Genomic DNA, 72,089 nt, shown 5'->3' on the forward strand with positions numbered 1-72,089 from the left:
CTTGACACCTTGGCCCTCAAATTTCAAATTGTCGTAATTTTTTGCTCAAATTTTTGAAATTTATGCAATCAAGTTTCACAATCTCATTTAGTTAGTTAAATATTAAAAAATTATTGATATAGAAGTGATATGGAATATTAAAATTGATTATATTTTTATATCTTTTTGACATTAAAAATTTGTCAATATTTATTTAATCAATTAAATTAGGTCGTGGAACTTGATTATAACAATTTTAAAAATTTGAATAAAATTTTATTTTATTATTATAAATTAAAGTTTGATCTCCTGCTAGTTTAAGGATCAAGACCATGAGTTACTGAAATATAAATTATTTGTTTAGGCATTAATTAATATTAAAATTAACAATAAATAATAAATTGGAAAAAATAAAATCCAAAAATAATCTGTTTGGTTCGTTCGGTCGCTCCGCGTCGTCCAGAAAAAGCGCTTCAAATCCCCTCTTCGCATTCCAGCAATCCATTTTCTCGTCGTCTTCGTTTCGTTTCATTTCCTCGCCTCCGCGTCGACACGCCCTTTTCGCTGCCCCTCCCCCTCCTTTCCTTCTCCTCCTAAAACCATTAGGATTAGGGTTAGGGTTAGGGTTAGGGTTTCCCGACCGTTAACGAGCTCTTCCTCCAATCGTCGTCGTCGTCGTCGTCGTCGTCGTCGTCGTCGTAGCCTACCTCTCATGCGTGAGGCCGCGGCGGGAGGTGGATGAGGGAGGTCTTCGGCGGAGGAGGCGGAGGAGGAGTAGGAAGAGGCGGCCGCGGCGAAGGCGATCTTTTCGACCCCCTAACGATCATGGACCCTGACTTCGCCCGCGCGGTGGGGGAGCACAACTTCGAGTTCGCCTTCAACTCCGTCAACTTCTCCGACCGCGAGCTCCGGATCGAGATCATCCCGGAGCCCGCGGAGACAGATCCCCACCGTGGCGACGGCGGCGAGGGGTGCAACTCGCTAGCCGATTGGGCCCGGAATTGTAAGCGTCGCAGGGAGGGGATGAAGAAGGGGAAAGGTTCGTTTTCGGTTTTGCCCTAATTTACTTTCGTTAGGTTTTAGGGCGATTTGGTACGCTTCAATATTTTATGATTTGCAGTACTATGTAGATAAATTTGAATTGGGAAATTTTAATAAGACACTAAATTTGAGGGTATCGCACGAAGATAATGAGATTGGTGAAATATGAGGGCAAAAAACCGTCTAAATCTTCTCTGCTGTTTATCTTTTTTCTTCTCTTGATTTCTATGTGTTTAATGTATTGAGCAATTGAATAGTATAAATTGGTGGAATGTCCAACTCCTGTGAGTGCACCAAAAAGTTTTCTGGGTCGACTAGTGGAGCTTACGAAGAAATTGCAAGTTGCAAAATAGGAATTTTGTGAGTTCGTAGATTACAGAAGAGGAAGTTTCTCAAATGAAACATAATATGCAGACTCAGTGATAGGCTGGTAGTCATTTTTAGAGCAGTATGTAATATGATATATGCGGTCAAGAATTAGACATGTTGGAATGAATTAAGCTGTAAGGAATAAGTTGAGAGCGTAGTTTTATATTAAAGGGCTTTCCAAGAGATTTGACATTGTAATGAATGCTATAGGAAAGGAAGATTTCTGTTGGCATCCTAGATTTATGAAATAAAGTTTATTGCTTATCATCGTGTTTACAAATTCAGAAATTTCTTCATGTGGCAACTTAGACTTGAAAAATCAAGTTTCCCTTATGGGATGTGTTTATAAGTGGTATCAGTTAGACCTGTCGGAATGTATTAAGCATGTAAGGAATAACTTGAAATAATAGTTTTATATTCAAGGGCGTTCCTAGGGATTTGCCATGTTAATGGATGCTACTGGAAAGGAAGATTTCTGTTGGCATCTTAGATTTATGAATTAAAGTTTCTTGCTTATCATTGTGTTTACAAATTGTAAAATTTCTTTCTTGTGGCAACTTAGACTTGAAAGATCAAGTTTCCATTATGTGATGTGTTACAAGTGGTATCAGTTTTTTGTCATTGCTATTATTCAAGTTGCTTCGTAACTATATCTATATGGCTACTATAGCAGTTATGTTATTTTAATTTCCAGCAGTTCCTGTTAAAAAGTGAATTAAACTTCATGCCTAAGTCGGATTTTAAGATTCTAGTTGAGCCTTAAAAGAATATAGTTCTTTTCTGATTTTGCCTGATTTTCTTGTTCGAGTTCTTTGATGACCATATATTTGTTTTTGTCACTCTTTTGTAATTTTCATTAAGTTCAATTGTAAATTTTATAATAAGATGTACTGAATGCAAGTGTTTCTACTTCGCTTATTTAGGCGAAGAAACTGTAAAAGATGCAGAAGTGCACGTATCAAGTAGCCAGCTTGAAATAGAGGAATGTGAGGTGTATGAAGAAAACCATGATGAGGATGCAGTAGCTATGACTGAAGAATCGCCATCTGATATTGATCGGGATGGTATGTATAATCACTCTCACAAGTCTGCAGTGTCATCTCATTTCTATAGACATAAAGGTTCGGAATTGGATTTTCTATATTTAATACTTCTTAAATCTAGTAGGTAGTTATATCGGAGGCAACAGGCCAATGAGGCTATGAATGAGCAATATATGGTGAGAACTATATAGGGTAGGAATTGAGCCTCATTCTCCCATCATAAGTTTGAGTCTTGCCCATATTTTAAATGCTGTTTGTTTATGAGTATGAAATTATTATGAATATTTCATTCCAACTTGAGCTCTAGCCTCAACTTGTAAGTATTACCGTGTGTCCCGTGACGAATGGAGCGGTAGTGGGGGCAAAAAAAGGATAAAAATCAACTCACTCCAAATCCACACCGAGCCGCCAAGGAAACGGGGCATGAGGTGGGGGACCTTCAAATATTCTTTTAGTTCTAGAACTTAGTTTTGCATTCCTACTTGCATCCCATGTCTGTGTTACCAGGAGTGCAAGCAAGGTGTAATTCAAAGGTGTCAAATATTCTTTTAGGTCTAGAACTTGGTTTTGACTACAAGCCCACTAGCGAAGACGTATTTGTGCTGGGTTATACTACCACTACTCAGGACATGCATTGGAGTTAGTCGTGTTTGGGCTGTGTCCCGTGACGAGTGAGTGGTAGGATAGAGGACACATGAATGTGCAGGATCTTGAGAGATGTCAAGAAACAGTCTACGGACACGCGGCGAGTGAGTAGGGAGATAGAGGACATGTAGCTGACATGTGTATATGGAGTGTTTGCCTAGAGCTTTGTCCGACATGTCCGACACGGACACAGGCACATTTTTGAATGGTCTGTTTTTGCTAGCTTGCACTTTGATTGGGTCTCATTGAATACAGACTGCAGAACAGCTGCGAATTCATGAATCTAATCTAAATTAAATTAGAACCGCTTGTAAGAAATTTCTTGGGTGCTTCTGTCATCATAATTTGCATTTTCAAAAGAATAGAAAAGAAAGGAAAGAAGGGCTGCCGAGCAAGTAGAGGTCCACAGATCTCGTCCCACTTGAAGGATACACTACACCAGGCATTTGTTAGTTGAGTAGTGATTTGTAACTTTAATTTTCTCATTTTCACTAGCGGTAACTATTTGTAAACAATTAATAAGATATCTCCTTATAAACCAAACAAACAGCTGTGCTTGGAGAAGATAACTAACTAGTTTCTATCAGGTCAATTTATTGGAATTTTAAATGTTATAGGCTTTCATATTTGTATTCAAACTCCCAAGTCTTAAGAAATACCACACTGGCGGAATTTCTCAAGCAGAATCTTAAGAAAGCGTTGTCTCATACGCTCAAGTGATTCTCAATGAGGTTAGACTCAGAAAAGTGAAAGATGGAGTGAAGGTGAGGAATAATATGGAGGACTTAATTATAATGCTAGTCGATTCTTCCACTTACACAATTAGTCATGCTTTGCCTCTTTGGAATCAACAAGAGATCGACTTCCAGAATGTTGAGTATTTGTTATGATATCCCACCTCTTTGGAACCAACAAGAGATCAACTTCCATAATGTTGAATATTTGTTACGATATTGAAAACCATGCAAGCATTCTATCTTCTTTCACCTTCAAATGCCAACTTTAGGTGCCAGTTTCTTCCTTGGTTGCCCTATTTTGTTCCATTAATGTCACTTTAGAGGCACATGATTTTGACGGTTTTAAGTTTTAGCACAACGCCTTTTGCCCTAGCTACCAAAAAACACATTTTTAAGTAAATAGTGAAGTGGAAGGAAGAATATTGTTAAGATTTATACGATGAGAATCTACATAAATTTGAGCGCAAAACCAGACCTCTAATTATGAGCTAAAGTGATTGGCAAAGAATCCATATTAGTATTCTCTCTCTCTCTCTCTCTCTCTCTCTCTCTCTCTCTCTCTCTCTCTCTCTCTCTCTCTGTGATTATCGACATAAATAAAAAATAGAATCACAATATCATCAAAGAAAGAGCACAAAATCCATCACGGTATCATCGGAAAAAAAAGAACACAAAATCCGTCACTAAACTAACTGAAAATGNTATTCTCTCTCTCTCTCTCTCTCTCTCTCTCTCTATATATATATATATATATATATATATATATATCTGTGAAGGGGGAATGCGGACCCATTTTTTGTGTGAATGGAACCTGTTTTATTTAGTAATATGTTTAACTGGGTCTTTATCTGACATAATACTTCCTGCAGATTCCCTATAGCAACCTTTTCTATATTTCTTGACAGTCATTCTAGTTAACTATGGTCTTATACATTGTAGGCAATGATACACAAGATAATGAATGTTGGACTGTGGAATGTTCTACTGTTCCCAGAGTGAAGAAAATATATATTAGTTCTGCAATACTGGCTGCACAAAGCCCATTTTTCTACAAGGTGAGATTACCATCCTGACGCATTTGCCACATGGAACACATGGACTTTTGTTTATTTAGCTATTCTTCTGGATAATCGAGTTCCATACTTATTTTATTGTTGTTAGCTTTTCTCAAATGGAATGAAAGAATCTGATCAGAGACACGCCACCTTAAAAATCTATGCTTCAGGTAAGTTGAAAGGTCAAATACAGTTACTGAGATTGTTTTTTGCTGGTAGCTTGACTATTTGCAATAATTGCTAATGATGATACTGTTGTGAAAGAAGTAGTTTCATTTAATTTGTGATCCTATTTTCACTATGGTCATGATTTAAGAACTAAATTTTAAGCTGCTTTGTTAGAGAGATTGAACTGTTTTAATTTTGTTATGCCAAATTAGTAACTCCTTGATTATTCCACAGATGTAATGTAGTTAGCATGATTATATATAAGGTATTATAAAGATGTACTTTCTATGTAGAGATTCTTTCTCTACAGCACAATTTGTGGATTTCACTAATCAAAGACCTTTATGAGAAAATACATAAGCTACCGTAAAAGATGTGATTGTTCTTTTATTGATGTTGATTCATCATTTCTATTGATAATCCTACTTCGAACAGAGGAAGCTGCTCTCACGGAGCTACTGAGTTTTATGTACAGCGGAAAGCTGTCGACCACCTCGCCATCCCTTCTGCTGGATGTGTTGATGGCTGCTGATAAGTTCGAAGTTGCTTCTTGCATGAGGCACTGCAGCCAGTTGCTTAGAAATCTGCCAATGACTACTGAATCTGCACTGGTATATCTAGACCTCCCTTGCAGCATTTCAACAGCTACTGCAGTCCAGCCATTAACTGATGCTGCCAAGGAGTTCCTTGCTAACAAATTTAGGGATTTAACCAAGTGAGTTAACTTTTTATAGGTCAAAACATATAGATCTTACCTGCATGATAGTGCACTGAAATGGCTATCTCTACTTCGAAATATTTTGAATTTGTGATATAATTTTCCAGTTATTTTCTAAAATTATTTTGAATTTAGTACGTCTCAGTCAAAACTTAAAGTGTTTTGTTTTTAAGGCCTTTAATAGTATATTCTCCAATAAGAATATTTCCTGTTACTTGATGGAATATTTCATAGTTTGGCGGAAATCGTCAAGGTCTAACAGAAATTGATGGAGTTTTCACTATATAACTATGCTGTTAGGTAGTAAAATCAAAATTATAAGTTCAGACACCCATTTCAAAATGAGCTAATAGTTCTGGTAATATCTGTGATTTTTTGCCTTTTTAATATAAGCTTCAAATGCCAATACTAGAGCTTTATTCTGCAGAAAGAAACACTACAGCTTTATTCAATAGAATATCCTCTAGAACTTTAGCCGGAAAAACTTTAAATTGGAGCTTCTGTAATTTGGGTCTGAAAGGCTCCATTTTTTAGGCCATCTCCTGGACAACTAATGCCTAATTTCTATTGGCCTACTGATTTGTGGAGTAGAAAATGTTCCAGAAGCGTAGCCAAATAGGCACAAATTTGAGAAACATAACATTTAATTTTGGCTGTCCTTTCAGTTCAAAGTTCCAACAGGAAGTGATGAATCTCCCTTTAGCCGGTATCGAAGCTATCCTGTCCAGCGATGACCTCCAGGTGGCTTCGGAGGATGCGATCTATGACTTTGTGATCAAGTGGGCCCGTGCTCAGTACCCAAAGCAAGAAGAAAGGCGTGAAATCTTGGGATCCCGCCTGCTACCCCTTGTCCGTTTCTCTCACATGACCTGCAGAAAGCTAAGAAAAGTCCTCACATGCAATGACGTAGACCACGAGCTTGCCTCCAAGGCTGTTATCGAGGCACTCCTATTCAAAGCCGACACACCCCACCGGCAGCGTGCACTAGCCCAAGACGAGTCAACCAACCGGAAATTTACTGAGCGGGCTTACAAATACCGCCCTCTAAAGGTGGTCGAGTTTGATCAGCCCTACCCGCAATGCATCGTCTACTTGGACCTTAAGAGAGAAGAGTGTGCCAAACTATTCCCATCAGGCCGCATATATTCGCAGGCCTTCCACCTGGGTGGGCAGGGTTTCTTCCTCTCAGCCCACTGCAATATGGAGCAGCAGAGTACTTTTCATTGCTTCGGGCTATTCTTAGGGATGCAAGACAAAGGCTCAACAAGCTTTACAGTCGACTACGAGTTTGCTGCAAGGACGAAGCCGTCGGGGGAGTTTGTGAGCAAGTATAAAGGGAATTACACCTTCACGGGCGGGAAAGCGGTTGGGTACAGGAACCTGTTTGCTGTCCCGTGGACTTCGTTCATCGCCGACGATAGCCCCTTTTTCATCAATGGTGTGCTAAACTTGAGAGCGGAATTGACTATAAAGCACCCGTAAAAGTTTGTTGTCTTGTGCCCTTTTACCTAACAGTAAAATAAACAGTTTGGGAAAAGGAAAAGGAGAAGTACACAGATGTATGGACAACAGGCTCTCTCGTGTTGGCAAATAGAAGGTCGAAAGCTTAGGATTGATAATGGTGAAATGTCCTTGTAACTGTAGAAATGTTTTGCGATGGCCGAAGAATTTTATCGACCTTTGAATGCTTACCTGATGATTCTGGTAGCTCAATTGTTTGATCTGCTTCTTGTTGCTGATGCCAGATATTTTCAATGTGCTTTAAAATACTGCTTCAAGAAAGGTGAAATGTGAAGTTAAATTGCAACACTCGGCGGCTGTTTGTTTGCGTGGGTATCGGAGGTTGAACTCGATGCCCTGTTTGTTTGTGTTCGTTTCAGCTCCGAAGTCGTGAGATCGTCCAATCGCCTGCTCATAGTTGTACGGAGATCAGGCTTTCGACTTCGGCCGGATGAGGCACGAAGTCGAGTTTGTGAAACTTGAGAGCCATTTGCTCTTCCACTTCTCAGCGTCCAAACAGCCCACATCGTATTTGTTAAACAGTGATGTTCCAAATGTGATATTGATTACTTTGCTTGCAGGTAATTTGGGTGAAATAGGACCAGAAAAAATCTTCAATGTTTACAGCAGCATATTCTGTTGCTTGCTACCTCATTCAAGGACAGCGGTGGGTAGAATCTGGGATGCTATAACGATTATCTTTTTTCCTCTCTTTTCGTTTGAAGAGAAGATAACTCGGCTGCTTGTTGAATCACTACATCTCTATTACAATAAATAAATCAAGAAGATATAGTTGCACTAACCAAAATTTTCCAGGCAAATACCAGACCCTTTTCTACAGGTGGATTCCTGGGACCATTATTAGTAATCCGTTTACCAATTGCCATGCAATTTTGACCGTGGAACCAACCTGTAACCCTAAGCTGTTCCCATCTTACCTGTATATTTAGTCTAAATTAATCCGTTCCCTCATGCTTTTTAATTATCTCTACAAGAAAATCATTTATTAGATTTGGTTTGGAATTGCATATTCTGGAAGGCCCAAAAATTTGGTAAACCATCGGTACATGAACAGTATAAAATGATGACGAAAAGAGAAAAAAAAAAAAAAAAAAAAAAAAAAAACCCCCCGAAAGAGCAGATGTGATCTGAAAAATTGTAATGTTTATAAATAAATTCTACAATAGTTAATAAAAATTCAAATTTTAATAGTTGGATTTTATTCTTGTCATTATGAATCATGACTATCACTTTGTGAGTAATACTTCTTTGCTGATCATTATGACCACCCATATAAATAAATTTGTAAAACGCTGTAAAATTTGTTTGCAATCGTAGCATTATTCTGCAAACTATCCGTTTTATGGGCCTCTAAACCTTACTCACCATTCTATGGATACATGGTATGCAATCATGAATATACAATTTGAGTATTGTAATCACTATTAGAAAAGTAATCACTATTAGAAAACCTAACCACTAAAAGTTACTAAAAAGAAAGACCCAAATTGCCTTTAATTAAAACAAGCAAATGGCTCTCACTCTTTCTTTTAAACCCCCATGGTCCTAGTCTCCCAAATGCTCCTTTGCTTTCCCTACTCCTCAAAGGCCTAAACCAAAAGAAATGAGTTATTAGAGAACATGGTCTCTTTGATCTCTCCCTCTCTATCAATACTTGTGTTCTCTCTAAGTGTTCATACATATGAATCAACCAAACCAAACATGGTACATCTTATCCATTCTCTTCTTCTTCTTCTTCTTCCTACTATCTTTCGCGCAAACCGCGCACCGTAACGCCTCATTCGATTCCTTGGACTCCGTCATTCGCGATCACGCATTCGAAACAATACTCACACGCCGGTCTGGCCAACTCTATCAAGTCCCTCTCCCTTCAAACCTCTCTGGTATCGAAGCTTCGACCGTGAGGCTCCGCGGCAGTTATCTTTGGAGCTCCGGAGCGAATTCTACCTCATTCCACATCCCACCGAGGACAAGTGCCGTTCCTTTCGCAAAGCGACTCGTCCTCGTATTCGAAAACTTTGGCAACTTCTCCGCCTCCTACTTCAGTGTGCCTCTCAATCACACCCTCGCCACTCTGGTTCTCGGCTTACTCGCCTATGACGCATCGAATTTGACCTCTGGTGCCACTACCGAGCTTAAGTTTGAAGTTCTTGGAGATTCGATATCCATAACTTTCCACGAATTCAAACTACCAGAGAGGATGAATAACGTGACAGCCAAGTGCGCGAGTTTTGGACCAAACAGGTCAGTGCGAATCCATGATTTGGCGTCGGAGAACACGTGCACGGCTACGAGCACAGGCCATTTCGCGATCGTCGTGTCGTCGGACATTCGACGGCCGGAGGGGAGAGAGAGGGGAGGGGTGGTTTTGGTGATTGCTTGTGGAGTGGGTGCAGTTGGGTTGGTTTTGGTGGGGTTAGTAGGGATATTGGGGTTAGTTAAGTTGAGAAGGGATAAGAAAAGGGAGAGAGAAATAGAAGAAGGTGGGGAGGGCTTAGGTGTGGTTTGGGTAAGGAGAAGCAAAATGCCTTGTGCAACAATGGTTAGGACTCAAGCAATCATTGAGGATAGTATTAGTGTATCCACCACATTGAGAAACCCATATGGTTGAGATGGTTAATATTGAGGGTTTAAAAAGAACTAATTAATGTGTAACATATAATGTTGGAGTTGATTGGGTGGGAATTGGAACAATGTCCAAGTACTTAATAAAGTACCACTCAAACTGATGTGTGTGCAAATGTTTTCTAATCTATTTCTTGTTTTAGTGATTGATGTTGACAATCTATGCAGCTTTTTTACTCATAGAGCAGTGTATCACCAATTAAACACTAAATTAAAAAAAAAAGTCTTTCGAACAAGCACTAATAGCTTTTTCATTAAAGTCGCGGGTTAACTAGTTTCCACTCGAACAGAAGCTCAAATTTAAATTGAAACTTTTGCTATGACACCCTGTAGAACGCAGCGGAAGTATTCGTTCGTACCTTTTGCGGAAGCGATTCGCGCAACAATGCGATAAGCCCGGATCGTTTAGATTGATTCACGTGTCCTCGGATCGTCCTTGAATGTCTTCTCACGCTCCAAACTCGCGGTGGATCGAACTACAAACGAGCGCGATCGCAAATCCACCGTGCAAGTCCCTCTAGAATAATAGGTCAATGGAGGATGTGGTTTCTCTCTATTATTTTCTTATTCTCTCTCTTTTTCGGTTCTTTTATTTTTGTATATCGTTTCATGTGGGATCACCCGTCTATTTATAAGGAATTCCAAAATCCTAATAGCGTTAGAGATAAGGCCAAATCGGTTATTATTTGTTATCCTAATATGATTAGATTTATCTCTAATTAGCTTTCCAATTTGAAAGCGAGATTAATCCTAATCCAATTAGATAACATAATATCCGTCGGATCGAACCCGCTTATGGGCGTACCCGATTCGATTTAACCGAATGCCAACACACCCAAAAGACCATTTGAGCACCTAATCAGAATAAAAGCTCCAGAAAGCCAAACTTAAGAACACAGAAACCATACTCAAGGAAATCAATAAAAAGGCTCAATTTTATTGTCAAATCAACAGTTAATTATAATCAATAAATCACTATATAAGAGAAGGATTTTAACTGATTTACATATGCAATTCAAGACTCCACATAAATTGATCAACACATCAACAATATATAAAACTACGCTCATAAGAGACCCAAAGCATTTCTCAATATTAATATATCATTTTTCTTTGGTGAGAGACATGCGACCATGTTTCAAAGTGAGAATATACGTAGGCAAATTTATGATTTGCAAGAGAGTTAATTAAATTTGAGGGTATATGAAATACATATAACTCGTTATATCTGTTAGCCATTTGTTAGCAAATTAACCGTTTCGCAGACACAACCTGCACCTTTTCATGTAGTCCTTTTAGTCCGAGACGAGTTTGTACAGTTTCCGCCAATAGATTGAGCAATGTGAAACCCCTGTACAAAGTTCATCTGCCGCACCGTTGGCGGCGAATCGTGCATTCAACTGAGTCGCAATTGCAGAGGCTAAGTAATTCTACTTAAATGGAAAATGTCTACATGCCCAGCGTAGGAAACAACCATGACTATGATCACTACAAGGAATGTACAATGTCAATGGATTTACAGTTACAACATACGGAAAACGACAGGAAGAGGATGTCGCGACATGATGCAAACCAGAAGAGAAAGATGGATCGCGAAAAGGAAACAAGAGAATGGAGCCAAACCCTTTGCTGGATAATTTTGATACTTGAATCTACACTTCATCGTTTTGTTTTGTTCAAAATCCTAGTTTTGATGCCTCCTGCAGCAACTAATAGAGCAGCATTAATAATATAGTTAACAACTCGAAGAAGCAGAGCAGAAGCACAAGCCTTGGTCTCACACAAAGTCAGATAGTTTGCACCCCACTGATTATGATTCAAGAGCAACTTGATTAAGCTTCTACAATATCTAGAATTAACTATTCCTATATTTGCGAAAGTTGTCAAGATAATTTGATTAGATAGAATATGGCAGGGAGGTTGATCAAGTCATATAAAGATTTGGAAACTAAAAATCAAAATCTCCACTAGACCAGGGTAGATTGAACAAGTTTTAGTACTAGGTTACGTGCGGTTGCCTAAATTTTGCATCTCTGCGGACCAAACTACAAACTAGGCCTTAATATCTCTTCATTCTTTTACCGATGTTAATCAAAAGAAACCCATGGCCTCCAAATGTTATGTGGCCTTATGACCGTCTCTGGTACCATATATCGAAAAAAATACGATTTGATAGAAAGTTTTAACACCCCATGGTTGAATGAATTCTAATGTAATGCAGTAGCATCTAATCTGCAACCAAAGCAATGTTAGCAATCCTACATGTACCTTCAATTTGTTCGAACTGAACTTCTTTCACTGTATCCGCAGCAGGATGGTATTGAAATCTGCCGTATAGAAAGTAAACATCAATTCACTGGTGCCAACCTTTTAAAATTAGCAAGAGAAATATGTTTAGAATTAACCAGCTATCAAATTTGATTTGATGTGTATACTAACAACCGAGTTGTTAGTATGATCAGAAAAGAAAAATTAATGAACTGTTACAGCATTTGATTTTTGCTTTCCTTAGTTATAGTTCCCACAAAAATAAAAAGCTAGAAAAATAAGACCGATATTAGCGCCATGCTACTATTCAAAAAATAATATCCAGGGTCATGGAGTTAGCCAAAAATATGTGCATCTTCAAATTCCGAAAACGGTTACATGAAAATTCAGTGTTTCCGTATTTACCTGTTCGAGAAAACAACTCCGATTTCATACGTAGATTTGCCCTTGGTGGCCTCAACTAGAACAGTTACAATCTCTGTTTTCCTGGTGCTGGCCATAAGGCAGTCGTACTCCGTCGGAACAATGAACGCGAAAAAGTTATCATTCAGCTTGCTCAAGCACATCCTATCAACCGCCGCGAGTGCTATTCTCCTCTTTAGCACATTTGCATCTGGATCGATGAGATGTATGGCGTGATCTGTGATCAGCAACATACGAGTCTTGATCTTTCCCGATCCAGTGAACTTCAGAACCTTGTCGGCAAGTTTGGTCACCTGCAGGACGAAAAACAGCCTCAACATGAGTTGGCATAGTTTGCTATTTAATCTGTAAAGAGTGATTGAAGTGACCAAATCATCAAAACAGCACCCCAAAAAAAAAAAAAAAAAAAAGGGGGGGGGGCAATTGCCTATATACTCCTGAAAAGTTTACGGTTTTTTTATTTACCCCTCTTAGAAAGCTAATATTGAAAATACCCTTCTTATGTTCCAAGTCTTTCTAATATACCCCTGGAGTTAAGTTCCGTTAGTGAGCTGCCGTTATCTCTGAAAAATTATCATTTTGCCCATTCCAATATACCCTTATACCGTAACTAACTTTTCTTATATACCATTCATATGGCAAATACTTTTCTTATTTGCCCTTCAAATATCAATTAATTAATTAAGCACGTCGGGAGCGAACAGATGAACGGATGAGATCGATCGCAGCTAAACCAACCTTGGTGGCTGGAGGCATAGTTAGTTAATTCGGATTCGGCAAAAATTCGGTACAGATATAATTCGGATAAAATTCGTCTTTTAATTTTTAAATTCGATGAAAAATACGGCTAAAATAACGGATTCGGCATTATTCGGATACGTGATTTATACAGGTATTATACGTTCACCAATTAAAAATTCGGGATCAAATTCGGCTATATAATAAATATATATAATAATATATATATATATTATTATTATAATTTTATATATAGATTAAATATATTTAAAATTATAATAAACATATATTTAATATATAAGAGTTATATATTTAAAATATTAATAAATAATTAAAATTTATAAATAAAATATTATATTATAATATTTCTATATATAAATAAAATACTATATGATATATTATTTATAAAATAAAATTTATATATATATATATATATATACGCTGGGGCTACTATACTCATATGAGTATAGAGCTCTTTGTACTCATAAGTTTTCGACCGTTCAGATGAAAAAATGTGTGGTTAGGATGAAGTGATTATGGTTAGGTTGATAGTGGGCCCCCTAGGGTTGAGTGGGTGGTTGGTTGAATAGTATAATCAACGGGTGAAAATGATTAAAGGGTAGATCTCGGCCAAAAATTTATAAGTAAATTAGGCTCTATACTCATAAGAGTATATATATATATATATATATATATATATATATATATATAATGAGAGGGAGGTCCACCCTCTCATCCGGACAGCGCACACCCACTGCTCCCCTCCGCGCGCAACACCGCGCCATTTCTCCTCTCCGTGCGCAACACCGCGTCCATTGATGCAAAGCCCCTAAAAATCCCAACTTTGACACAAAAAACACGAGTTAACAACTAAAGAAGAGAATAGAAGGGACAAAAATTTCGTGGGCATCCGTGCCCAAACAATTTGTTTGGGCACGGATGCGGATGGGCGCCGCGTGGTGTGCGGCGCCCATCACGACCCTTCGAAAAAAAAAAATAAAAATCGGGGGCCTCCGGTTTTTAGAAAAATAGAGAGAAAGGGGAAGGGGCGGTGGTGATGGGCGTCGCACACCATGTGGCGCCCATCCGCATCCGTGCCCAAACAAATTGTTTGGGCACGGATGCCCACGAAATTTTTGTCCGAATAGAAGTGCCCAAATCCTCAAATTGGTTGTGAACAACTAAACCCAAACACCAAAAAAACGAACGCCCATTAATGCAAGACCCCTAAAAATTCAAACTTTGACACAAAGAACACAAGTTAACAACTAAAACAAAGAATAGAAGGACCCAAATCCTCAAATTGGTTGTGAACAACTAAATCCAAACACCAAATGAACGAACACCCATTAATGCAAAACCCCTAAAAATCCAAACTTTGACAGAGCATAGCAAAGGGAAAGGTTGGGTTCCTTGGAAACAACTATGGGAGGAGCATGAGAACGTCGCCAACGGCCTCGGGCGGATGGCACGCAGACGGCCTCGGGCGAGACGGGATCGTCGCTGCGGCCCTCTTGCTCCCGGCGCTGGCCAAGACGGCAGAGGAGGAGGACGAAGATGACGAGAGTGGCGGAGGAGGAGGACGACAAGAGCAGTGAGAGGGGTGGTACATGTTGGAGATGGAGGTGTGGGAAGTGGTGGTGGTCTGGGAGGAGATGAGGCGAGGTGGAGTTAGATGAGCCAGTGCTGAGGTTAGCGGTGGTGGTGAGCGGCTGGCGAAGTTGGGAGAGAAGGAGAGGATAACTTAAGGGATTAGGATAATAAGGTAGGGGCAAAATAGGTATTTTAGATAGGTTTTAACTCTAGTATACATTTAATCCATGTTTAACCAGAGTTAAACTAACAGGGGATAACCGCGGGGATATTTTGGAATAACGGTGGAATATATGAGAGGCATTTTAGAAAAAAAAAAAAGAAGTAGGGGTAGATCGGATATTTTCAGACGCATGAGGGGTATATAGGTAATTATCCCAAAAAAAAAAGTACAGGTGCCAAACCATAATTCAGAGATCATTGTGAGGTGAACTTTCTCACAGGCATGGCTTAATTTGGGCTTAGCTAATTTGACACTTTCATAAATTCATATGGCTATTATTTGTTAACATGAATGTAGAGATTGTTACAAAATTTAAAGTTCAATAGATAATTTGACAATACATAAAAGTACAATTCAAAAGACATCTGTAAAGTGAAGTTTAACCTACTTTAGATGTAAAACATCTAAATAATACAATCAATTGGTACCAAATAATCTAATCTAATATTGCGCGGTCAAAGTTTATTTTAGAACTTAAAATTTAAATTGTGCGATCCCCCCAAAGTGGGGATATTGCATATTTATTTTTAGGACTTTAAAACATCTTATATATACCCTTACAAACTTTACTATTATGACTGTTTTGTCCTTGTCATGATTGGTAAAAGTAACCAACTCGGATGGAGAGATCAAGCCCCATCACTTTTTCTTAGTAAATCAAGATCGTTTGATTTGCTTTGGCTTCGTTTGAATGTCTTCAATTGCTAATTTTATGAGAGCAATGAAGCAAGAAAATAATGAGCTATTCAAAAAATACAATCAATTCACTTAAAATGTATAAATATTGTGCCCACGGTCTCGATTGTAATTTGGTCCACAATCAGTCCAACTGGTTTTTTGCCATTTCTAATATGACTCGACCCAATCCAACCTCCCGTCATTTCGAACATGACTTGAGCCAATCTGGCCTCCCTCCACGGTGCAGGATACTAACTCCTTTAAGCCAACAATAAGGATAAAATAATTTTTTAAGTAAAATACGATACTTTGGTACTTTATTTACAAATTTTTGAAAAAACTTTAAATATCATTCCTGTGGTTTCGCACTCTTTCTTTTTTATTTTAGTACATTGTGGTTTAAAGTATATCAATTTAGTATCTCGCAGTTTCATTTTTCTCTTTTTATTATTAATTTCACTAATTTTTTTTGTTAAATCAGTATCAAAGTTAAAGCTAAAAGTTACTAAAGTGAACATTCAATAAAACTAGATGGATATCTGAAGTTTTTTTTTGTATATAACTAAACGAAATATTAACGAAGAGGATGATGAAAGGAGAAAAATAAAACCCCAGGTACTAAATTGATACAATTTAAAAATACTAAAGTGAAAAAGTTCGAAACCACCATTCACCCTAAATTTTTAAAGTTTGAAGCGACAACTATTCAATATTCAAACTTTCACCTTTTTTCGATAAAATGCGGGAGAGGGAGGGATTGGATTCGACGTCGAGGTAATCTCCCCCGCGATCGCGCCGAATCGAAGCTCTCCGCCGCGCCTTCACCCCCATGAACGGCTTCGGAGCCGCGCTCGCCTCCTCTCCCTCCCCTCTTCGACCGTTCTCGCCATTAATTAGGGTTTGCTTCGATCGCACCTCTCCTTCTTCTTCTTCTTCTTCCTGGAACTGTTGTTGTTGCTGCTGCTGCTGCTGCTGCTGCTGCTGTGATTGGGGTCTCCACCGTGGGACGAGGCGATCCATGGCGAAGGCGAAGCCGTGGAAGCGCTTCTGCGGCGGGGGAAGGAGAAGCGCTTCGCTCTGAAGCAGTTGCGTGAGAGCGCACCACTCTCTCTCTCTCTCTCTCTCTCTCTCTTCGCTTGGGCTAAAAGAAAAGAAATGGTGGTGGCAGCGTCAGTGGGTGGAGCACCGGAAACATAGAAATTGTTGCAAACAACCGGTGTATCCGTACTATCCTGCACCATAATTACGAGTTGATGACTTAAAATTAATAAAAATAAAAATATGGGCAAACTTCAAATACCATCCATGTGATTTCTCACTTTCTCACTTTAGTATCCTGTAATTTAAAGTGTATCAAATTAGTACTGTAGTTTCATTTTTCTTTTTCGTCAGCTCCTACGTTAATATTTCGTTAAATTATACATAAAAAAATTCAGATATCCCACTTAAGTTTATCGAATATTCACTTTAGTACCCTTTAGTTTTAACTTTGTCATTGATTTAACGAAAAAAAAAAATAGCGGAATGGATAATGAAAGGAGAAAAATAAAACCATAGGGTACTAAATTGATAATAAAAGAAAAAAATAAAACCACAAGCACTAAATTGATACACTTTAAATTACTAGGTACTAAAATGAAAAAGTACGAAACTACAAAAATGATATTTAAAGTTTTTTCTAAAAATATTATTACTCCGATAAATAGGCTTTCCAAGTATAAAATGCCTATACATAAAAATTATATAAGTTTTGGAAAGCCATTAGTCAATCATTTAAGACTTTAAATTGGAGTTGTAGCCTCTAAAATCACATATTTTAATGAATTAGAAGGCCTTCTAAAATTCCAAAATAATTGCAAATTTTATTTTATTTTATTTTTGATACTTTGAAAAGACCATAAAAATTGAGAATTTTTATAGAAGAAGCAAACTCAACACAACATTATGTTATAATATTAGAGGATAGAAAATTAAAAGTGATTTTAAAATTTAAGGTTTTAATATAGTATAGTTGGATTTTCATGTAGCTAGAAATGCAGCAATTATAGTGGCATGCATCTTATTATGTTAGATGTAGTAAAGTGTTGCAACTGTAAATAATTTATTTAGTTGTATGCGGTCGAGAGCTGTATTTTTTAGGATTTTATCATTTTATATATGAAAAATATTTTTTGTTTAAAAAATAATTAGAGATATAAGCTTTTTTTTCATCTAAAGCTACTTTTTCCTACTGCTACAGTTGGAGCCAGTGCCAATTTAGATACAGTTCCAAACTTTGCAGTTAAATTTGCTCATGCAGTTTCAACTATAATAATTAAATTCAAATATATCAAACTAAATATCAAGCTTGGTTCTGTGAGTTGTTATAACTATTATATAACTATAATTGTATTCAACCAAATAGTCCAGTAAGAACTAGTTATTACAGGGATCGGCACCGTTTGGCAAGGGAATAGGAATAGGGATAACCCCTTATCCCCCTTTGTACCCAAACGCTAATTTTTTACCTGAAAATAGTAGTTCTCGGTTACCTATAATAATCGGGTATAACTAACTATTCCCACCAACACCTTTATTTTCTATATAAAATTATTCATTATTTTTTTTTCCATATTATCTATTCAAACGCTATTTTTTTATCCCCATACTTATATATATTCTTGTAATAGCTAATTCTTATTTATACTCGAACCAAACGCTACTTTAAAATATTAGAGGAGGTGCTTTTATACGTTACCATCGCAAGTTTGGTCTAATTGGCTTTGGAAATTGATTTTTTTGAACGAGCTTCCATAATGGAAATTTAAAGGCGAGGTGCACAGTGGACCAGTGCACCGGGTGTAGGCAGCGATTCTGGGCCAGTACGAGGGAACACACTGTTTGAAGGGAACCTTTCCGTAATGGCAGACACACGTGGTTGTTGGCGACTTGGCGTCCGATTGAATGATTACTCGGAGGACAAATCCATTTAAACAACTGTTTGGTAAATTTACATAAAAAAAATTCATTAGTTGAGCATTTTTATATATAAATGAGCCATATTTTTAATTTTACAGATTAATTATAGATTTTCATAAACTCTCTCCTTTCTTTTTTCTCTCTCTCTCTCTCTCTTTCAATGTTTCTTTATTTCTTTCTCATCCCGCTTCATCTCTATTTCTTTTTTTTCATCCCATGTCAATGTCATGCTCGCCTCTTCTATCTGACTCACACTTCTGCCAATATATGCTTGCGACGAAGTGAGATCGATATGACATATATCACAAAGATATGATTGGGGCGGAGTGCGTGGCAGTGAACGACAATGACGACGAAAGTGCCGCATGATGAGGACAACGAAGAGGAAGAGCGCATCAGGGCGAAAGATGGTTGCTGCGGTAGAAGGCTAGGGAGGGTGCGCTATAGCGAAAAAACATACAGAGGATAGAAGGAAAAAAAAAAAAAATATTATTTTTCTTCTCTTGATAAGGTAATCACACACCGCGGCTACTATAGAAAAGATCAAGGAGAAAAGAAAGAAAGAAAAAAGTTATTTTGTTTACGATGAAGTTGTACTATTTAAAATTATTCTGAGACTAAATTGTACTATAAAAAATTATACTATAAAAAATAAAAGTTGTACCGTTAATGGCTTAACGCTAAACTATACTCTTTAAGACTTAAATTGTATTGCTTGAGAAGTTACAATTTAGTTTTAAATAGTACAACTTAGTCTTAAATAGTGTTACTTTTATTTTATGTGATATAGCTTAGTCTTAAATAATTTTAAATAGTGTAACTTCGTTTTAAATAGTGCAATTTATTATTATTCTTCTTCTTTCTTTCCTACTTCTTTATTTTTTTTTATTTTAATGATGGCCATGACACATGATTATCTTACCAATAGAAAAAATATTTTTTTAATTCTTTTCTTTTTTTTTTCTTTTACCCTTTGCATTCTTTTTCACTATCGCGTCTCCTCTCTCTCCCTCTGCCCTATCGCTAGTTGTTGTTGCCCCTGCACGCTTTTTCTTCCCATCCTTTTCAATTCTTGTAATATTCTTGTTACTGTCATCGTCCACGGCTATGCCATCTACAGCCACACCTCCGCAATCTATGCCATATTCGAACCTGCATTGCCGCCATCGGCGTCGAAGGAGGTGTAAATGAGATAGGAGAGAAGAGCACGGTGTCGATGGACACAGTGGAGAAAGGAGAGGAGGGATGGGAAGTAGGAGAAGAAAGAGTGGAAGAAATGCTGACGGAGAGGAAAGGGAAGAAGGAGAAGAAAAACGAACGAGAGAGAAAGAAGAGAGAAAGGTCAATACAAATATTTTAGTCTTTGTCAGAAATAAAGACCTAATCTATAAAATCTTAAAAAATAGGCTATTTCTGTAAAAACACAAAACTAATGAACTTTTTATGCAAATTGACCTAACTATTTTGATTTACTGAATATTTTACTTAAGTAAATTACAATTTTGGTTCTCAAACTATAAGGCGCTTTGATACTTTGATCATTAAACTTTAATTTTTTATAATTTTTAGCTCATATTTTCTTAATTGTTTCAATGAAATCTCACAATTTAATTTAATCCGCTAATATTAATTAATAAATTATTGAAAAAAATGACATGAAAGTATAATGATTGATAATGCTACCGCGTATGTTATATCACTTCTGCATCAATATTTAGTTAATATTTTGCCAACAAAATTGAGTTGTAAAATTTTATTTCGATAATTTATAATTCAAACTATATTATAATAAATTAAAATTTGAAAATCAAAATGTCAGGCGCTTTATATTTTGAGCACCAAAAGTATAATTCAGCTTTTTTTGTTTTTTATTTCTTATTTTAGACTTTACTGCCAACTTAACTCTTTCCAGGTAGTAGTGGTGGATCCAGCTAATATTTAGGCACTAATACTTCTATAACTGATCTGATTAGTTCCAATTAAGAATGTATAAATTCAAAATTGGGTTACTTGGAAACTTCGAATTGATTGATTAACACATTTAACTACATGAACTTGATCCTGCCGAATTTATAAATCTATTGATTCTCAATCCATTTTGACCCATTAAACTGTTGACTCAATCCGGCGTGTTAACCTAGTCGATCGACCCGACCCGATCCGACCCAATCGTTCTAACCCAAAACAAATAGGATCAAAGCCGTAACTATTCTGAACATTTTTCAACCCGAAATCACTACAACAGAATTAGGTTATAGGGACACATATTTGGGACACTTTTGAGTAAGTGTCCCATTTATTCTAAAACTTAAAAAAACATCTACTAATGCCTAAATATAAAGTCCAATCCAACCAAAAATAAAAGATTACTCTACTTAACCCACCACACCCAGTCCATTTGGCCCGATTACAAACAAAAAAGAAAAAAAAAAGAAAAATCAATTACCATCTTTTCTTCTCTCTTTACTCAATCTACTGAAATTCTAGACGAAGAGCCTTTTCTGTCGTCCTCTTCCGCCACCGCAGCCAACGAGATCTAGTTTCAGCGGTTGCTAAATGCTTAAATGAGTGTAGGTAAATTAGCAACACTTTTTTAGGTTATAACGACACTCTTTAACTGTCACTATATACCTAGCGACCCCACATATAGCAACACTTTTTAAAAGTGTCGGTAATTTTAGTTACAAGCACTTTTTTAACATGTACCTATATTTAAAAGTGTCGCTATAGACCGTTTTTGTTGTAGTGAATCTTTAGCCTTAAATCATTATGATTAAAAGAGAATGATCCAAAACAGGGGCTAAACATAAATTCATAACAAGATTATACATGCTCGCGAATTTACCAACAAATATAGGACTTATTTGTATAAAAAATTCACGGGTTTTGCAGTTTTTACAAAAATGGCCTAAATACGGAGAAGAATAAATCACATTTTTGGTCCTTAACTATACACGTAATACTTTAGGCCTCAAGCTTTAATTTTTTATGATTTATGAATTGAATTTTTTAAATTGTTGCAATCAAATATCACAACTCAATGTTGTAAGTGGCCGCGCGATGTATAAATAATTTAGAAGTATTGTGATTGATAATGCAGTAATAATCAAAATATTATATTATTTTTGTATCAATGATATTTATTAATATTTTACTAACAGTCTCTAGTGCAAGTTGCAAAGAATTTGGTAGTTGTGTTAAATATAAAAAAGTTTAAACACCGTTCTCAGCAGCTTAAGCTTTTAGAGTACAACGGTTGTTTTACATAGTATCAGAACAGGAGGTCCTGAGTTCGAGTCACGTCAAGCTCCTAGCATATTAATTTCCTCCTATTTAATTCAAGCCCACGTCATGGACCGACTAAAAAATCTCGAGCCCAGACGTGAGGGGAGTGTTAAATATAAAAATGTTTAAACACCATTCTCTAACAGTTTAAGCTTTTAGAGTACAACGGTTGTTTTACAGGTTGATATCCGAGGGCCCAAATTCGAATCTTCATTGATTCACATTTTCAGCTAAGTTTATTTCAAAAAAAAAAAAAATAAACGAAACGGGTAGCATGCTATTTTTACTAACTAAAATAAGTCGTTGGACTTACTTGTAGTAATTCAGAAAGTTCAAGTCATAAATTCTTAAAAAATTAATGTTTGAATCTAAAGTATCACGCGCCTTATAATTTGAGGCCAAAAGTGTTATTTACCTATATAGATAACCAAATAATCTAAATTTAATTTTTTAATTTTAATAAAATTACACTTTTAGTGGTTAGATACATTTTAAAATGATTGAAAATTCAACATTTTCTGCCAAAAAGAAAAGAAAAGAAAAGTATTGGTTACTGTACGTCGCTCGAGTCAAATTTAATGGGATTTGGCCAAAATTTTGACTAAACAAAACGATTACATATACAAATTGGTCACTTGCCCCGTCAACGTCAAGGTATATTAGTTTTCTTTTGTAACCTGCATATTTATCGTTTAATCACGATCGTCCATCAACGAAATAATTTAGATGGTAAAATGTATGATACCCCCCCATCTATATTACGCTCTGAAATAGGTTCATGAACTATTTTTATAGGTTCCCCATCTATATTACGCTCTGAAATAGGTTCCTAAACTTCTAAACTAAACGTATCGAGGTACTAAGAAGAAACTTTTTCTAGAAAGGAGGGATAGATGCAAAAGGAGGAGCAAATTTGGTTGCGTGGAAGAATGTGTGTAAGAGTCGAAAGAATGGAGGATTAGGGGTTAAGGACATGACCACCATGAATGACGCCCTTCTCACAAAATAGTGGTGGAGATTGCTAACTGAGCAAGACCTCCTTTGGACCAAGTTTATCAACGCGTTATGTTATTGTAGGAGGAAACCATTGCAAGAAGGAAGGACATTCAGACCTGCCTCACAATGGTCGAAAAGCGTGGTTAGACTTAGGGAGGTTTTTAAATGCGGAGTTAGCTATAACCTAGGGGATGGACGCTTAGTTGACTTCTGGTTACACAAATGGTGTGGAGAAATCTCACTACAGTCCCTATTGCCTGAGCTTTTTAATAAAGTGGAGCTCAAGGTGTGCAATGTGAAAGATTGTTTTTCTACCAACGGATGGAGATGGAGAAAAATCTTGAAAGAAACTGAATCAAAAAGTCAACGACTTGGACGGACAATTCAGGAGTTTAGGGAGCTGCTCTCTAATTTTCATACTGTATATAGTCAGGATGATTTATGCTGGCGGTGGAACAAGGGGCAAAGATTTACAATTAAGTCTGTATATGAAATGCTTAATGATGGGGGAGTTAAAGATGATCTACTAGCTAAGATATGGAGATTACGCATACGAATGAAAGTGAAGATCTTCATTTGGCTAGTGCTGAAGAAAAGAATTCCCACTATAGATAATTTAAATAAAAGATGGTGGACGGAGAATCAATTTTGTGTTCTGTGTGCATGTGCGCAAGAAATAGTGGATCACCTAATTTTGACATGTGTGTTTAGTCGCTTTCTTATGGCGTGCATTTTTTATGAGGCAATGGATGTCCAGTTTGGCGATGATGTTAGAGGCCTTTGGGAGAAGGAGATGGAAAGAGGAAACGGTCAGGCAGCTATAAAGAGGCAGTGCTCCCTGGCAGCAATCTGGTGGGTGCTCTGGAGACAAAGAAACAATATTATTTTCAGAAATTTGAGCTCAGATCCATTGGAGGCTGCTAAAATTTGCAAGGAGATGGTGAAACAATGGGCAGAGAATTGCTGATACTGAATGCAAGTTACGAGGGGATTGGTACTGCTGTGTAGATTTTTCTTTTTTCTTTTTCTTTTTCTTTCTCTCTCTCTCTCTCTCTATCTCTCTCTTTTTTTTTCTTTTTTTTTTCCTTTTTTTTTTTTGAGGCCTAGTAGCCTTACATTTTGTAGCTAAGTTTATTTTCGAAATGAATGAAACGGGTAGCGTGCTATCTTTTTTTCAAAAAAAAAAAAATTTGTATAGAATTAAATAATTTAATTGGTTGCTAATTCTATCATATTTAAAAATTTAAACTATTTTATATTAAGGAAAGTAAGATTAATCAAAACAATATTATCTAACTGAGGCATAAAATTTAACAAAATTATAAATTTAATTAAATGTAAGAACTCACACGAAAAGAATTAGAAAATAAAAGGGTGATAAACTGATAATACGAAAAAATTAAAGTTGATCAGTCCATTTGAGAATAATCCATAGTTGAGGGGTCTTCATAAAGTTTTTACCGAATTAGAGATTCTTATTTAAATCTTTTTTAGTGTCATAATCACGTATTAATTAAAACTAATAATTACGAATTAAATAAGCCTCACCGTCGTATAAAAGACCTCTCGTCTCCCTTTTCCGTTCTCTTTCCCCTTTCTCCGATTCCCCTCGTCGACGAAGCGTCTTCACAAGGGAGGAGGAACCGGAAAGCGTTTTGAGGTAATCCACCCGTTCCCCATCCCTTCGATCGGTTTCGATCGCTCGATCTCTCCTTTTGTGGTGTTTTGATCAATCTAGGGTTTGTTTTGCGTTGGATCTAGGTGCTGTCGCGGCCATGGCTTCGAAACGGATTTTGAAGGAGTTGAAAGATCTCCAAAAGGATCCTCCCACTTCTTGTAGCGCAGGTATTTTATCAGATTTTCTTCATTTGTTTTGGAAATTTTGTGTGCGATTTGTTAAGGTTTAGATCTAGATTCGTGGTGTTTGGATTCTCGTTTTCTTCCGTTGTAGAATCATAAGTATAATTTTTTCGGTTTGAATCAGCTCGAAAGGATGTAGATGCTAATTTTTTCCACGTAAATTTGATGTTTGTTCACATTTATTGTAGATCCATGGAATTAGATGTGATCTCTTTTGTTTGAATTATATAGAAGCTAAATTTTAAATCTTCTGGATGTTCTTTTCCTATGCGTTGAGGAAGATAATGAATGTTATAAGCTCGATAAGCTTCTTGAATATTTTGTAGGATTGCTTAATTGAAGATCAGATCCTTTGTACTTGATCTAGATATTTGATGGTACTTTTGAGGGGGAAAAACAACTGCTTTCAATATATGTAGATCGTTAATGGGGCAAACTTCTTGTATCTATGGTCACAATTTTCAATTTTTGTTACTGTATGATACAAAGATTGAAAAGCTCTGAAAATATGATTTGTGGTTTTTATGTACTTAAAATTGTTTTGATCACGTTTGAAGGCATTGATCTTCAATATAGATGTCCTAACATGCATATTGATTCGGAAGGAATAGAATTCAAATCCTTTCAAGTATATTCTGCTCTACTAAGTTGGATGAAGTTGATGGTTGGGTCTGTTGAAGTTGCAGATCTTTTGGCAGTAATTTCAGTAATGTATACTTTTGAAATTTTGATGTGTGCCTTTTGCTTACTATTTATCGGAATAGATTTCTTTGTTTACCACTTACCAGTCTTCTGCTGAATTAAGTGAAATTTTCACTTATTTTTACCAAAAGTATGGTAAGAATGTCTTGCTTCCATCTTTTCTTTCGGTAAGCTTGTGTCATCATGTTTCCTTTTTGATATGTTGTACTGTGTTTTCATGCAGCATGTGTGATGCAACAGTTTTGTAGCAATACTCTAATGATGGGACTATGCTGACAATATTGTAGCAGCATTATAGTAAAGCATATTACCCCTCTTATCTCAATGTATTCATGCTATCCCTCCAAAGAGTTTAATTGGAACCCAAATAGAAGGCTTTTTGATGTCCTCAGATACAATGTGATGGCAGTGCCAATTGAAATCTGCAATCTTATTGTGGAAGCAACAATCAAGTATATATATGCGTGCTGTCTTTTATGTAGCTTATGCCATTTTTCTCTGTCTGCACAATGTTACTGAAAATATATCATTGCCTACTAATCTCTTTCTATCAAATAACTTGAAACTAAAACATTCTATTGGCCAGAATCAGTGAGAATCACGGGCCTACATTATGCAACAATGCATCTTTAAGCCATAAAAGTAATTCTAAACACTTACTGTGTCCTTTGGGACTTGTAATGCCCTCTATCATGCTTTTCTATTTTTTGGAACCATCAAGCTTCTGTCACCAAAAAAAAAGGGGATCCTTCATGCAGTTAAAGCAGATCTTGCTTCCGGGATCTAGGCATTTTTGCATTTAGCATTTTTCTTTCTTCACATGTTGTTGTTATTATAATTTGTTGGAATTCACCTATACATATTTCGTGTAATTTTCTTTTGCAGAGTAATAGGATGATAGAAGTGGTGCACTTGAATGAAAACAACCATTTTACATATATCAAATGGTAGCACTTTACATATAAAAAGGGTCTAGTAGGGGTGTGCACATGTTAGGTTTTGGTCTCCCTAACAAGCCTCACCGACCCAACTTGACCAAATAGCTGTAACAGCATCAGTCTGTTTTGATTTAGTTTGGGGTTTTACCGTTTGCTAAAGAAGTGAAGAGGCCCATTAAATTTAACAGAATCTTTCTTTGGTATTTTAAAGAAAAAACTCAAATGAAATGATGAAATAACTTGAATCAAAGTAAGTAAAATTTGAGGGAATGTCATGGAAAAAAAAGAAGTTAATTCGGGACCTATTTTAAAGTTGCTTTTAGTTGATGGCAAGGATCACTGTGCCACTAGCATGGCACAACACAGTGGTAGGGGGCATGCCAATGTCGACACGTCCCCTGCCGGTGGCACGCCACTAGCACACTGGCACTCATTGGAATGAGTTTTTTTTAATAAATTTTTATGAAAAATTAGTTTGTTGGAGTGTCTTAATATCTTTAAATGCTATAAAAATGGTTTATGTATTATATCTTACACAATTAAGTAAGAATTGAATCATAATCATCTTAATAACTGAAGAAATCATTTATATATGTTATGAATGTATATGCTTGAAGCCAAAACTAAAGTCATAATTGGACAAAAATTAATAGGGAAACACTTCCATGGATAAAATCACTAGATTTAAGCCTTTAACATGATGAAAGAAATTTGAGGAAATCTTTTTATTTGTCTTTTTTCATTTAAAGTTGGTCTTGTAATGCAATGGAACATACTGATTGCTCCAAATGTTAGTACATTTACAAGATCTATATATTTTTAAGTATGGTTTTTTTTTTTTTTTTTTTTGGGTAAAGTGTTATGTCAAAAGAGCTAAAAAAGATCCCAAAAAATGTTAAAAAAGCCATTTTGTTGATACATTACCGACACGATCCCGTGCCACATGCCGCCATTGTGTGGCACGGGCAGCACTAGGTGGCACTGGCTCCTTAGTTGAGGGACTTTCTGTAGCCACGCTTCTGTCATTGTAATGCTTAAATAAAGATGAATACAGATGTAAATCTTCTTTGAATTCAAGAAATATAGATATGTAAAAAATTGGCAGGTAATAATTTGCATATACATCATCATTTAGGCAATAAGATTGTCTTCTTTCAATTTCCATTGTGAACTTTCTTCTGATTAGTTCCACCTTAAATGGGAGCTCTTCTACATTTTTTGACTCTAGAGCTTCAATCTTGAATAATGACAATGTGAAATTTCCTTCACAACTCAGATGAAGCACTTCCCTTTCTATTTTGGAGTTCGGAGCCTTGACAAAAACTTGAATCATGAACATCTGGAATTTCTCTGGCAATTTGGAATCACAATGTTGCCTGATGTGGATATGAACTTTGTTATTATACTATAGTTGTCCTTTTGTTTGTATTAGTAATCTGTATATTTTAGCTTTTGATAGGCCCTGTGGCGGAAGATATGTTTCACTGGCAAGCAACTATTATGGGTCCTCCAGATAGTCCTTATGCAGGTGGCGTCTTTCTGGTTACAATTCATTTCCCCCCGGACTATCCATTCAAGCCCCCGAAGGTATTGACAAATTCATACACTTCATCTATGCCATTATGCTTCTTTTCTCTGAAAGTTATATACTTTATTCTGTGAATGTTCATTTTCCTATTTTAAAACTGTAGATGTACTGAAATATTTTCTTCAATTTCTTCAGACTCGTTTTTGTGGTACCTGTCAACTGAAGATGAATAGGAGAAACCTGCATACTCTATTGATTGGTTGCATGTAGTGCAATGCTTCTTGATTTACTGTGGTAGTCTGTCTGTTAGATTTCTGCTGATATCTGCTGAATATTTTGTGGTTGCTCTTCGTTCTTTCTGTGCTATTGTCAAGTTTGATCTTTGATTTATTATTCGCAATCTTTCTACTTTGGTTTCATGGTATTCTTGATAAGCTAGAATACCAAGAAGAAGAATACCCACGTTGGTTTAGATAGATCAAGCAAGAGTAATAGGCGGGGGAGTACCTGTCCAGAAATGTTCAAAAGGGTGGCAATGAATTATCTCTAAAATAGAAGCCTTTGGCTCAATATAGGGTTAAAAGTGTCGATTTTCTATGATCGAGCATGTGATTTCATATTTCAGATTATTTAGTATACATGAGTACTATTATGTATGTGCACAATTTTTCACTCTGGGAAAAAGTTTGGACAGAACAAATGTTGGCCCAACTCCAGCCCATAATTTTTTTGGGTCCTGACATTTGACTCAGCCCAACCCAATGGGCAACATGTATGACAAATCTCTTGTCCTATTTCAGGTTGGCCTACATGCCAAAGGGCCAGCCTGACCCATTTGTCTCCCTATAAAGAATTGTCTATTTGTTAGAAAGATGATCGCCGATTTTATTTCTCCAACTCTACTATTGTTTCATGTTCTCTAATAATTTGGATTTGTTCAGAGCAGTTGGGCATAGAATTTATTGAGAATGTGTTTTTGATCACTTTCTTTTTCATTATTATCAAATTTACTGGTTGTACTGTAGGCTTTAATTAGTACAATGAAAGTTACTCCTGTGATACCTTAAAAAAAGGTTAAAAAAAAGGAAGAAGTCACCGCTCTTGTGAAGTATGGATGACTATGCGATACAGAAACAGCAGAAAGTTGTGTGGATCTAACTCATTTTAAACAAATTTTAACTCTCGAGATACTCGAAAAGGCTTATAGACTAGATATTTTAGAGTTTAGACTTAAATCAAACTGATTTATAGCTTGCTTAATCAAAATCCAGCCTGTTTTGATTGGCCTTGAACCAACACTGGTCTTTTTCTAGCCAGTCTTGGTGCAGGATTATGTTTTTCAGAAGAAAATTTGCATAATTTCCATGATATATTCTCGTGTTGTTCAAGTCTATTCTGTAAACAAAAATCAAAAATATGTTTTTGTGCTATGAGTATTAGTGCTGGATATTATGTAATGCTAACTATTTATATGCTATGCTTATGAATAAGCTCAATTAAAGATGTCATTTCTGAGCAAATTTGTTGGCTATTATGAAGGTGGCTTTCAAGACAAAGGTTTTCCATCCAAATATTAACAGCAATGGAAGTATTTGCCTGGATATCTTAAAAGAGCAGTGGAGTCCAGCATTAACGATTTCCAAGGTGATTGGTTTTCTTGCGCATCTCTCCATGTTCATACTTACATATTTCTTGCACTTCTCTCCATTAAGCATAAACTCCATTGTGATTGGACAAGCTCATCATGCCAATTGCAATAGCTTGTAAATTTCTGTATTATGCTCCAGTCCCTGCCTTTATGGTTAGTTGGACCTGGATTCCCTATTCTTCCAGGAGGTTCAAAATTGGTCCACCTTTCAGTTGGTACTGTATGATCCCTAAGCTATGTATTTGTTTGCAATCTTTCCTTTATAAATTACTTCCTATGTTGAAGTAAATTGAGCTTCCCATGTAAGTGCCATATGAGCAGTCCATGAGTTGTTTGTGCTAGCCGTTAAATGATAGTAACATCAATTTTTCTATCCAGTGTAGGAATTTAAGCAGAGTGTAAGATTGCAATAAAACAGTTAGCCAGGGACCCAATTGTATTAAGGTTGGGGATCAAACTTATACAACTGCTTTTCATAAAACTTTAATTAGTGAACTTGGTCTTCCTGAACTCGAGAGGTGGCACTTTTCTGTGCCTTTTCCTCTGTATCTTTCATGAACAATTCACTTGTTACTTAATGGGCATTTGGCTTGTCAAGCTAGTGTACATCCCAATCCTTGTAACTTGGAGTATATTTATTCGATTTGATTCTAAGTTGTCACTCCTTTCAGGATTAGTAAGGTGAATTAGGCAACTAGCTGACATACGCCCCCCGCCTTTTTTTTTTCCCCCCAAGTTCTTCGTTTCCTTTTCAATGTAGATATATCTCCACGTGACAATACACAACCTGATTCTCTATAGCTGTTCTCACCCATTCTTTTCCAATGTCCAGGTACTTCTTTCGATTTGTTCTTTACTAACGGACCCGAACCCAGATGATCCCTTGGTTCCGGAGATTGCGCACATGTACAAGACCGACAGGCACAAGTACGAGACCACCGCGAGGAGCTGGACCCAGAAATACGCCATGGGCTAAGCACTCAAAACTAGTTAAATCGGAGATCGTCGTGGGTGTCTCCGTATCCATGTCTTAAAACTTTGTGGTGCCCCTTCTGCTTCTCAGTCAATATTATGTATAAGTTCAACCAGTTATATTATAACCATATTACTGTTCCATTAAGGACCAAACAGGAAATTCTAAAACTCATTGCCGGTATGGATTGCTTGCATTGGAATTTGGTGTCTGGAACTTCGCTTCTCTGATTCTCTGTGATTGAGAATTTTGGCTTATTTTCACTTAATTCCTATACTAGTTGTTTTCATTCATTATGCCTCTGCATAAGGTCAGTCTACAATTGTAGGTGTGGAAAACATAGTATATAGTCATTTCTAGGTACTTTTATTTATTTATTTATTTATTTGAAGATACAAAGGACGTATATAGTGGGATTCAAACTTGGGACCTAATGTCTGAAGAGGAAAATAGGAATAAGTTACTAAGGCTCTGTTTGGGGTTGCGAGCCTAGCACGGTCTGTGTGACTCGAAAGTAGTCTCTGTCTGTTTTTTAAGTAATAATATGATAATATGTTGAGGAGATCTTGTTAAGTTCAGTTATGATCTTATTTATGATGGTCCTATTGAAAATTGAGAATATTACAATATTTGGTAACACTTTTTCAGGTAGTGGACTCTAAGCAGTGGGGGTATCGGATAAAACTTCAGTTATGAGCTTCCTAACGTTGCCTTGTTGGGAAGCTTTTTATCCATTGCCACATGTTATTTTTGCTTCTATCTAGGGTTTTATTGGATATTTTTTAATACTAAAATTCTTTTTAAAAAGAAAACTCCAACAAAAGGGGATTATAATTTGTGGATAGAGCCAAAACCGACATGTGTTGGCGAATTTAGGATTTTATATTCTATGCAACTCGCTTGCAGATAACTAATTTGGTACTAATAAATTTTATGTTTTTTTCTTGAAAAGTGCTGGCAGCCATGCATTGATAGAACGATACACTTTATCTACGAGATGAATTATTTTACTCTCAAAAAATACCTTGAAGGTTGAATATACTATTCAATTCAAAGTATTTGGTCACGCTCATAATTTTCAATTATAAAACAAATCTTCATACTGAATAACATATTCCAACGTTCAAATAGGTTTGAAGTATTTTGGCTTTTCATGCATGAAGGGTGGTGGGCAAGGGTAAATTGATGAGGAGCGACACCTTCAGAATCTGAAACTTGGTTGTCTTTTGCTATATGTATATATATTACTATATTTGTTTGTTGACTTACTATTTCTCCAACACCACCACCACCACCACCGCCACAACCACCAATCATGCCCAGCTGAAAAAGCCACCTCAACCACCACGCGCGCTGCTCCTTCTTAACTTTCCTTGCGCGCGCGCGCTCTCTCTCTCTCTCTCTCTCTCTCTCTCTCTCTCTCTCTCTTATATATATATAGAATTAGGCTGGAATACTATTAATAGTAAAACGCTCTTTTTGCTATCAAATTTTTAATTATTGGATGAAAAATTATAGGGTCGGAATGATATTAGTCGGTTAGAGTTGAGTGGTCCCCCTAGGGTTGAGTGGTCCCCACTGGGTTATAGTATTTAATCCCAAAAGAAGCTTTAGTGAAATCCTAGGATATATTATTCATACACTGGTGTCACTAAAAATTTAAATCTATATCCATCAAAAGTCATAATTTTTCGCAACTCTTTTTAATGTAACGAGGCAAATTATAGATACTTTCAATTGCTGATTTATTGTGATTACTTGATGCCTAGGTAATATAATTCCATAATCATAGTTCTTCATATATATATATATATATATATATATATATATATATATATATATATATATATATATATATATATATATATATATATATATACCTCTTAAACTATTTAGAAGTTGTAGATTACTTACTGCAATAATTTCTATACGAATATGGGTTGTAAATGTTAGTGAGGAATTGTTTTGTTCCTTTTGAGAACACTCAGAGGAGGGTGGCCCACTAGCGGGGTAATGGGCCTTTAGCAGGCTTTATTCGAACAATTGATTCCCCTGATCAAATTGTTTGATTTGCCACTCAAACTCAAATGATTGCAATTGATATGATACATGGTACCACTCTACTGGACAAATATTTTGCCTAGACCAGATGTTTCTTTTATCCAGTTTTAAAGGAAAAAAAAATAATAAAAAAGAAAGCTACTATTCTCTGATATATTACTCATTACGCACAAGCTCAAAGATAACGGAATCGATCGGCTCCGATACCATGTTACTTATTAGAAGATTAAACAGGTAGGTTACTATCGAGAAATATTCTTTAAAATCCGCCAACTTTCCATGCAAATGATTCTCGTAAGTTGTAACATATACATAGTATTTGGTAATTATTACTTAATTTAACGATTTTCTGCTTATTACTTGACCAAATACTTGAAGTAATAACATGGATATCTATTGTTAGGTATAAAAATAGAGGGCAAATATTTTTTTCTCCTCTGAAAAAAAATTTACTTCTCGGAAGTTACATTTTCGAGATTAGTTTGTTTCATTGGTTAAATCATTTTATCAGCCAAAATGTAGGAGGTTCTTCGGTAAATATACTTTGTATTTAAGGAGATGCAGTTTATTCTCCTTTTTTTTTAAAAAAAAAAATTCAAATGCTTTGGAGTAGAATTATGGTTGACTAAAACAGATATGCTACTTTCGAAACCGATTGATACATGAATGATTTTGTTAAATACTACTATTAGTCTAATTCATATTTTTAGGTAAAGCCATAGTCAAACTGCAATGTCATTAATCTAATCATTCAAACAAGGCTTAATTAGTTCACTAAACAATGTTAAACATGAAAATTTAGAAGCCTAATTATTCTCAAAAAGTGATCAAACAACAATTTTTTGGCATAAGAACCTCTGCAAATATCTGGCATTATCAGACTCAAATTTCAAAGTCAAATGAAATTAGATATTTTGGAAGTTGACTATGATTTTTGTGTACATTTCCTATTAATTTGTGAGATCTTAGTGCCTTATTAGTGGTGCTCCATGATGTCTACTTTGGGTAATGTCTACTATCAAGTGGCCTTATTAATTGTTGGAACATTGTAACTCTAGATGTGCGTTTTGAGGACCACAATGTGATGATGCATGTAGAGATGCAACACAAAATGCCCTTCAATTCATTTATTTACTATGAAGGTGTAATGAGTTGGAAGTAATAGCACTAAAAGAGGAATGATGATATTAAGAGATTCATCGTAATTATTGTTGATAGATAAATTCGTAAGGTCTAGTCACCTTTTACCAGATGAATTGATTAGATTCAATGAATTTGATCAACTCGCAGAGAACGTAGATATGTTATAATGAACCATTTTCCTTAAATGTGCCAATTATATATAGAACGATCAAAATCAATTAATCTGGTCTATTTGATAAGAATATCCAGAAATAGTATTAATACTTTTGCTCACGTACATGGAGGAGACTACATGAACTTCGAGAGTTGCCTCCAATAGAAAAATGGTAATGAAAAAGAATATATAGTAATTACATAATCAAATTATGCAAAGAATTAAACCTAAGACCTCTATGAAACAAAGAGGGCTTATGACCAGCTCTGATATCATATTATCTAAAGTATTAATTTAATAGATAATTTAAATGAATTTCAACAAGTGAATAATAGTAAGTAGATTTGATGAATCTCTTCAACAATAGTTAAATTAACTCTATTATTAGCAACATCGCTTCGTTTTGCTTAAAAGTCCACTCCAACTGGGGTGCTTGTGTGTGTAGCGATACGATGACGATCGAATCTTTTTCAACTCAGATGTTAGCACTAATTAGTGCAGTGATCTTAAGTTCAACTCTATTATATTGGCCATGATTCCCCTTTCTTAAATGTCATAGACAATGTTTTATAAAGAATCTCAGAGAGGCTAAGACATGGCTTAATTATTTGTTAGTCAAAACTGCCAAAAACTTCATTTATTATCTTACCAAGCTTCAATGTTCAAATGAGTGGTTTATGTACATAAAGCCTAAATTAAATAATAAAAGTTAAACACTTGTAGTTGACAATAGAAATATAATTGCTGCAATCAAATGGATGTTTACTTTCACATAAATGGTTCGGTTCGAGTCATTGTACTACATAGTTTGTGATTATATATGTACTTTGCGATTGGTTTTGTACTTTGCGATAATGTGCAATTGCTTAAGTCTTAACTTTAATCAAGGGGAAAATTTGTTGTAAATGATAATTGACTTGCATGCTCTTTGCACACAATCTTTCTTAAAATTAAATTTGTAAATATACCACAGCTAGACGAATTTGTTGATGCTGATATCTTGTAATTAATGGTGCAAGTGGTAGTGATAGCGTATAAGTTTGTCATGCATTTGTTGACCTTGAGGTCAGGACTTTAAACCTCTGTGTAACCTTAAATTAGGATTCGTGGCCCTGAGTTTTAGCCTCTGTGTACGCTTGAATTTTGAGTGGTATGTATGATGACGTGGTAGACCAGGTCGAGGTAATAGTTTCCTGTGCTTTTGGAGTTAAGCACGTACTCTCTTTAGGAACCAAATTGACTTTGCCATCTCTACTGTAAGTTACATTTCACATTCAATGTACCGATCTGCTCCCCTAGAGATATTGGAAAGCATAAGTTGGAATGTAAGTATTACGTACTTTGTTTTTGCTGTGATAATTTAGATATTATGAAATATTCTAAATTTTTGGCACTAAATTTTTAACCCATAATTAAAGACATAACAGTATGATATTAAATCAATCCTGGGTGGTTTAATCTTCACCTTTAATATTTAGTTTTATTAGCTAAATTTCCAATACACTATGCCCACTCTTGGGAATAGATAGAAGTAGCTAGAATATAAAAGGTGACAACTAATGAACAACTACATATAATAATTAAGATAATTACACACATCATGAGGTGGTAGGGGTAACTCTTATCTCCAAAAGAGCTAATCGTTTCTACCCAAATTCTACTCGTATTTATACGAAAAGTGGGCATAGTAATATTAACACACAGAACCTAAAATTAGATAGTTGATACAATTATGAAAATAATTTAGCGTACTTAATTATGCTCAAAATGATAATTGTACAAAAGACCAAAAACAAAATAGTAAAAAACTGACATACCAATGCAAATACAAAATTATAAAATTTCATAAGTGGGCAAAGTATTTTTCGTTCCTAGTTTTCTTATGAGAGGAAAAATTTAGAAGTTATTTAATTTTTTGAATTAAAGATATACCAAAAATTTATATATACTTCTTTGATGCACAAATAGTATTTCTCTTCCTACAATAAGAGTAGGGAAATTAATGCAATCAAAGCCGCATGGATGCACACCATCCACATGTGTGGAAGGGAAAGTTGACAACAACCCTGTCAACTGTTCTTCACATGTCCTTCATTAATTGCTGCTGTTTATGTGTTTCAAGTTTCAACGCCTTGCGCACAACCTAGCTAGCTATATTACGTTCCCTCCTGTGTAACAATTATTGTAGTATGTACATATAAATATATATAATTATCTATAGATAATATCAAGCCCACATGACTCATTTTAATCAGCACAGCTATACTAAATATTAGAGTTCAGAGTGTAAGATATATGCTCCATGCTCTAAGTGAAAAATTAATGATTAAGCCACCACAGTACCTTTTAATAAAGGTTCAAACCAATTAATCGAAAAGCTTTTAAATAAATAAATGGAAAAATCAATGACGAGGATTTCATTACACGTCGCATGACATGTGTTAAGTGTTGCATATATTAACGTTGTATGAATTTGGTGCGATAAAAGATTCACACTAATTGTGCTTGAAAAAATCCAATATATAGAATCATATGAGAACCGGATAAAATCTGATTGAAACGGGGCCACTAGAAAAAAACACTGGGACACAAATAAGGTTGTGAATATCGTTCTGATTCCACGTTAGAGGGTACGAATCAACGTAACAAGCTTAGGCTGAGTAAGTGCAGGAATTAATTATTATTATACATTATTTATAGGTCTGGAATATTGTTTCTAACTCAAATGTGAAACCAATTAATATTGTTTAACATCCTTTTTTTTTTTTTATTTGCTCACTCACGCTAAAGAAGTTATTTTTTATCGAGTTCATAGAAAAGCAGCTTTATCTTCTTGAAGATAAGCTGTTCTAAGTTGCAAATGGATGCATTGTCCAGTTCTTTAAGTGATCCTGCACTGTTCTAGATTTGCCGATTTATTTTCTTGTACGCGGATTGTCACTGCCTCACAAGTTGGTGATGCAGTAATGGTAGATATATAGATCGTGCATGCAGTATAATATTGCCTCTAGAAAGAAATGTGTTAGATGTTGAATAATACGCATCGAGCATGGATATGCAACATGGATATGCAACAAGGGCGTTTAAAGTGTACAAGATTAATTAAGATTGCATTAAGTCCAACAAAACAACATGTCTCCTGCATGTACGTCCCTTGCACGATTAACTTTTGTAATACAAACTAAATCTGACTAATATCTAGATCAGCATGATCATTGTGATATCGTGCGCGGAAATATTCCTTGCAAGCTTTTTTTATCTTAACTTGTTTCTTCATGGCTTGCATTTTAGCAGCAACATAGATCAAGGCTCACCATGCATTCTCACAAATCATGAATTTAGAGACTTAAAACTAAAGGTATATATATATATTGACACTGTATATCTAAAATTGGTGTTATCCTACAGTTATGTGGTTGTTCTTTGCAAATTGAGGTATCAATCTCTTCAAAAATTGCTTCATCTGTTTCCACAATTATGAGGCTTTCACTGAAGATCATGCAACTGCAAGAGAAAGTTTTTACATAGTGGATTATCATTAGGGACATCATGGAGGGAGGTAAGCTAGCTAGGATGCGTCGTCATTTCGATTATGTGATGGTTGATTATCATGGCCTACAGGGCACTTGCCTGATTGATCATGTTAATTATGCATTCATGTCTATGTGAAGGAAAATGCACAGGTAATCATAATGTTAGAGTTTGAAAATATTTTTCTTTTATCGAGATTTTTTGTATTGTAAAATAAAGGGCGATACCCTGTGCATTGTCAAACATTTGGTAGTGTTATGTTTTCCATTTTTTTTTCCCTTCAACATTTTGAGGTATATATAAAGCATACAATACGAATTTTCTTTGCTTTTGCTATTCTTGTTTGTTTATTTGTTTGTTTGCATTGAGAATGAAAATAGCTTGTAATTTTTCTTTGTATGTTTTATGCGAAAAAGAACTTCTCTTTGAAGGTGGAAAACTTTGTATAGAAAGTAGAGATGTCAACGGGTCGGATTCGGAGCGAATTTTTAAAAACCCGAACCCGAACCTGACTCCAAACCCGAGACCCGAACTTGACGGATTTTAAAAATCCATATCCAAACCCGAACCCGACCAAAAATCCGAAATCCGAACCCGAACCCGAAAATTTGAACCTGAAACAATTATTTCTTTCTTCAATATTTCAAAATATATTATATTAAATCTAAATTTTTAAAATACAAATTCAAATATAACATCAAATTTTTATATATAAATATTATATATAATACAAAATAAATTCGGATTCGGGTCGAGTTCGGGTCGGGTCAGGTACAATCAAAATCCATATCGGAATCCATATCCAGCTGGTTTTTAACTAAGAGAGAGAGAGAGAGAGAGAGAGAGAGAGAGAGTTTTCAGCTTAAGTACAATTAACCTCAAAAATGTTGAGAAGAAAAGACCAAATCAATGCAAGAGACCCCCAATATATCATCATTCTTTTCTTTTTAATTTTATATAAATGTATAATATTTAATTACATGTATAATTAAATTAGTTGTCTCCAATAGGTTAACTTTACGTAAAGATGGTAACTCGATACATGCTGTAATCTTCGTGATCAATATTATCAAATTGCTGATGGTGACATCTCATTCATTGTTCAAATGAATAATGTATCGATGTAAAGTGATAATCAAATATATAGTGTGAACCTCCAAAAATGGTAATTAGATAGTTTGGACCTGTAGTTTATATGTCATATATATGGTTTATTTTCTTAAGTATAGGACCTAAGTCCCCTTCAATTAAGGTGCTCTCACTTAACAGTCGAGTGTTACTAGAGAAGCTTACTATGTGTTAATTAAAGCTTTTACCTTTAGGGTCTCAATTTGGTCTCCATGTTATTGGTGGACCAACTAGGATTGCTATGCATGCAAACACAAATTTTGAATTAACATGTAAAATGCCATGTTATTGTTACCAATCTACTAGTTTAGATCACTAATTACTATACATCTTATTGCGTGGAAATTAATAACAGTGCTCATATATAGATAGAAGCATTCATGCTTTATCAAAACCCACAATTAATTAATTAGTTATTTTAACATTTGGTTGACTCGTGCACAGTTACTGGATTATGAATTTTAATACCGTAACTTTCCTAATAAGGGGACCTATGTCCTATTTAACACATTACAACCCTTTTCAACTGCGTAGGGTCATCTCCCGTGTATAATATATAGCTTAAATAGTAGTCACCAACCCACATGCCTACACGATCAATATAGTCAAATCAAATACTCCACACACATTTATTTATATCTTTAAACATATTCATATCCCTCTTCTTCTTAACCATGTAAGGGTAGGGGAGTTGAGAAAAAAAAATTAAGCCTGGTTCAGTAGAGGGGGTTCGTGCACACGAGTGGGCAACCTAAACCCTAAAGACCAGGTGGCCTAAAACCATAATATAACGTGCTCTTTCTATATATATGTTTTCATAATAAAATAAAATAGTACACATTCTAATGTACATATAATAACTATATTTTGTGGGTCACTGAGACTTTGGCATGTAATGGAGACAAGAACAGGAGCCACAAAGGTGAGGACCCCCCACTAAGGATCCCAGTGGATGATGACGTGGCCATTGTCTCGTGTACACGTGGGAGGGTCCCACGTGGTTAGCTGGGCTTTGTCTAGGGTTTGTACTTCTTTTGGTGTACTTGGAACATGTAGAAGCACCTTTTAGATGATGGATAATAATAATACAATATTAATGGCCACAATTTTGCATGTCTTCTGGGAATTGTTTTGGACTTTTATTCATGAATTATTTTGGTGTTAGTAGTACTCTTGATACTTGGAACTTGAGCTATTTAATACAAGCTTCTTTGCTTTATATGCAACTAAAGTTGCCATGTATATATTTTGGGCAATTTTCTTTCAAAAAGTGGCATCCATAAATAATTAATTAGTTGTTTTACTTCAATTTTATATGTAGCCGTTTTATTTATTTTTGCATTACTTTATGAGAGTTGGCTCAATGTTCATTCCCATTTCTAAGTGATCTATAATAGTTATTGTCCATTATTTTGTTAGAGTAGCAAAGTGACATGCATGCTAATAGAAATAAATCTATGAGTAGAATATAGAAAAGAATGCTGATGATAGGTGTTGTTATATAAATTTTGAACCTTTATAAATTCTATTGGAAGAGTAGAAATTAACTATCACTTAATTCTATATGCTTTAGTTCATTTATATATACTGTTATACCAATAATTAAGTGACTTATATCAACCATTAAAATTTTAAATTTGGAGGCACTTTGATTGTCAAGTAGAAAATGTGTACAAATTTTTTTAGCTTTTAGAAACTCTAAATATTCTATCTTATATTTAATAATATGGATTGCCGATTCGAATGCTTTATTATTAAAAAATTAGATTGCACATGTATAGGATCTCACGATTCATACACACTATACAAAAATAAGATCTTTTAGTCTCGCCATCATAAGCATGGAACTTTAAAACTCATTAATTAACACATAATTAGTTATTTTCCTATGCTATTTTATTCATCATGTCACTACAATCGACCTAGCTAGCAAGTATGATGATTTGTGATTTTTAACTTTGCATCTGATCATCATGGTCCCCTCTGGATCCAAGTGAAAATATTTGAACTTGTATAGACTATAGATACAAAGATACATTCAATTGCGGATTATGGTTGCTAATTTATGTGATTCAATTCCGTAATTAACATTTAAAGGTAATGGCGCTTGTGTCTCCTCAATTATCTTACATATATACTCATTGTGCCCTTAAACTATAAGACAGATTTTGCATATGCATGGTGCAAATTAATTAACGTATGAGATTCACCTAAAAACTTGCATGCAATTTTCAACTTTTGAATAATTTTCGTGCAATCTCAAATATTTAAACGTGTGTGTGTATGCGCAATTGGCTAATAATGGTTGGTATTTAAGATTCCAAGTTCGAAATCTAATTATTTAATATTTATCGCTAATTTATTTCTAAAAAATCAATGAATCAGATAAATTGCTATTTTTTTTTAAAAGAAAAAAAAGCTTCATCATAAAATATTAAATATAACATGAAAATATCCATCGTAGGGTACTTCTAGAGGTATTCTAATTTAATTTCCAGTTGTGTCCTAATGGGTGATAACACATGATTTTTCCTTTTTTTTTTTTCTAAAAGAGGTGATAATTTACTTAATTAATTATTTATGCTCTCGCATGTAAATTTTATGTAACGATATGCCACGTAGGACGAGTCGAACACTCGGTGATGAACCGTGTGGTCAACGACAGAGTCGTAAGCGGAGGCGAACGGGGAGGGTAGACCCGACCGGACGCCACGTCACCGCCGCATGCGCGCTGACCGGCGGTCGCACCGGCGAGCGGTTCGAACCGTTCGAGGGGCCGACACGTGTGCGGCGTGGACCGACAATCGAGGGTCACACATCGAAGTGTGGGGCCCACGTGGGCGCTCTTACCGAGGCGCGGCAATTCGCCCACCTTCGTTTCCCGCGACACCGCTCGTACACGAACCGTTGCGGACTCTTCGCCTTTTTTTTTTTTCTTTTTTCTTTTTTTTCTTTTTATTTTTACTTTATTTTTAAAAGAAAATAAAATTGCCCCTGGACTCCGTAACCATGCACCACATTGGATGCCACTGCACCCCCAACCCAAAATAATTAATTACTAATATATGAAAAAAAATTTTTGAAAAAATCAAATTTTGCAAATATACGCATATGAGATTTAAACTGCGACCATTGAGAAGTCACTCAGAATAAGAACCACTGTATTAGACAGTAGTATAGACACTTCTCAGGCACAACTAGTTGTTCATCGATATCATTAATACTCTCGCTCTTGGAAGTGAAGTTTCAAATTCGAACCTAGCTCATTCACAAACCGATGGATCAATGCATTACATCACTAAAAGAAAATCTCAATATAAAGACGTTTTCTATTATATCAAATCAATTTATTAAATAATAAATTTTATTATTATTTTTAATTTTTCGACATTTTAAAGCGTGAAGACTTCAAAAAATTCTCAAAAATTCTGACGCTTTAAAATATTAGAATATATTTTAATAATGTTTGGTATAAGCGTCGATATATATGTGATGATTCTTCACGTACCAACACTTTTAAATATGACGTTAGACTATATTTAGACGCTTTTATGCATTATTAAATATAAACAAGAAGCGTCCCTAAATATTAATTTTCTTGTAAGCCGAGGAAAAAAATATTGAGGAAGTATACATGAGAGACCTCCTTAATTAGCTGTATGAAAATCCTTGCAAACAAAACTGTTAAGTATGATTATTTTTTATTTGATTAAAACTTTTTAATATTTTTATTTTTTAGTTTTTAAATATTTCTCCAGATTGAGTAAGAACTTGGTAAAATAAATTGCTTCACAAGTAAATTGATTTAGTAGAACTATATATATATCATTAGTGTAACCAGCAGATTTTAAAGTTAATTGCAGAAATTAAAGTTAATTGCAGAAATTAAATAACTTAAACAAAAAAGAATAAAAAGTTGAGGCAGTGATTTATTATAAAATAAATAGTTTTAAAAAGTCTATTAATTATGCATCACGCACATTTTAGTCCTTTTATATAAAGTATATATTTATTTATTTTAGCTTAGCTGAAACAGCATTAAAAAGGTTATTTGATGACAAAGAGCTCAACTTTAAAGTATAAAAGCGAGTTGCAAAGTATGGATAGTCCAAGGACTAATTATATAACTTACCCAGATAAAATTATACGCAATTTCATTGTATACATGAGAGTAATACTCCTGGGGTTGAGTAATCCCCACAGGGTACGTAATAGTAATAATTCAAAGATTAGAAATGATTAAAAGGGTTGATCTAAGTGCCAAAAAATCAAAAGCACCAAATCTCCTATGTTTTCGATAGCATATTAGCCTTACTTGTATAGATTTGAGTGCACATTAATTAAGATGAGACTACTACTATGACAGTTAATGTTTTTCTTTTTAATCTCTTGGCGAGGGGCCCAAGTTGTACTGAAAATAATCAACAAAAACTCCAGTAGTAAATTAATTTAAGCTACGAATATTGACCAATAGTAATATCCATCATTAATGCAGTAATCGCCATCATTAATGCGGTCGAAGTTGCCTCATGATCTTCATAGGTTTTGTTAATAGTAATATAGTAACAATTATTATGTACAGTGCCTGGTATTATCTTATCAACTATGAGAGTGAATTGGAGTATAATAACTTCTCCGATTTTGTCTACGGCAATAGTAGTAATTTTGGCAAAATTTCATTCGTGCGCCTCTGGCAAATCATCACTCACGTAAAGTTGTTTTTTTTTTAGAGAGAGAGAGAGAGAAAGGTAGTAAAGCTACCTTTTTTCATTTATTCCTTAGAATTTTTTTTTNTCTCATATACGAACCATAAAATCTCTAGTCAACTACTGATTATCTCTATCCATGTGGCAAAGTATTTGATGGTTGGTACATATCGGAGGTCCTTTCTTAATTAAAAAGGTTATTTTTCTCTCAAACAGAGCGAGTAACGTGCCATTTTTCTTAACAAGGATATTTTTCTCTCGAAACCTAATTACGTTGTATTTATAACTAAAACGGAGTGGGTAACAAGCCATTTTTCTCTCAAATAAAATCCTCCCCAACTACATTAGGTACAGTGGTTGTATTTTAATAAACACCAATGCAATATCATGAATTCCTCTCAAAGTATGGCAAAATTTCATAAATTAATATCTACCCCCTTTGAAAAGTATTGAAAAGGATATTATGAAGATTTTTCACTTCAAGGGATATTTGTGAATTTAAAATTTTGAATAGTGTGAACGAAACATTTTGAGCTTTTTTGAGGTAAATGTAAACGAAACTGTTCCTATTGACCGTGGGAGATATATAGTACACCCAATCTAGTAAGTAGTAACTAGCTAGATGCATGTATCCGAATTTCTACAATAACATGCACTTTCATGGCTAGGAAATGTCCTTGTAAAAATATACGTGTAGATATAAATGTAGTAGTCACGTCCTTGTAAAAATATACATGTAGATATAAATGTAGTAGTCCACTCCGAAATTCCAATAATGTAGCTAATAAATATTGTTACCGACCGTCCCTAGAGTAAGTGGCAAAGAATTTGGTGGTTGGTGCCTGAAACTCAAATTCGATTCCTAGTTGATTCACATTTCTAGCTAAGTTTATTTCTAAATGAAATAAACGAAGCGGCCGAGTAGCGTGCTATCACTCTCTCTCAAAAAAAAAAAAAAAATGCTCGCAATAGACTTTGGGTGGCTTACAATCCGAGCCCGTGCAATTATTTCAAAGTCAAATATACTTAGTAAATTAAGAAATATTTCTTAATTTGCAACAAGTTAACATTTGATTTTAAATGCTTATGCTTTCTATTAAATATATTGTTTCATTCTTTATTAATTTCGCGTCAAAAATACTGGGTGCCATTTGTAATCAACACATTGTTTAATATTATTAAGTTGAAAAGTTGAACAAGCAATTACACTAGTAAATTAAGGTGATATCTAACTAATAAATTGCCAAAGATTTGATCGACCAACCATCGCTGTAACATTACCATATTGTCTCCAGTTTTAATGGAAGGAACATTTGTTAGGATTTCCATATATTGTGGCCCAATTAATTATATTCAAATCTGGATTTCTATAGATAAAGGTCAATCCTAACAGACATAGAACTACTTGATATGGTATATTTTATCCCTATCCCATCTATTTTAAATTTGAATAGAATCCTAATCAGACTTTGATGGGAAGTCGATCTGGACTCTATATAAAGGGGTATTGGTCCTGCCACCTTCTCATACGCATTCTGGTGAAGAATTACCATCGGTTCCACACCATACGGCAGAATGCCTGAGATAGGGGGAGAAACCAAATCACCCAAGTTCGGTTCGTGACTTTCAGATCGTAGCCGGACTTTCAGCTTCCGCAAGATTAATCAAGAATCACTTCTCTATGGCGCTCTGTGAGTTATCTTATATTCTTGTTTTGATCCTGGATTTTTGGTATGTATTTATTTTCTATTTATTTTACATACCGTGATTTTCCATCAACATTCACTCAAAAATAATATTGTCTCTTTTAATTAATTACCACAATGCTTGAATCTTGCTTGTCTACCACGTAGTGTACAAGATGCATCTTACTATGATTTGTGTCCGCAATTTCTTCAACAGTAGTAGTCTCTTTTGTACTACTTTAAACTTATCTTCATTCGATTAAACATAATTATCATTAACAACATGTTCAGTTGAATTACATTAATTAGAAGAATAAAATCAAGGAAAATCAACGTGATCTCAATGCATGAATACAAGTAATCTTATCCCTTGAGCTTGCACATGAATAGCACATGCCAAAGTCGTTGATATTTAATTTGCAGGTAAATTGCACCACTGTCCCTCAAATTATTGGATGGGTCGTACATACGTGCTTTATCTTCGTGTCATTATATTTCTTTGGTCTAACTTATCTTCATATCATCTAATCTTTTATGTTTATGCTATTCAATAAAAAAAAGGGGTAGAATTTAATTACAACCAACTTAAGTAAGAATTCAAGTATTATGTGTAATAAATTGAAATTGAAACACTAAAGTATGATATGTATATCAGTTAGTGGACCATTGGTTGTATTTTACGTCTTGTGAGCTATGAATTAGTATTAACTAATCAGCACGGGAACCGATCGTACCTAGCGTAGTTGGCCAAAAATTTGATGGTTGGTACCTGAAGTCGAAAGTTCGTAGCCTAGTTGCTGACATTTCTAACTTAGTTTCTTTCTTAAAAATTTAATAAAAGCAAACAGCTTGGTATGTTTCACAGTAAAAAACAAAAAAAAAATCAGCTCAAGAGAGGCAGTGGAAAATTCAGACTTTTTTGTCAATACATTTACCGATAATATTTTATGAAAATTGCTAAGTTGGTAAGCCAAATAGAATTATAGGATCCAAGAGTTTTATATTCTCTTCCTAGAATCTAAACAATTCTTAGATTTTTTTTTTGTATTCCAAAAATAAGAGTATAAATATAAATATTAAAGTTTTTAGCCTTTATGTGAACATGTTGTAATATTAGCATTGCTCATGTTTTATATAAGCATTATTATTATTATTATTTTTGAATGGAATTAAGCGTAAATATCCAAAGGGCTGCACATGTAGAAGGATAGAAAAGGTAAACGTGGAGAGAAATGGCACATAATTATTAATTTTTTAAAAAATGGGGAATTGTTTTTGGGAATATTTTATTTCATAAATACACATTAATAGATGTCGGGCTCGTGGGTCCGAGGATCGAAGCCGAAGGTAATTTGGAACCACATGACGGGCCCGACTTTGCCCGCACGTGAACCGAGGTTGACCACTTTTGCATGTGTGGCTCTCGCACACGATTCTGTCGTTGTATAACTTTTTTTAAAAGAATTTTAGGCAGTGTTTTATTATTAGGGAATAAAATTGCACATATCTATTTTTGCACATATCTATCATTTGGAAAATTGAATAGCTATCATAAGAAAGTGATATTGAGAGATTCGATTTTGATAGGGATATAATTAGATTCAATAAATCTGATCAAATTCATTGGGCTGAGCAAATTTNGATTCATTCTTAGTGCACTTTATTTTGAATTCTTTGCCATCTGAATACGGACCATTTCAGATCTCTTATAATACACATAAAGATAAATGGTCAATTAATGAACTGCTGACCATGTGTGTGCAAGAGGAAGGCAGATTAATACAAGAGAAACAAAATGCAGTCAACTTTGTTTCTCATAAGAGACAAATAAAGCATGCTAAGAATGGCAAGGGTAAGAATGACTCAAAAAGGAAGAATAAGAAAATTTCATCTGGTTCACAAGACCAATCAAGTAAGTGGATTCCCAAGTGCTTCTTTTGTAAGAAAAAGGGTCATATGAAGAAAGACTGTCAAAAGTATCAGAAATGGCTCCAGAAGAAAGGTAAGTTTCTGGTTTTAATGCATGAGCTGCATTTAGTTTCAGTTCCGTCTAATACTTGGTGGATTGACTCTCGTGCTACATGCCACGTGGCGAATTCCGTGCAGGGATTTCAGAATCGGAGAAAACCCCGTAAAGATGAAGCAACTATCTATACAGCTGAAGGAAATCCAACTAAAGTAGAATTTGTAGGAACATTTAGATTAGTTCTTTCTACTGGTCACCTTTTGGATTTAGTTGATACATTTTATGTTCCAAATTTTTCTAAGAATTTAATTTCTGTTTCGAAACTTGTTGGACTGGGATATAGTTTCAGTTTTAATAATAAAGTTTTTTCTTTATTTTATAAATCTCAGATAGTTGGCTCTTTTTTTTTTTTTTTTTTTTTTTTTTTTTGTCAATACCAACATCAGATTAGTTAATAGCATTGCCACTAGTGAAAGTTACACTGTATCTATTATTCTTTACAATCCAGATTTGCATATACAAGTTACGCCTACTAAAATGGCAATTTTAGACCCTAACCAAATTCAATATATCAATATTTATCAATAATAATTTTAAATTAATCTGTTAATATTGCTGCCTTTTTTAACATGCTTAGAAACTTCATATACCGTTCCATAGCCACAAACAACGACACATAGTGGGAGAGTTATTGGATTAGTTTACATTTTTTGTTTCTTTCCTTTCTTTTTTTTTGCCCCTTCTCAAAACAACAATATAATTAATCTTGTTAATCTATTGGAGTATTTAGTATTTACGGTCTTTAATTGTGACTCTTGGGGATTCATTATAGACATGTGGATTCAATCCATTCGATGTGCATGGGTGGCATCCATAGCTAAGTTAATATGCATGTCTCAATACAAATTAATAACTAATTATTATAATTTTTAGCTTCTTAAGAAACAAAAGGGACGCATCAATCTCAAAAACCAATCACGTTACGTACCCTTGTTATTGCTATTTAGGTTTTTTGAATTACACCACGCAAGTCTAATCTCTAGGTGTTATCTGTATTAATTAGGTGCCTATGATTGGCACAAAAAATATAGTAGCTAAATTATGATCACATTGAGAACCTCAAGAATCGGTGTACGTAGTTCACCCCTATTAGTTTATTGGAACCAAAAGAAGCCGCATTTAATGTGCCTACTATATATTTATTTATTACATAGAGTGTTACAACTTACCGAGTTCATTTAACATACAAGTCCACTATGGTTGGATGCTTGATGTGGCGCGTTCATACAATGTTTTCCTAAAGAAATTACATTAACCTACATCCACTCCTTCAGATGATGATTAAAAAACAACAAGATATATTGGTTTGCTGGAAATAAATTTACTCTTTTGTGTTGGAAATAGTAATTCAAACTTAGTTGGAATTTAATTTGAGATTTATTTAAATAGTTTTGCCGAGATACTTAGTTTAGATTGAGTTTTGTCTAATTATTAGCAAAAAAGTTTATAAATCCATAGCACGATAGCTAGGGTTTGTCCATATCTACGAGGACTTCATATATAGCTATATATACAGAATAAAATATTAGTTCAATTATTGACCGTCTCTGAAGCAAGTGGAAAAGATTGAGCTTGGTAGTTGGTACCCGATATACCAAGTTTGAATCCTAGTTGATTCACATTTCCAACTAAATTTATTTTTAAATGAAATAAACGAGCCCGTTGTCATCCCCTTTTTTTTTATGATAGAGCTTTCAAATTGACGACTGGTACCGTTGAACATGATCTATACCATTTGAAGTATTTAAAAATCAAATTTTTTTCGACATCATTAACCTAATGATCAAAGGGTTTGAAAAGTTATAATCTTGATGGCCGAGACATTTTTTCGTTTAACACTGTAAAAATATCCAAATTAATTGAATCTTTGTTAGAAGATATGAGGCGTAGTTTAGTTATTGACCGCCTCTGGAGCAAGTGGCAAATGGCTTGGTAGTTGGTACCCGATATCCCAAGTTCGAATCCTAGTTGATTCACATTTCCGATGTCCCAAGTTCGAATCCTAGTTGATTCACATTTCCAGCTAAATTTATTTCTAAATGAAATAAACGGACCTGTTGTCATCCTTCTTTTTTTTTTACGAAAAACTTCAAAAACCCCCCCTGTGGTTTCGTAGTTTTTCACTTTGTCCCACTGTTGTTTAAAATGTATCAATTTGCCCCCCTATGGTTTCTTTTTTCTCTTTTTCTTCTCAATTTCATTATTTTTTTTCTTAAATCAGTGATAAAGTTAATTTAAAGGGTACTAAAGTGAATATTTGATAAATCTAGATGGGTATCTCAAGTTTTTTGTATATAATTTAATGAAATATTAACGAAAAAGCTACCGAAAAGATAAAAACGAAACCACAGGGGGGCAATTTGATACATTTTAAACCATGGGGGGTAAAGTGAGAAACTACGAAACCACAGGGGGTTTTCTGAAGTTTTTCCCCTTTTTATGATAGAGCTTTCAAATTGACGACCGGTACCGTTGAACATGATCTATACCACTTGAAGTATTTAAAAATCAAATTTTAAAGTTTTACGACATCATTAACTTAATGATCAAAGGGTTTCAAAAGTTATAATCTTAATGGCCGATATGAGATATTTTTTCGTTTAATAGTGTAAAAATATCCAAATCAATTAAATCTTGGTTATAAGATATGAGGCGTTTTCTTGTTTAACGGTGTTAAAATATCCAAATCAATTGAATCTTGGTTAAAAAATTCTTTAAACTATTTAGAATAAGATCTATACTCTCGATCTTAATTATAAGAATTCTATCATTATTTTTTAAAAGATATCCATTTTCAGCCGTTCATTTTGTGTCCACCTGATGGACAAGAGAACAATATTTGAAAAGCATGAAATTTAATTTCTAAATACTTCAAGTGGTATAGATCATATTCAACGATGCCGATTGTCGATTTGGAGTCTCCATTATCGAAAATAAATGAATAACAACAAAGCCTGTTTGCTACCGATAGCATTGCACCTCAACTCTCTCTCTCTATATATTTATATATTCATGCAAAATGGCCAACATAAATTAAATACTTCGCACTCTTGTGCATGTACAGTACTTAATTGCATCATATCACAAGTAGCCAAGCACTAAGGGACTGTGATCACCCTCTTGTGTTTCATTAATTAAGTTGCAATATAATTAACCACACCTATCCAAATAGGTAGCCTAAGTTGAGCCTAGCCACATGACACTCATGCACACGTGTTCGTACTGTTCTTTTAATTTGAACTAATCCAACAGAACGTACCGAGATTCATGCATTGGCCACAAACTCTCTCCACAGTAACATAAAACTGTTACTGTGGAGAGAGAGAGAGAGAGAGAGAGAGAGTTTGATTTTGTTTTATAATTAAAGAAGAACATCTAGGGCTCGATGCTATATTGACCTCTTCTTAATTGAACACTTAGAGACACGCAAGGAAGAGTTTTCTATACATGGCCCCAGCCAATTAACAGAAAAATATTCGAAATATAAATAAGCCAAAGTAAGGGTTGGCCACAAGAGCCACGAAATTATTGTCGGGACGCGGCGTATCTGTACATTTCATTTGCTGTTTTAAAATCAAAATCTAATCCAAAGGGTACAACTTAAAAGAATCTGAAGAGTCTATGCATTAAAAATCACAATGTTTGAAATCTATTACTTAGACATTAAACCAATTAATAGTACCAAAAATCAACGGAGTACAAAGAAAAAGAATACATTTTTTTTGTCACAAAAAAGAAAAAATCAGTATCTCAAAATTTATAACTCTAAATATTTAGAACTTTCAAATATAATATAATAGAATACATGAAATTGGAATTTTGATCTCTTTATAGTAGAGTTATATATATATATATATATATATATATAGAAAACGAGCTAAGTAATATAAATTATAAAACTATTTGTCACAGGAGCCAGAAAACATGGTCGTGTTGTGTGGGGCTCGACTCGACCAATCCCCACCCGAGTTTGTCGAATTTGGTGATTTTCTCGATTTGTCCGTTTTAGATGGTCTTATATATGCGTTCGCTGCGCCTCGGCATCTCCAGAATATTTTTGGCGTTATTAGGGGCTCTCTTTTCTAATTATTTGCCACTTAATTATATTTAAATATATAGATATTTATGTGTGTGTGACATGCATCTATATTAGTGTGTGTGTGTGTGTATATATATATATATATAGCAAATTAATTCTCCGGGCCCTATCATGTACACACTAGCCTCGCGAGTGTTATGATTGATAAGGTCTACAGCTCGCACTCACACCATAAATAGATATAAGTAGAATCTAAGCTAAGTAATTAGCTCCCTCTATATGATTTGCATAAATCACGTGATAACATTAATTTTGTTCTTCAGATTCTACTCTTATCGATCTAACCGATGAAAAATGAAAATATATTTACATCATTACTAGCTCCTTTTTATTAGCAGAGTTCAAGATAAGAACTTTCCGAGCAATCGCCTAATTCACTATCCCAAAGTGCTTTGCAAATCCCTAATCCGTTAACTAATAACGCACTACAAAGTGTGAAAGAAAAAGATAAGATAAGATAATAGATGAACGGCCACGCCGTACGCCATATTCTAATGTAAATGCTATATATTGCTTCATTTTGTTATGAGTTCATTGACATGGGTTAGTAGTGCGTGCATGTTTTTCTAGTACTTTTGTCAATGCTCTAATATTAATGCATGGTCCATTTTAGCAAACACCAAATCGTGTTTTGAGAATCCGTGAATTGGGTTAAAAACAAAACAAAAAAAATAAATTAAAAAAACAAAACAGGAACAAAATATTCTTTCCAGGATGAGCTCAATCCAATCATGGGGTGCAAAATTATTAACTTTGAATGAGTTCACAGGCTCACGAGCTACTTTGAGTTTGTGTTGCTTATAGATCCCAATTGTCTTAATTATTACATGATTTTTAACTTATTGTAATTAAGTAGGGATCAGAGTGCGACAAGAGAGAGATCTCAATCACGCATGCGTCCTCTTTGTTTTGGTCAATACCACATTATGCTCATTAACCAAGCTTACTAGCCATTCCTCGATCTACTTTCCTAAACAAGACTAATCCTCTCTTCGGGATTATGGAAAGATTGTGTTACGCGCAGTAAAATAATAAGTTAGAAAAATATATCCGATTTATTTTAGCAAAGAATATGCAGTTAACTGTCATTCTATCGTAAAACGGAGAACTATACCTCTACGTGCTTTCCCCCAAACTCCCTTTTGTCCAATAATATCATATGGACCTCAATACCAAAAGAATTCTAACTCAAATGAAAGATGAACTAGAAATAAAATTGAAACTCAATTTTAGCCCCTCATCACTTTTGAAATAAAAAAGACCAGTAAATAATGACATAACTAGTGGAATAAAGTCCAGCATTCATTTTGGGTTCAAGTCACGCTTCAATCATAAAGTTATGCGTCATGCATGCTTGCATGGAAGTTTCTTGTTAAAAGATAAAATTTTTTTTAAAGTATCTTATTTTTTAAAATTATGATCTATTTTGACCCAACTGCATGTCTAAGGTATCTTTGATTTAAACTATTTGAAGACAATTTTGCCATAAACTCTGTGCGCAAATGTGCGACATTTTCTAATCAAACATATATAAGAAGGTATATCCAAGCTCTGAAGTAATTAAATACAACAACCACCAAATAAACTCAAATTAAGCGAAGTAAAACATTAGATAAACCGACCGTCCCTAAAGCAAATGGCAAAGAGCTTGGCGGTTGGTACCCGAGACTCAAGTTCGAATCCTAGTTGATTCACATATCCAGCTAAGTTTATTTCAAAATGAAATAAACGAACCGGGTAGCGTGCTACCTATCTCTCTCTCAAAAAAAAAAAAACATTAGATAGCTTATTGATCAATACCTTTTAAGTATCAATCAGATCAAAACATATCATAGTTACAGCAAATTCCATAAAAGTTTTCCCCAAAATTTTTTTAAAAAAAAACAAAAACACTTGGGACGAGGGAGAGGAAACAAAAAAGACGAATCTTACACAGAAGAGGCCAACCAATGAGGGGGTGGACAAGTGGGGTCCGTGTGATACGGGGAGAATAAGAAAACGATGGGGGTAATGTGTGTGTATACGTTTGTAGTTAGGAGTCGGCTAAAGCTTTGTTGCATGCGTCGTTTGAAGCGACACAAACACACACATCTGTATACATATATACGTATATTATACATATAATATAATGTGGGGAATGTTTTTATTTTCCACTTCAAATGCACAGTCAAAAAAACGACGGATCTTGTCCACTTGTTCGTTGGGCCCATTCCACCACTCTGGCCCAGGCCCGCTCTCTTAGGCGGCCGAATTTAATACCCTTAAATTAAGGGGGTTTTTTATTGCATGTTAGTCCTTGGAAACTTAGTTTTTTACATATTGGCATTATTTGGGTGTGGGAATTAGGGGATGTTTAGTTTCTCGGACGAGCAATGTCTTGGGATGTCAACGGGTCGGGTTAGGATCGGATTTTTAAAAATCCGAACCCGAACCCGAAAACCAAATTAAAATCCGTACCCAGACCAGAACCCGGCGGGTTTTAAAAAATCGTATCCATATCCGTACCAAACCAAAAATTCGAAACCCGAACCCGGACCCAAGCCCGGCGGGTTTTAAAAATCCATATCATTGAATGAAGATCTAAGAGATAAAAATTATTAAACATTTTATATATTATATAAATAAATAAAAATAAATTTATGTATATATATAATTTATTCGGGTTCGGGTCGGGTTCGGGTTCGGGTTGGATAAATACAAAATCCATATCCATATCTATATCCGTCGGGTTTTTATTTTCTATACCCATAACCGAATCCATACCCGTTTAGCTCGGGTAAACCCGCCTCATTCGGGTTCGGATAATATTTCGGGTATCCATACCCATTGACATCCCTAGCAATGTCAACTCGTATGCCAAAAAAAGGCTGTATATTTTACATCTTCATATCCAAAGGCTCATAGTGAATCATTGTGTTGTCAAAATTAATTATTGTTAATTTTAAATACTAAAAATTTAAATTATTTTAGAATTCTATCTAGGATGAACGGGTGTGAGATTTACACTCTCTTTTTGGTTATACTAGTAGCATTTATCTTCTCAAACAAAATATTTAAAACTATCTTTTACGAGAAAAAAATTTCAGGAAAAACATCATTTATCGCAAATTTTGTTTTTTAAATAAAAAATTTAAATTAGAAGACACTACCTTTTCATGAAATTTATAAGAAACTTTTTTAGAAAAAAATGATTTTTCTAGGAACCAAACGGCCGGAAAATACTTTTTTGGGAAACCATACATGCCCTAAGTTATCTAGTAATAACTTGCTTTTATGAAGATTCTATTTTGTGTAAGAAACTAGATGTTTGATTTTTACTCCTTAATTAGAAAATCTTAGTATCGATGATTCAATAGAATAGACGCATATTTTGGCTACAAAGTTATTTATCTTATTTCGAGAAAATAACGCAAGAGTTGCGGTAAGAAATTTTAGACATTTGATCGCAGTTTCATTTGTCAAATTCAAAAACTTTTTGTGTACGTAAAGCAATGAGTTATGCTGATCGAACAAGATATTTATGCATCAAAACAACATCATAACTTTGTCGGAACTCGAAATTTGTGTTGTACATTTGTTGCCTATTTGTTTTATTCCCTTTAAGCTAAATTTATAAAACAGAAAAAAAGTAACTTTAAAACCAATAGAGCCCTATTGACTTATTAGGGGAGGAACTATTCAATTAATAAAACAAATTTTGAAGGACCCTTATATAAATACCAAGTTCTAATTGTGCAACTTGTATGTATACATGCAAATATCTAAATATGCTGGGGACTATAATCTTAAAAACTTTTAGTTGCATAAGTTACTGAAATAACGACACCAAATGGTCCAAATCTAGTAATGTATTTAACATTCATATATTAGTTTTTAAAGGCTCATTTATTCTAATTAATAAGGTGGAATTATTGTTTAAATGTGGTCATAAGACCAGTCCACTCGAAGTGCATGGCATACGCTTTAAATGGCTATAGAAAAATAGCAAAAATATAATCCTAAAAGGCTTATTTGTCGCTTCATGCGTTTATATAAAGATTCTAAATAAATTAGTAGTTTTCGTATGGTTTTACTGTAAATTTACATACTAAAGTTTGATCTTCATTTTTATTTCCATTCTTGTTGTTTATATGTTACAGTATAGCTTTGATTAAATCCTTTTTGTATGTATCATTAAATCTCTATGTTAAGTATCATTCTTAGAGTTTAATTGTGAGGACAAAAAATAAAGTTCGGTTCTTAAATTGTTAGTATTTATGGACAGAAAATCGTGATAAAAAAATTAAATTAATATTAAATGTGTATTTTTGATTAACACTAGTAAATATCCCCTCTCGAAAATTAGAAGAAAAGTTCTTTTTTTTTTTTTGTAATTAGAAGTCCGAATCAACTTTTTCTTGCTAATTAAGAATAATAATTCTATATGAGACAAAAAAAAAAAAATTAATGTGTATATACGCTATTGCTTTTTTTTTTACTCATAAATTTAATCTTTTGAGTTAGTTTGTACCTTTTTTATTAGTCAAATAGTTTTTTCTTTTATCCTGCCACCACCCGATTTTGATTCGACGGTTGAGACAAGAGCTTCTTATATATTGTGTATGCAAAACTGAGACAACCTCTACTACCATATCTACACAGTGGTGTTATTTGGCAATTTGCCAAAAATGGTCCCCCAGCATCTTCAACCGTCCAATTAGTCCATCAAATAGATCGAATGCCTAGAAAGCATCTGGACCGTCGGACACTAAGATCATAATCTATAGTAAATATCAGTGTTCCGACCTTTATGATTGGCATACATTGTATCTAACGGTAGAGACAAGTGATACGGTCATAATATCTATGTAAAGATACGGTGCAAATACAGTATAATATTTATTTGCGGAAACAAGAAATTATTGCGTGCATCGTGTGTATAATTACATCTCATACACCGTACATTAGAATCCAACTATATACATGCTTCAAAATCAGAATCTTATTTATTCAATTTTTCTACAACATTCGGAAGGTTTACGAATGAAATGTTATACATTTTCATCTCAATTTCTTATTAATGTAACAATATCTACTGTTATTTTTTTTTTTTTGGGGGACGTTTTTGGACTACTAAATAATGGAATCAAGTGGTTGATGTGGTGCATGGGATACATGAGTACACTGGGTGCATGAAATAATTTCTCCCGGGAATGGGCGCCAAAAAGCGACACGCCCGTTACGTAGTAGATTTTAATTAATTTCTATGCAAGTGTGTTATAGCTCACTCACGCTCCGTCTATTTATTATTTTGTCGCTATGATTTATATTTTAGCACGATTTTTCATGTAGATTTTTATGGTAACCTTTTTTTGTGAACTTACGGAAATATCCTTGAAATAATAAAATGGTTTGTAAATATTAAATCAAATTAGATTGGGTAATTTCCGAAAAGTAAAAAAAATAAAATAAAAAAAAGGATTTAGGTGTTTTGTACACGTCAGCATCTGAGGGAGCAAGTGGGGAGGTGAATATAATAAAGCTGGAGAAACAGGGAGCCGTACAAATTCACCAGGGTTAAAAAAAAGGTGTGGGTCCCACACCCAGCTGTAAAAATTAAGTTTAATAAAATATGAATTGATAATATTTTATTTTACTAATCCACATGATTACAGTAATTTTGGATAAATTAAATTTGTTTTTTAACCTCTTACTATTGGGAGCATGGGGTGTTTCTCAAACTTCATATTATACATACATCTTATAATCAGTTGATTTCTATTGAAGTGATATGTTACGAAGTTCAATTTAACTGAAAAAACAAAGTATATATATTATGTACCATTTCTCTTTAAGAAGGGGTAGTTCAAGTTATTAATGATAGAATTGAAATAAATTGTAAAAGAGGTAATTTATTCTTTCCAATATTAAGTATTTGGATGTGCCAAAGTAACTAGCACATCATTTTGGAAGTAAACATAATTTATTAAAATATTAGAGAATTTTACAATTACTTTTCTAAATGCACTATTTAGACAATATTTTGTTAAGCTGTTATCAATTAGGGTCAACCAAACATTAAATTATGGTAGAGTTTAATTTACTGTTGTTTCTCTTCTTTCTTTTTTTTTCTTGTTTGATCCTAATTTATATGCTCACTGTAACAAAAACGGTTTATAGCGACCCTTTTAAATGTCGGTATAGGTTAAAAAAATTGATGCTGACTAAATTACCGATACTGTTAAAAAGTATTGCTATATGTGAGGTCGCTAGATATATAGTGACAGTTAAAAAGTGTCACTATAACCTAAAAAGAGTGCTGCTAATTTAGTAACACTTATTTAAACATTTAGCAACCGCCAGAACTCTATCTCGTTGGCTGCAATAGCGTAGGAGGACGAGAGAGAAGGGCTCTTCATCTAGAATTTCAGTGGATTGAGTGAGGGGAGAAGGAAAGATGGTAATCGATTTTTCTTTTTTTTTTCTTTTATGTTTGTAATCGGGCCAAATGGGTTGGGTGGGGTGCGTTGAGTAGAGTAACCTTTTATTTTTTTGTTGGATTCGGCTTTATATTTAAGTATTAGTAGATTTTGTTTTAAGTTCTGACATAAATGAGACACTTATATAAAAGTATTCCAAATATCTGTCCCTATAATCTAATTCTGTTGTAGTGACTACCATTATTAGTAATTATTAAGTCGCAAATTTTACTGTAGAAATTATTACACTACATTGAAAACTAAAATTTTTCATTTAAAAAGATAAATTCTTGATTCTCTATTCTGCACAATATTACGTGAACCAAATGATTAATACCGCGAATATCGCAAGAAATAAATAAGCAATCATCACCGGTATGTGGCAGAGCCTGAACAGACTACTGGTGAAAATAAACAACCACATTTAATTTTAATTCTTAGCATGTATGTTCTTGATCAATCCCAGAACGTAGAATAACAACTGGCGGATGCCTGGAATCCAAGATTGCCATACACTTAATTGAGGAAACAAAAATTAATTGTTAATTCATTCAAAATTATTCAAACTACAATATTAAAATTCATCACAATAATTCTCAAGCTCTAGTTAAAGTCCATAAAAAATTTAATTAAAATGTTTTTTTCATAGGTTTTATGATATAAAAGTTTAAATATTTACATATCATATTTATATAATTTTACTTAGTCTTTGAATATCAAAATAATTTTGAAGATACCAATTTTTCAAAGTTGAAAAATATGCTTGATAACAAATTTTCGATTGAAATTATTATTTAGATTTTATGAAAAACATTAGTTTTCGTTTTTCAATGCTTTTATCCAGCAAACAAAAACCGTGAAAAATAATATTTTTTGTGAAGATTGTTTTCTTAAAAGATAATTTTTTAGAATTTGTCGAGGATCCAAATACACCACCTAAACTAGCTCAAAAGTTTTTCATAAACAAAGAATTACGCAAGGATTTTTTTTAAAAAAAATTTATTTAATTTAAATGTGAATTAAATTTGAAATAAATAAAAAGGAACACTGAGGAGTTGCTTAACCCAAGGATTTGACTATTCTTAGTACTGTTATTATCTGATCACGTGCCCGGCACACTCCCAAAGAGCGTTGCCTCGGGGCTTGCGCCCGATCCTAGTCAGCAGCAGGGAACGCTCCCCATTGGTCAGAGCCCAGGGCCCTACCTCGCCAGCTGGTGCTATACGACTGGTCGCTGTCCGGATGCGGCGGCTCGTGTCGCCCCCAGATTTTTATTTTTATTTTTGGCAGTCCCCATTTTCCGATTTTTCGCAAATTTTAAAAAATAATTTGGGGGAGAAAAAGAATTTTAGAGGGAATTGTAGGGGCAAAATGGGAAACCAATAAAAGCGGGAAAAAAAAGGATTAATATGTAATTAAAATTAAAATTGTTATTACAATAATAACCCTGAGTTTCCGTAATAAGCTGTTGACGATCCTATAAAACAGCCGTTTCCCGGAGCAAGAGCAACCCCCCTCCTCTCTCTCTCTCTCTCTCTCTCAAAAAAAGAGCTTCTCTCTCTCTCTCTCTTCCCCTATAAACGAGAGGTCCCTCTCTCTCTCTCTCTCTCTCTTCTTCCCCTTGAGCTTCTTCTTCTACTTGTTTCTTACTCTCTCTCTCTTTCTCTCTCTGTCTCTCTCTCTCTCTATCTCTTATTGGTTTGCTTGTATACGGAGAACAGTGGTTTCTCCCAACATAGTGAGAGGACACGCTGAGCGTTCTCTGTGGAGCTCTGCCATAGTAGTAGGGGCTGTAGAGTACGGATAACGCCTCAACCCTTGTCTCCTTTTTCTCTTTAAGGTAAGGAAATGCTCCCTTTTTCAGTCTCCAATCTCTCTCTCTCTCTCTCCTTTCCTAGAAATTGCTCTTTCTCTCTCTCTCTCTCTCTCTGTTTCTCTCTTTCTCTAGAGAGTCGGAAGAGTCCGTAGAGCTTTGTTTGGGTGTCGCCCTAAAGGCTTTCGTGGAAATTTCGCTTCTTTGTTACCATTTGATGCTTGCTCTTGTGTAAAAATCTCGCCTTTTTTTGGTTTTGGGGGTATTTTTTGTTTTTTTTAAGTGGGGGTTTTACCTTTTTCTCGCGTGTTGGGTATCAGAGGAATATGTTCTTTCGGAATCTGTTATTCTTTTTCTTTTTCTTCTTTGTGGTAGTGGTTTTTGGGTAAAGTTTGGATTTTTATGAAGAAGTTTCTAATGTGTATGTGTTGATTTTTGCGAAACAGGGGAAGCGAAGGAGAGAGAGAGAGAGAGAGAGAGAGAGAGAGAGAGAGAGAGAGGTTTTGGTGAGGATTAGCAAATGCGAATAGGATGATGGGTGAGACGATGATAGCGACGACGATGGAAGGGAGTAGTAGTAGCAGCAGCTTCGTGGAGACCGTCATTATGCGCACGGAGCACGTCGACGTGACCTCGAAGCCGCTCTCGTCGCGTCCCCGGGCGGCGCGGTCGGGGCACCGCCCCGCGGCTCCGAGGACGGTGAGGGTCTTCTGCGACGACTACGACGCCACGGACTCCTCGGGCGACGAGCACGAGGGCGCGCACCGCCACCCCCACCGCCGCCGCGTCCGCCGCTACGTCCAGGAGATCCGGCTCGAGCCGCGCCCCGCCCGCTCCGCCCCGTCGCCCGCCGAGGGGGCGAAGGCTAAGGCCGAGGCGGGAGCGCGGAAGCGGAAGCCCGCTGCGGCGGCGGCGGAGGAGGCGGGCGGGGCGCCGCGGTTCCGGGGGGTGCGGCGGCGGCCGTGGGGCAAGTACGCGGCGGAGATCCGCGACCCGTGGCGCCGCATCCGCGTGTGGCTCGGCACCTACAACACCGCCGAGGAGGCCGCGAAGGTCTACGACTCCGCCGCGATCCAGCTCCGCGGCCCCCACGCGACCACCAACTTCTCCACCTCCCCCACCACCACCGCCAGGGCACCACCCCCTCCAAGGAAGAACCTTTCCTCCACCAACCTCTCCTCCTCCCTCGGCTACGACTCCGCCGAGGAGTCCCACAACGTCTCCTCCCCCACCTCCGTCCTCCGCTCCTTCCCCGCCTCCGCCGCCGCGGCGCCTCCGCCCCCTCCGCCGCCGCCGCAGCCGCAGCCGCAGCGCGAGACCGACGAGTCGGCGGCGGGGGTGTTCGCGCTCGAGCTCCCCGACGAGCTCGGCTTCTTCGCGCCCTTCGAGGACGTGCCCCTCTACGACGACTTCCTCGGCTTCGGCGCGTCGTGCGAGCCGAGCCTCCTAGCCGAGCCCAGGGGCGCCAGCTTCCTAGCCCACGGCGAGCCGGCCGGCCCGCTCCTCGGCTCCCAGGGGCTCGACCTCGGCGGGCTGACGTGGCACGCCGACGAGGACTACGACGAGTTCCGGGACATCGGCGATCTGTTCGCCCTCGACGATCCGCCCCTCGTCGTCTGAGTTCGACGGCGCCGTTCTCTCTAACGGCGACTCGACGGCCAATTTTGTAGCAGTGACTACCCCCAACCTCCTTTTTTCTTTTTCTTTTTCTTTTTTCTTTTTTTTTTTTTTCCTCCCTCCCCCAGTGTAACAACCCAATGGAGCTTTCTATTTAGTGTGTGGGGATGGCAAACAACCCGATTGACTGACCTGGAGAATGACAGGATCGAGACTAGAGATGTTGTCTGGAGACCGGGTTTAGAGAAATTCTTTTTCTTCGAATTAAAGCGGGGTTAGGTTATGGACAAGAATTTGGACAAACTGGGTCAATGTAGTTTCATACTAATNTTTTTTTTTTTTTTTTGGGGGGGGTTTTAATGTTTTTTTTTATTATTTATTTTTCAGCTAATTAATTAATGTCTTTTCGGGTACCTATTTTTACTGTGGATTTTTAACAACCTCGCTCTCACGTGGCCAGTTCTCGAGCGGGTAATATTAACATAGAATCCGTGGGATTAAAATGAGGACACGTGGCCCCATTTCACGCGTGTTAGTGGCGATGTTATGTGGAGCCTTTTGGTTCCCACGAGGGGCCTCTTCTCGAAGCCCAATTTCTTGGTCCCGGTGTGACCACCACCCAAGCAAAAAAAATTTTAAAAAAATAAAAATAAAAACATGGTATGTAATGATTTTAAGTGGATTTAGTTTGTAAATTTAGCACTTTTCAGTGTTCTGAAAGGGCTTAATTGGGCCTTTTGTAGAAAGCCCAGTCAACAGGCTGTGTGACTACAAAACACCGCGCGTACAAATACAATTTTCATACATTGTGATTTCGTATAAATAGACTTGTTTTAGATGATGTAATAATAACTATCGAACTTGATTTTGATTCGAAGAACGCTGTACAGTGCATGAAACATATAGATACACAGATAGATGTGGGACTAATTTCTCTTACAAAATAATAATAATAATAATAATAAAAAAGGTAGTTACTCTTTTCTCGGGAGAATGATACACCAAAGGAGGGGGGTATATGGGTTGGGGGCGTGGCCTGCAAATTTGCCTTTCTTGGGGGACTTTATTGACTGATAATCCAAAGTAGAGGAATTTAGTGCTTTAGAAAATTTTTCAGATGGTGATAATGCTAACAAAGCCAAACTAAATAGCTCCATGTAGCTCTGTCTCTCAAGTGGTGTTCTTCTTTTTGTTGGGGAGCTCTTTGTATGGGAATGGGCAAAGGTTTATGAAAAATCCCAAAAGGTGATGAGGGTCCCTCTTCTTTTTTTTCAAAAAAAAAAAAAATTTATATATGTTGGTGTAGATACGGAGAGAGCACGTGTGAACAGTTCTATACGAAAAGATACATAGCAAGGTGTATATATTCTTAGGCCTTTATAAGTGATTCATTTCTTTTTGTAGAACTTTTTTGCAAAGCTTGTTACATGTAAAATAACATGTTAAAGCATGTTACTTTGTGCTTATTTTGCAGGTTTGATCTTCGCTTAAGGGCCTATTGGACGCCGCTGTTTTTGTTTTTAGTCGTAAAACTAAATACTCGTGTAACATTGGGCTAAAAAAGAAACTCAATATTATAGAAAGAATCTATTTAATGTAATATTTAGGACTACTGATAAGATCACGCGCATATCGCATGCTTCGGAATAAGATCAGTGCCTATCTCAACCTCAGTAATTTACTTAATTAATTAACATCTTGGATTAGACCAAGCGTAACTAATAACAACTCCATGTTAGTGAAAATAGGAAATATGTTTTGGGGCAATTTTGGTTGCAAGCAAAACAATTCAGAGCATTCTCAAGAGAGAGCAAAAAAAAAAAGAAAAGAAAATTATTGTATTGCCCAAGAGAATTTTTTTTTTTTTTTTTAAAAAAACACTCATTGTTTCTTGGTGTTTAATAATTTACCTACAATAAATCTACCGAACTACTCAGTGCACTCAAATGATTTTGCTGAGTTGTCGTTTTTCTACTGGTCGGTCTAAGTAGCGTTATATTTTTTGTACCTTGTTTGTGATAACTAAATGAGAAGGTCCGTATACGAATATCCCCCCGATTTCCTATTCGTGCTACAGGAATCTTCTTACGTGCCTTTCTCTAACATTCATGAAACATTTCGTACAAAATTAAGTCCTTATAATATTGATTTTTGCAACATTAGTCCTTCTTTATATCCTAATAGAATCAGGGAGATTTTGTTTTTTTTTGGTTTGTGTGGTTCACAACCAACATCGTTTAAATCACTTAGGCCGTGTTTGGTTTCAAAAGAATAAATTGAAGGCTGAACCATTCATCACAAGGGACTCGGAACAATCAATGCCCTGCAATTGTACCGTAACTTGTGATTGCATTGGGACCGCTCACAACCCGCCTCATATGGTCAGACCTTCAGGTATGTTTGCAACTTCACGTAGTAAATAGACGATACCGAGTTCAGTAGAGCAATACGCAAATACAAAAAAGCTACGTGGTTGAAAGGTGAAAAAGAAAATTGTGAAATACCTCGGAGTATGCAAAAAGTTGGAGCTAGAAGAATTTTTTGAGATGCAACTCTTTTGAATACAATATTAAAATATTTTGTGAAATCGAAAATCAAAAAAATTATAGACAATTCAAAATTTTAGAATTTAAATATCTTTTTTAAGTTGAGGTAATAAAATGCAAGAAAAGGGAAAAGATCAAAACTTAAATAGTATTTACTTCAGCAGAAACTATATAACCTAGTGAATTAATATTGAATAAGCAAATTTGAAGTTAAAAACCAAAATTAAATAGAGGATCCAAATGAGATCTCCTCGAGGACAGAGGCATTTGTACATGTTGTCCCATCAATCTTTTTCAATTTGTCCATTCAAGGTATTGGCTTTTAGGCGACAAAAATGAAGCAAGAGAACGTTCTAAAAAATCCTTTGTTTGGATTTTTTTCCCCTTCTTTTCCCTGAAATCGATAAGCTTCAACTTTTGATTTGTTTGACTTGTTCAACTCAATCACCTTAGTAAGATTAGGGTTTTTACTGAGCAAAAAGTTTTAAGCTCCATTATCAGATGCAATATATATTCATTATTTTTCCAATTATAGACGCTTTCATACGATAGTATAGTAGAGTGAGCCTTGCCAATTAATTTGAGATGCGATTACGGCGGATACATCAAATTGGTAATCCCATATTGCAGCATAGTTTCTTCATATTGAACTACAAAATTTAAAGGAATGCATGCGATGTATATGTGTGTTGTGATCGACTACGCGTTCCAGTAACTTCTAATTTCCAAAGATGCTCCACTCTTGTAATCTTTTACGGAAGTACTACGTACTAGAGTTTCCATCTTTCATCTATTTTAATAATTAATTGAATTATTTTTAATATAGCTGAAATTTTGATAAACATGTATCCTTAAACTATACTGTGCACATTTTAAAATTATTATTGGGATTTTAAACATTTTGACTTTAATAACTAACCATAGACTGTGCTCTATTTTAAGTGCGCTCCATTTAGAAATTTATGGCACTTTTTAACTTTTTACACACAATATTTGCATCATAACTAAAGAAAGTAATGTTACTTAATGAAGTATTCTACACTTTTTTTAAAAAAAACAAATATCAAAACATCTTAGCCAACAAAAGAATTTTAAAAATCGAGTATCTATTTCAAAATACTCCCACGTGAACTCTACACATTTAATATACTCAAAATTAAATTAAAGGGTGATTATTGGATTCCCCACAAATATCTGAAACCAGTGCAAGTGCTCTCCTGGGAGTGAGAGGGACAAGGTAATTTGGCATGCACCAATTTGTCAGATGTTGCTCTCTTGGGTGAAGAAACCATGTAACTATGTAACCCTTTATAACTAACATTAATCATGAGATTATATATGTCTTTTTATAAGTCTTGGGCACTTATATACATCGATAGGGTTTTCTCATGTGGGTACTTCCTCATCTTATCATTGGATGCAGTACATGTCTTATAACAAACATAAGAAGACACTTCAGGTTTTCAGGCTTAATCATTTGATCATACTGGGTGCATTTAAAATGTTAATAAATTTTGATCATCACATTGCCTTTTGTTTTAGTTATCAATAAGAAAGTGGCTAGGCGATGGCTCGAAGCGATTAGATTAATTTTGAAATAGGCTTATAACTAAATGAAAATATGCTCTCCCTGCAGGTGGTATGAAAGCAGTAGGACTATGATGATAATCTGTGGCTTTTGTCTCGGATTAGTTTGCGCAGTTTCGACAACTAGGCGGAGCATTATGATAAAAGAATATGATAATGCTTCTTAGTACTTTTTAAGTCTAGTTTTTGGACATTATTTTCTTCTTACATGCCTTTTCTTTTCATCCCATTAGTGGTAGGCATGCACTCTGAAAAGTTATGTATGGATTCAATTAAGCCAGAAAAAATTCAATAGGGGCATTGGACATGTCGCGAATCATTGATCTTATTTCTCCTAAGGTTAAGTTGAGTTTGAAGTAAAAAGGCTTTAAAGAGAAAAACAGCCTATTAATAAGTTATGCATAGAAAACGCACCAAATCGAGCCTTTTAGAGTATAACCTAAATATTTCAATAATGATCGTGATCTAGTTGCAAACTTTATAATTGATCAATTCATGCTGCTAGGCTAGCTTCAATTGATTTCTATTAATTTATGTTTATGCTGTTAATTATTTCAAAAAATTAATAAAAAAGGTAAAAAGAAAAAGGTGTACCAAATTACCTATGCATCCTTGCCCCTCTATATATATACCACAGAAATTTGAATCTGGTCCTTGTAAATATGTCGGTGTATACACGGAGTACAATAAGTGCACACACGTGTATATAATATAATTTTTGTACCCATTACCTACCCATGTAGGTTGTTTGGTACGTATTAATTAATTGTAAATGTGTATGTATATACGTACATATTCGTGCACGCATGTACATACGTATGTTTGTAATATGTAGATATATATGTCCGAAGAGATAATTGGGTGTCTTTGGTTCATAGCTCATGAATGTACTAACCCTGCGTCATTAGTTCGGTTTTTTTAAAAAAATCATGGTAAGTGTTCACACCAAATGATAATTATATTTGCAATATTCACTAGTCTCTATTTATGCAGATATGGTGATTTTTTATGCAGTAAACCAATTAAATGAAGGATATTACATTGGTTCCGAAATACCAAAACCAATGTATGATTAAATATACTTAACAAACGAATGAGAAATTTATTCAGAGATTCTACTCAATGGTAATCATTGTTTGTGATAATTTAGGAGATTTGTGGTCCTAATTAAAGAATCTATTCTATTGGATGCTACTAATATTACTCTTTGCATATTATCTTTTTAACAAATTAATAATAGATTTTTCATCCCTCCCGGGCTCTCGAACGTGTCGTGTTTCTGATCAAATCTTGGACCGAAGTTCTGTGAACCTGGACTATTACTTTCATTCGTCCATCTCCGTTTTTCCCTTGTAAACTTTTGTCCACCTCCGGGTTTTTTTTTTTTTTTTTTTTTTTTTTTTTTTTGCTAGCTTATTTGGAGGCCCTAGCTGCTTCCACCAAGTACGCTTAGTTCATTTTGCTTAATGAATGAAGCAGGTAGCTTGCTACCTATTTGTCTAAAAAAATTGTGTTGCAACAAATTCTAGATAACTTTACTTCAACACCTAATAAAATTGTTAATTTTAATTATTGAGAGATTGTTTCAATTAAAAAAGACAGGATAATGAACACAATTGGTGGGCCCCCAACTTTTAGTCTTACTTTTAAATGGGAATTGATATTTCTTAGCTAAACTCGATATTGTGAGAGCAGATATATTGTATTTAGTTATAATTTAGACTTTTTTGTTTTGAATAAGTATTAGATTCCGATTGAGATTTGATATTTTTTAAATTGATCCATCAAGCATTAATGTTTTTGGTGCATAGTTATATATATCTTGAGCGAGAAAACTTTAATCAATTTCATTTTCCAATGATTAATTATTTTTCTCCTTGGCTTCTACAAATTGAAACTTTATGGAACTCGAGAGTTGGCTATTTGTTACTGGGCTGGGCTTAAAGAAACGGATGAGTACACAAACATGCAACTGGTGATGTAATGACAAATTATCCGGATTAGGGTTTAAGTGAGCTATGGAGATCGTAACCACCTCTAGATCAAAATTTGACATATTGTTTGTATACTGGCGCGCAGAATATTCCTGTATACTAGTAATTAAACTGGCTATTCGAAATACAAGGCATATTTGAACCATCAGAGATAATCAAATAGTTGACTGAACTTGCAATTGAAATGTAAGTTGCTTTCAGATAAACGAACAAAATAATTATTGTTGTGAAAATTTTCTGCACATTAGGTCTGCAAAGAATGTGAACTGATTTGTCAGATGATTTGGGGTCGCTAATACGTGCTTCCTAAAAGCCATGATTGGAACTCGAACACACTTTTATTGGGTGGTTAGTGTACTCTCTCAGTGTCCACTGTGCTTTTACATATCGCAACTCACAAACATATGAAAATATCGCAACTCACAAACAGATGAAGTGATAAGAAATATACTCTCGAAATTAAGGGAGAATGTTGAGCCAGTGGAATGCATTATGCATATATAGTCTTTCTGTCTCTGAGTTTTCGACAACTTTTGCTCGACTTGTTTGATAAAGTTCTACATAGATAGTGTTATCAGGAGAAATACCATATTAGTTAAAGGTTTCGTAGTGCTTCATTTTTCATTGTAGAAGTGGAGGTCTTAACTGGATATATGTTATGATTTTGAACCTCAAAATGCATTCTGACGGTTGCTACATAATTTTCGGTTTAGCAAACACTGAATTAAAACAGACTATATATATATGGCTGAAAGCAAAAATAGAATGCTCGCCTATTAGGCACTGGTTTCTCAAACATCTTTCTCACTTCCACAAACAATCCACTTACGTAGAAAAATACATTAAAATTTTGAATTCTGACCTAATTTGTCTACTTCTATTATAATAAAAAATTGCTACAAGAAATCAACTTAAACGATTCTACTGAAACAATTAATACTTTCGCAAAAACTCTAATAATAAAACAGACCAAAAATGTCAGAGGAACAGATAATTCGAGCTATAATTCGTAATAAGAAGATGATTTAAATAAGTTAGACGAATAGAACAGCTAGTGAGGCGGTAAAAATTAAAAGTATACATTGTTTTCATATACTTATTACCTTATGAAATACGTTATAATTATTTTCTTACACCTTTTGGCTCTTCGCGACATGCAAGTGCAAGTGCAACCCTACACAAGCACTGTACGAATCGTTGCTGTCCTTAAACTGCTCGCAGATGATTAGATTTGCTTCCCCAAATCTAAGTCCCCTGTCCACTACGTGCACTGTAACACGTAAACCCCCAACCCCATACACAAAAGATCCAAAAACGCCTCAAATTTTTCTCGGGTTTGTCACCTGATCTCCCTCCATGCATGCATCAATCTCTTTCACCCAACTTCTCCCTGTGAGGATGTCTCCGACATATAATCGCACGAAAACTTATCAGAATTATAGAATAGTTTGAGTCGACTATCCAATCTTTTAAAATTTTAATTTTACTATTTAATTTTTTGATCTCTTTAATTTGAATAAGTCAACGGCGGCGTCTTTATAGATTTAGTTAGTATAATTTGTATAATTTTTGCCACTATAAATTTATTAAAGTGAATGATTAGTTTTAAATTTTAAAGTCAAAATATCGTTTACCGACTCAAATCAAATAAATTAAAATAATAGATACTAACACCAAAATTTTAAAAAATTCAATAGCCAATTTAAAAAAAGTCTAAGTTATGTATATTTTCACCTATCTTGGATTCAGAGGGGCATATTAATTACCATGTATAATAGGTCATATGTAGGCCAACATTTCCATTAATGTATCTACCATTTTGCAGGTGCATGTATATATTTAGTAGTTGAGGAAAAAGAAGAACCACACATGGAGATACTGTGGTAAAACAGTATCTTTCGTTGTTGTACTGTAGACATTGGGAATCACCCACAAAGAGAGAGAGAGAGAGAGAGAGAGAGAGAGAGAGAGAGAGAGAGAGAGTGTGTGGCAAAGAATCCAAAATTAACAGTACGCCACTTACCAATCCCCACAAGGAAAATGCAGTTTACTTCTCTCTCTCTCTCTCTCTCTCTCTCGTTAGGTAATGCAATAGATACTCCACATATACCGACTATTTTTAAGTTCGAAGTCTAATTTATTCACATTTTTAACTATATTTATTTATTTAAAAATAAATAAAGTTAATAACATATTATCTTCTTTCAATAAGAGATACTCAACATTTAAATTTCGCCAAAACAAAAAAAATCTGTGATCGTTATTTCTGTCGTTTACATGACTTACAGATTTGCATTGTTTATTTAGGCCCCGTTTGGTTAGGGAGTTAAGCGGGGATAATGAAAGTTATCCCCGCTATTTCGCCAAACGGGATGAAAATTGACCGGGATATTTTATCCCAGTCAAACCTTGCTATTCCCGGTTATCCCGGGATAGCAAGGAATTTGTTATTCCACTATTTTGGTGGAATAGCGCTATTCCAATGCTTAATTTCAAACTTAATTATAATTATAAATTGAATTAAAACTAAAGTATATAAATATAATATATTATATATTATAATACATTATTTTTATTATAAAATTATTAATTATACTATATTAATACATATTATTTATATTTAAATATTATAATAAAATTTATAATAAATTATATTTAAGTATTATAATAAATTCTTTTTATTAAATTTAAGTTTAAGTAGAATTTTTAAAAAAATCTATAAATTTATTATAATAAATTATTTTTATTAATTGTTCCCACCCCTATTCTTATTTTAAAAATTTAAAAATTAAAATTTTAAATTTTTAAAATTTATAATTTATAATCTCAAAATTAAAGTTTATAATTTTAAATTATAAATTATAAATTATAAATTTTAATTTTGATATTTTAATTTTGAAATTTAAAATTTGATATTTTATATTTATTAAATTTAAATTTAATCTTAAATTTAAAGTTTGAAATTTAAAAATTTAAATTTAAATATAATAAGAGGATAATATGATTATTTTTTATTTATAAAAGACCACTATATTTCTTATTCTATCATACCAAACCAAACGCTATTTTTTTAAATTCTAAGAATAAGCCAATTTTTATCCAAACGCAAAATTGATCTAATTCCCGCTTATACCTCAATTTATACCTATTCCTGAAATAACCACTTTTTACTTATTCCCGAACCAAACGATACCTTAGAGAACAACAGCAAATAAAAACAATGTTAGAATGATGGACAATCTCTCTCTATCCATCTATCACTGTATCTATCTTTGACGAATTTGTTACCATGCATGAACTTTGGATATTACGTAGCTCTGCGAAATTTTACCAGCAATAAATGGGAGCACCTGCAAAAGCCAGGGTTTATTCTTTCTATGAAGCGGCTACGTACTAGCGATGATAGGATAAAGGTGAGCTTAAGTTGTGGTTCCGAGGGACACTACAACCTGTAGCTGTGGAGCTCACACTGGGCCTACTTTCATTTGAACCTTTTTTTTTTTACTTTATATATATATATATATATATATATATATATATATATAGTTGAGCTGAAATGCTATCGGTAACAAACGGGCTCCGTTGCCACCCATTTGTTTTCGATGATGGAGCTTTCAAATCGACGATCGGCACCGTTGAACATGATCTATATCACTTGAAGTATCTAGAAATCAAATTTTAAATCTTTTCGACATCATTTACCTAATGATCAAACGGTTTCAAAATTAGTAATTTTAATGGTTGATATGAGGGGTTTTCTAGTTTAACGGTGTAAAGCTATCCAAATCAATTGAATTTTGGTTAGAAAATTCTTTAAACTATTTAGAACAAGATCTATACTTTCGATCATGATTACAAAATTTCTATCATCACTTTTTAGAGGATATTCATTTTCAGCCATTCATTTTACGCCCACTTGATTGACAAGAAAACAGTATCGGAAAAATATGAAATTTGATTTCTAAATACTTCAAGTGGTATAGATCATTTTTAATAGTGCCGATCGTCGATTTGGAGGCTCCATCATCGAAAACAAATGGGTGGCAACGGTGCCCGTTTGCTACCAATAGTATTAATTCCAGCTCAACTCTCTCTCTCTCTCTCTTCTCTCTTCTTCGGTCTCTCTTCATCTCTCCTCTCCTCTTCTTCTCCTATATAAAATATACATATATAATAATAATTATATATATAATAATATAGGTGACGGCTATCATGCTTATCGAAGCACCGGAACCTTCCGCTTACAGTCGCTTTCGATTCACTTTCAATCGTCGATCGCTCCGTTAAACTTGATCATAGATTGAAGTACTAAAAATAAATTTTATAATTTTAAAGAATCATTTGCAGAAACAAGGGCTCAAAAATCAACAGCTAAAATCAAAATCTTACAAATATAATAAATACATTAAAATTTTAATCAAAGATATTGATCTTGTTTATATAGTACTAAAGATTTTCTATCAAAATTCACATATTTTGGATATGTCTACAAATCCGTTAAACTTGCAAACGGCTCACTACGGCCATTGAAATTTGTTGATTTTGAACCCATTCGATTACTAGGCAAATGATATCGAAAAATAATAAAATTTATTTTCTAGGTACTCCAAATACTCTAGATCAAGTTTAACGGAGCCGATCGACGATTCGAAAGTCGCAACATCAAAAATGAGCTGGAAGCACGGAAGGCTCCGTGCTTCCGATAGCATAGTAGCCTCACTCTATATATATATATATATATATATATAGCTTTACTGTTTAGGGGTGAAAATTGAGTACGGGTAATAATATAGCAATTATGGAACTTGACTTCGAATTGGTGATTCTAA

At 34.9% G+C, this 72,089-nt stretch overlaps 5 protein-coding genes across 6 annotated transcripts; 4 read left to right on the plus strand and 1 right to left on the minus strand.

The window, feature by feature from the left end:
- On the plus strand, positions 424–7,564 carry LOC109716343 (BTB/POZ domain-containing protein POB1). Its single transcript, XM_020241725.1, has 6 exons — positions 424–1,018; positions 2,313–2,453; positions 4,754–4,869; positions 4,976–5,039; positions 5,473–5,752; positions 6,421–7,564. Exons 1-6 carry the CDS (start codon positions 718–720, stop codon positions 7,235–7,237), a joined length of 1,719 nt encoding a protein of 572 aa, XP_020097314.1. The 5' UTR covers positions 424–717; the 3' UTR covers positions 7,238–7,564.
- LOC109716344 lies at positions 8,824–9,997 on the plus strand. The gene has a single exon (XM_020241726.1). The coding sequence runs from the start codon at positions 8,958–8,960 to the stop codon at positions 9,885–9,887; it is 930 nt and encodes a 309-aa protein (XP_020097315.1). The 5' UTR covers positions 8,824–8,957; the 3' UTR covers positions 9,888–9,997.
- On the minus strand, positions 11,058–17,090 carry LOC109715985 (myosin IB heavy chain-like). Of its 2 annotated transcripts, none has more exons than XM_020241246.1 (4): positions 16,550–17,090; positions 12,575–12,885; positions 12,170–12,228; positions 11,058–11,610 (listed from the first exon to the last, which is right to left on the minus strand). In XM_020241246.1, the coding sequence occupies exons 2-4, from the start codon at positions 12,823–12,825 to the stop codon at positions 11,561–11,563; spliced, it is 360 nt and encodes a 119-aa protein (XP_020096835.1). In that variant the 5' UTR covers positions 12,826–12,885; positions 16,550–17,090; the 3' UTR covers positions 11,058–11,560. The 2 variants fall into 2 exon arrangements, with proteins under 2 accessions (XP_020096835.1, XP_020096836.1); XM_020241247.1 differs by having other exon boundaries at positions 11,058–11,601; positions 16,550–17,071.
- LOC109716373 (ubiquitin-conjugating enzyme E2-17 kDa) lies at positions 24,575–30,935 on the plus strand. Its single transcript, XM_020241777.1, has 5 exons — positions 24,575–24,723; positions 24,825–24,908; positions 28,023–28,150; positions 29,631–29,735; positions 30,572–30,935. The coding sequence occupies exons 2-5, from the start codon at positions 24,839–24,841 to the stop codon at positions 30,713–30,715; spliced, it is 447 nt and encodes a 148-aa protein (XP_020097366.1). The 5' UTR covers positions 24,575–24,723; positions 24,825–24,838; the 3' UTR covers positions 30,716–30,935.
- Positions 59,327–61,261, plus strand: LOC109716202 (ethylene-responsive transcription factor CRF2-like). Its single transcript, XM_020241533.1, has 2 exons — positions 59,327–59,543; positions 59,963–61,261. Exon 2 carries the CDS (start codon positions 60,048–60,050, stop codon positions 61,134–61,136), a length of 1,089 nt encoding a protein of 362 aa, XP_020097122.1. The 5' UTR covers positions 59,327–59,543; positions 59,963–60,047; the 3' UTR covers positions 61,137–61,261.

Source organism: Ananas comosus, linkage group 10, assembly GCF_001540865.1.
Source record: "Ananas comosus cultivar F153 linkage group 10, ASM154086v1, whole genome shotgun sequence".
NCBI lineage: Eukaryota > Viridiplantae > Streptophyta > Magnoliopsida > Poales > Bromeliaceae > Ananas > Ananas comosus.

Bases quoted from the DNA above. Each gene is read 5' to 3' on its own strand.
- LOC109716344 (XM_020241726.1), top strand. From the start codon at position 8,958: ATGAATCAACCAAACCAAACATGGTACATCTTATCCATTCTCTTCTTC.
- LOC109715985 (XM_020241246.1), bottom strand. From the start codon at position 12,825: ATGTTGCTGATCACAGATCACGCCATACATCTCATCGATCCAGATGCA. The intron at 12,229-12,574 runs GTAAATACGGAA...TCTATACGGCAG, and splicing joins GGAGTTGTTTTCTCGAACAG to ATTTCAATACCATCCTGCTG. The intron at 11,611-12,169 runs GTACATGTAGGA...CTGCTCTATTAG, and splicing joins TCAGTTCGAACAAATTGAAG to TTGCTGCAGGAGGCATCAAA.
- LOC109716343 (XM_020241725.1), top strand. From the start codon at position 718: ATGAGGGAGGTCTTCGGCGGAGGAGGCGGAGGAGGAGTAGGAAGAGGC. The intron at 1,019-2,312 runs GTTCGTTTTCGG...TCGCTTATTTAG, and splicing joins GGGGATGAAGAAGGGGAAAG to GCGAAGAAACTGTAAAAGAT. The intron at 5,753-6,420 runs GTGAGTTAACTT...CTGTCCTTTCAG, and splicing joins AAATTTAGGGATTTAACCAA to TTCAAAGTTCCAACAGGAAG.
- LOC109716202 (XM_020241533.1), top strand. From the start codon at position 60,048: ATGATGGGTGAGACGATGATAGCGACGACGATGGAAGGGAGTAGTAGT.
- LOC109716373 (XM_020241777.1), top strand. From the start codon at position 24,839: ATGGCTTCGAAACGGATTTTGAAGGAGTTGAAAGATCTCCAAAAGGAT. The intron at 28,151-29,630 runs GTATTGACAAAT...GCTATTATGAAG, and splicing joins ATCCATTCAAGCCCCCGAAG to GTGGCTTTCAAGACAAAGGT. The intron at 29,736-30,571 runs GTGATTGGTTTT...TCCAATGTCCAG, and splicing joins CAGCATTAACGATTTCCAAG to GTACTTCTTTCGATTTGTTC.